Below are 64,606 nucleotides of genomic sequence, written 5' to 3'. Positions count from 1 at the left end.
ATATATTTATATATGTTATATATTATATATATTATATATAAAATATCTATTATATAGTTTTTATATTTTACATATAATATATATTTTATATTTTATATATATTATATATTTTATGTATATTTTATATATAATATATATATAAAATTTACACTCTCGTAAATGATGAATAAGTGTAGCCAGTTTTTCACATTTTTTTTTGTAATTTTGGATCATTCAATAGACAATAATACTCTCTTTGTTGCAGTAGTTCATGTAGTTTTGATTGCCAGTATAAGTGGGTGCAACCCTGCAGCATATGTAACATTATGCTGGCAGGTTCTCTATGTGGCCGGAGACAGTGTCTCCACAGCAGATATTGAATGGGACTCCCTGCCCTGTGGCCAAGGCTTTCCCACCCTGAAACACAACACAATGCAGAGTCCTGCCGTTGGCTCAGGCTTGCTTGCAAAAGCAATGAAAAATTTTCTGGAAAAGATGAATACCAAGAACCCAGAATTCAAAATATGAAAGCCTATTCAAGGTAGAACGGGGCAGGGCAGGTGAAGGGATTATGACCAAGATTTGAAACCCACACATCAAAGAAAAACAGAGAACCTTACCAGCTGAGAAGGAAGGTCGAAGCCAAACTCAAAATAAGAGCTGGAGAAGAGTATGTGGGAGGAGCTGGTGTCATCCAAGCACATGGTTGAAGCTGGAACCTGCTTCAAAAGCCACTGCTACAGCCCAGAGTCCCACCTCAGGGAACAGTGCCTGAGCATACGATCCTGAACTCGAAGGTTTATATCCCTGGAGCCTGCTGGGGGCCAGGACCCAGAACAGGATGGGGATTCCAACCTCAATGGACACACCATTCAACTGAGCACTACAGTGACAACCACAAGGGTGGCAGGAGACTCCTTCATCATAGCTGTCCTTCCTCTCTGCCTGATATTCAGACATAAAAACCCCAGGACCTGTGAATAATTGAGAAGAAGTCTTGAGCAGGACCCATCGTGCCATAGTTTCTGTTCATGAAGGCACACTGACATTTGAGCAATTTGCTGGGGAAAAAGAAAAAAAAAGCAAGTGAAACATACCAGTCATAATTGTGCTGTTGAAAGAAAGTTTTTTCTGTTTATTGACATTTTGAAATTCCTGTTTTGAGATTTTCTATTTATATCCTGTATCCATTTTTCCTCCCTGGATCTTGCTCGTTTTCTCAGTGACATGGAAGAGCTGTTTATATGCGAGTGATGCCAACTGTTGTTGTGTGTTTTGGAAATATTAGTGAAAGAAAACAGCTAGAGAGAGAGAAAGTGAAATGGAAAGTAAAACAACTTTTTGTTTTTAAGATGTTCTTATTTACTTGGCACTCTTGCTAATAAATTCTTGTCAATTAAGTAATAAAAACCTTATAAAATTATTTAGAATCCTTTTAGAACACCAGATCCTTAAAGGAGACTGGTAACTCCCAAGTTATTTAGGACACAGAAGCTCAAACAGATAAGCTGGGAGCTGGGGAGGAAAGCGAGAACAGGAAGTAAAAGGAGGGTCTGGATTGACAGTGTCACATGTGATTTGGCAAAGGGAAAGTTAGAAACAAATTTCCATTTGCTTGTGAACATTCGTGTGTGGTCAGACTATTCTTGACCATTCCAGAAAACTGACCCATACTCACAGTTGGAATTGAGACAAGGAATACATTGTTCAAAAAACAAATTGACCTATTTTAGACAGAAAATATAAACCTTGAAATCACATTTCAAAAGCATTAAAAGTCAAAAGGCTGATTTCAAGTTGTAGCATGAATGTTTACTTGTAGGAAACCAGCAGCAGATTAATTATTCTTATATATTCAAGTGAGCACAGATTGAAAACCAGCCTTTGGCCGGGCTGTTATGTCAACACCAAAATTTTAAAATGTGAATGAAACAAATGATCTCCTTCAAGTAGCTCAAATTCTGTAAAGGAAGGGCAGCTGTATAAACAGACAAGTGCAAGTGAGTATTAGTTATAGAACTTTAATGACAAAGACAGCATTGCAAAGTGGTTAAAATGGAAACTCTGAAGACAGAATAACTAGGTTCCAGTTATTAGCTGTGTGACCATAGGCAAGTTGCTTAGACTCTCTGTGCCTCAATTTCTCATCTACAAAATGGAAATAATAATAGAACCTACCTCATAGTTTGACCTTGGGATTACATTCATTAGTTGATGCCCATAAGCATTCCAAATAATGCCTCCCATGTTATGAGCACTCAGTAAGTGTTAGTTGTTACGATGCTCATAAAGAGCTTCAAATCTCAGTCTTATCATCTGTAAAATGGGGATAGCAATCCCTGCCTGCTCCAGTGATGACTATGATGCTTCTGTGAGAATATGAGAAAGTGCAAAGACTTGGAGTGTGATTAAGACTGTTCAAGGGAAAAATGTGATTTTAACTCATACAAATCCCTCTAAAGTATCTCCACCACATAAAAATAATGTGTAAGTTTCTTCTTATTACATAATAAGTACCATTTTCCTTAATTTTCCACAATGGTTCACTTTGTGCTTTTAATGAGGCCCAAATTGCTGTTTGGAATCAATCAGCGGTCACTACTTCACATGTCATGAATATCATTAAACAGAAGCAAGTCAGAGGTAAACATCCAGAGGGCACAAGACTCTAGGCAAAGCCCCCTTAACTTTCCAAGGATGTGGAACAGCCCATGAACACACGTTCCAGGCAAGACAGCCAGATGCACCATGTACATCCAGGATGTGAGGATTAGGACGACGGCAATAGGTTTCCCTACCACACAAAGTCCTCCCAGCCCAGCCGAGGATTGGTATGAATGAAGTGGTAGGACGAGATTTTCTGATTCTCATCAACTGGATTCATCATTTACTTTACTCAGGATCAGCTCAGCCAGCTCAGCTGATTCTGTAGAGAAGTCTGATCTGGTGCCTAAATTCTGCCCCCAGGAACAAATGCCCTGCTAAGGAAACTCGGTCGGTCACAGAAGACACTGCCCATTCTTCCTCATCCTCAGCCTATCCTAGGCTCCCTTTTCTCACTTCATATGCACGTATTGAAAACTTTCAAGCTTGAGCATGGAGGTGGTTCATTTCCAAAGCCACATTCAAATCTTTCGGTGAAACTTCACAAAATAGCAGACAATAGATGAAGGCAGAATGAATAAGCAGCTCTTATCCAGCACCGTTAAAGATGTCCAGAGTGGAGTGTAGCTCCCAGGCTGTGAGAATGCAATCATAGTTAATTTGACTCTGTTAATACCATGGGAAATATTACTTGTGATTAGAGAATAAAATAAGACTATCTAGAGATGTCTATAGAGTGAAATGGCTAATGTTCTCATAATTAGATGTTGGCATGTAAAAATAAAAGAACATTTCTCCTTCCTTGCAGTGAATGGCCACCAGCCGTGTGCTCGTCCTAGGATTTCTAACAGCTCTTTGATAGATGATGGAATGAGAGAAAACGTGTTCCCCAGTGTGCTGGTGACTGATCTCTATCCCTGAAATCCATACCCTTATGTAATGTCATACTATTTCTATGCCTACAAAAACCCTAAACAAGGCTGTAAAATCAATGCATTTGTGTTCAGGTTTTTTGGTTTCCCCATTGTTGAATTTAGAACTGAGAATATTAGTCAAAGATTGGTTAAATATGTAATTTCTGAGTATCAAGCCAAGAGTTTTAAAAGTACCTCTTTTTTTGTCATAGTTTTTGTTTTGTTGCTATCTTGATCAGTGTTATTGAAGAGACAAAATATCACAGTCTTAGCCGTCTAAGAGTTCACCATTTACGTAGGTCCCAAGGCTCACATTCATGAAACAGTAAGAGGATAAAGATGAATGCAGGTTTTATGACCGTGAACTTGAAGGATTAAGGACTCAAAGAGAAGTAACATTGACAGCTGGGGCGTCAGGATTCAGGGAGACCTTCTGGACCAAATTGCCTAAGTGGACCATATTGCTCTGGATGAGAAGAGGAGATAGGACAGTGTATTGCAAGTAAGGCCCTCTTGGGCCAAGGTCAGATAAGTCCAGGAATAAATCAGACTGGCCTGTGGGGCACTTGGATGGCAGGAGGAGTTTGTTCTCCAGAATAGCAGGATCAAATCCTGGAGGACACAGAGGCTGACGTAATGCAGTGCACTGAGCTTTTGGAAATGCTTGAGCAAGGAGACAGATGAAAATAATTTCTAAGGAAGATTAGTCTGGCTGTAGTGCATAGAATGAAAAAGAGTATGGAGAGTCCACGTTAGGTCATTCATCTGGGAAAGTGTTGCAATGATCTAGGGATGACAGTCGCACACTCCACCAAAAAGACACACTCAGAGTACAATTTGAGGGAAAATAACAGAACTTAGTGGTTAGCATAATGATAAAGATATTTTTTGCTTGGAATATGTGATTTTAATTCTTTCCATGGAACCAATAAATTACTCTATTTGGGTCTGTTTAGTCTGCCATACTTAAAGGGAAAGGAAGCAGAGGCTCTGGTCACAAACCATCAGCAGAATCCTAAAGGAATCTTTGGTTACTATGAGAATTCCCCATTACCTATATACCTACCATTTGATTTTTAAATAAAACATACTTCCATATCATTCTGTGTTAGGTTAATCTGCAAAACAACAAATATCTCATACAGAATTTCACATCTTCTCCAGATCCTTGCTCCAAAAGTTGCCAACAATCATACCACTCTCAGCTAGAAAGACTTACAGATCAGAACTGTAAAGAGTAATAGTCTCTTGGGCCGGGTACGGTGGCTCACGCCTGTAGTCCCAGCACTTTGGGAGGCCGAGGCAGGTGGATCACCTGAGGTCAGGAGTTTGATGAAACCCACTCTACTAAAAAACAAAATTAGTGGCATGGTGGGGGGGACCTGTAACCACCACTAGGAGGCTGAGGCAGGAGAACTTTGTCTTACAGGTTGGGTTCCCGCTGTCAACAAGGCAAACCCAGCCTTTACTCTCAGGGCGCTCAGAGCCCAAAACATCCCTCTATAGATAAGGTCTTTTAAAGATTTCCTTTCGAAATTATCTTCCCAGATACTGAATACAACTTGAAAGTAGGTGAGTCTTTCTTTCCCTACTTTTTATAGTGCAGAATAGATAGTAAATATTTACCAGGGTCTTGTTCATTCATATACCTAAAATGACATTTTAATGAAAATAATTGTAAATCAGTTTATCTTTATGCTCTGAGGCCTTAAGATTTGGCATGGTTTGGGGCCTTATAATGTATTCTCCCGGCCAAGCCAATTTTCATGATCCAAGCTAATGGCAGGCAGAGCTTCTGGAAAGGCTGGGGCAATGCTTCCAACTTCCTGGGAAGGTGGGGGTTACTCTCATAAACCCAGGGCGGGAGTGTTGTCTGAAGGCCTTGTTGGGAATAAAAAGATAATTAATAGGGTGCATGATACTGAATATAAATTATCCACAGCTATGCCTCCCCTAATTAAACAGAAGAATGAAAACAAAGGGCAAGGACCAGCTTCACTTGTAACTCTGGTTTTCTACATTGCAATGTTGGAGGTTGGCAGCGCTCCCTATAAATTCTCTTTTTGGTGAACTCTTGCATAAGTGTTTGTAGGAACAAGTACAAATAGCTTAGTAAGACACTACACCCCAGTTTGTTTCTTAAAACACAAAAAGTAAGAAATAACCTAAAATGATGTAGTATACAGATCTGCAGAAAGGAAGCTTAGATTTCAACGTTCATCTTATTTTGAGCCAATTTATTTGGATACTGTAAAGTCACCCTTTAAATAAAAAGATGCAAACATCAGTGAGAGCAATAGTCTTCCTCTGAGTGGAAATATCTAATAATTATTTTGAGAATCTATATTTTGAATCTGCCATGTGAGTTCAGTTTTTTGTTTGTTTGTTTGTGTTTGTTTTTGTTTTTTGAGACGGAATTTTGCACTTTCACCAGGCTGGTCTCAAACTCCTGACCTCAGGTGATCCACCCACTTCGGTTTCCCAAAGTGCTGGGATTACAGACATGAGCCACGGCGCCTGGCCGTGAGTTCAGTTTTAAGTGAACTGCTATTTTCTAAAAGGGCATGCTTTAAAAAACAAAAGATGATTTGCTGCATGTGAGAAAATAACGTTATTAAACATTTACTTCCCAGTCAAAACCTTAAATACCCTAAAATATTCTGGGACTTTCCTGAGCCAATGACATGTGACCGCCGGACATTCAGGCAGCATCAGACACCCTGGCTGCTCAGGAGGTGGCACTTCCCCACGCACCCAGGTCTGCTCCCTCCTCTCTGTCAGGGAGTTTTATCGGAAGATACAAGCTGTGTGTATTTATTTCCATCTTGCTAGTTAATGCATTGAGAGTATCTGTGTTTTCTAAAATGCTTCTTATTTGTTAGAACACCACCATTTTGCATTTCCTAAGAAGAAATGGAAGAGACACAAGTGACCAGGCTAAATGGAGACTCGGCTGTTTTATCTGTTATTTAGAACATGCAGTCTTAGAAAATCACGTCCCTTAGCCTAAGTTTCCAGAAGCTCAGAGCTATTGTAATACGTAAAAGTCTCATCAAAGCTAGAATCTACTATGACTTAGATGCCCCATACCCTGCCTGCTTCCTTCATCTGAATACTTTGTGAAGGTGGAAAGGGAATTAGAACGTTTTCCATCCATGGTAGCAGCTTTGTTTTTTTTTTCAATGCAAAAAAATACAATTTTAATGACAAGCCATTATCTTCTTTGATCTAAAAGGGAACTTTTGTGCCAGGCATGGTGGCTCACGCCTGTAATCCCAGTGCTTTGGGAGGTCGAGGTGGACCGATCACCTGAGGTCAGGAGTTCGAGACCAGCTTGGCCAACCTGGTGAAACCCGGTCTCTACTGTAAATACAAAACTTAGCCAGCTGTGGTGGCAGGCACCTGTAATCCCAGCTACTCGAGAGGCTGAAGCATGAGAATCACTTGAACCCAGTAAGCAGAGGTTGTAGTGAGCCAAGACTGCACCACTGCACTCCAGCCTGGACGACAGAGCAAGACTCCATCTCAAAAAGAAAAAAAACTTTTTTTTCTATTGGCTAAGCTAAGCTAAGGATATTTAAAATTTTAGAACCTCAACATCTGAAAGAAAAAAAAAACAAACAAAAAATAACAAAAAACAGGAAAAAAAATGTTCCATGTCTCTGAAGGTGGAAAAAATGGGAAATAAATATTTCACCCAAAGTGACCCAGCTCCGCGGGGATGTAATGTTTCCCACAGCCTCTTCCGGCTGCTGCACTTCTTCATGAGTAAAGTATGCTGTTTACAGTGTGTCCAGTCACCTCTGGTCCATGTGGGATACACCAGGACAGGCTTACTAAAACTCCATACCTGGTTAGAGAGGTGGAGTAGGGGACTCAAACAAGAGATGGTCTTTCACTTTCAAAGAACTCTGATTTAAAATAATTTTTGGTGTTATGGACTGAATTAACCATTTTCCCCAAAATCCATGTGTTAAAGGTCCTCATCCTTAATACCTCAGAGTGTGACTATATTTGGAGGTAAGGTCTTTACAGGTAATTAAGGTAAGATAAGGCCATTAGGATGGGCCCCAATCCAGTATGACTGGTGTCCTTGTAAGAAGAGTTTAAGACACAGACACTCATGGAGGAAAGATGGTGGGAAGAGGCACGAGGAAGAGACACTGTTCACAAACCAAGGAGAGAGACCTCAGGGAAACTGGGAACAAATTGGTTGATCAGAACTCTGACACTGAAAAGAAATGACTTGAGCTTGATCCATAGACTAGTATAGAAACTTCTGTCTTTTTTAAAGGAGACCCTTAGGAATTGATACGCTAGTTTTTTTCCTTATGAATGGAATTTGATCTGTCATATCCCAACACTAGGAATGGTTTCACTTCCCTCCTATTTAGCATTTCATAGTGACAATCAAAAGATGAAGATTTTAGCTTTGTTCCTTTTCCTTCACACATTGGAACAATTGGATGATTTTTATTTTAATGTTTTCTGAACTTTCCAAATTTTCTCAATTCCTTCCTCCTTAGAAAGCTCAACAAATGGGAAAGAAACATGATTTCATGTTTCCTCCAGAAACTCCAGATATTTCTGAATCTCACAGGTACACTCAAGCAGTATATTTCTGTTACTTATTTATTTTTCTTAAAAAATACTCATTTACCAAATAGAAGTGGACCAACGTGACCTCATCAACAGGCTAATTTGTTATTAATGTTCAGAAAATGCTCAGAAGGTGCTGCTACTTTTCATATTTCTTACTGATGAATGAACGGGACAGAATTAGAAATTCTTGGCAATTGGCAAAGGGTCCCAACACATGCAATCACTTCCTCCTATTGCAGAGAAGGAAGTTTCTGTATTAGTTGCTCCAGAAAGATAAGGTGCACAGAGGGCTTTGCAGGGGAAGGAGGTAGGAAGCCTGGAGGTGGAAGAACCGTAAATAGTGTCCACGAGAACGGCAGGACCAGCGGGACCAATGCTGAACGTGCCCTGGCTCATAGTGATCAACAGGCTGATAGTCGCCAATAATCAACAACTTATTTGTACCAGAGACGCTGCTTCTGGGTTCATGCAATGGTTATTATCCTATGGATACCTTTTCCTTTATTGAATATTTCAACACCTCTTTTGCTTCTGTGTCAGGCCTTGTTCTTGGCTCTGCTGCTGCACAGTGGGCCAAACAGACAAAAATCTTCATCCTTACAATCGACTATTAGCACATGGACACAGTGCGGCCTTATGAAATAGGACATTAGAGTCAGATTGTCTGCATTTTTACATTGCAAATTAAGATAAAATATGTTTTCACCTTATAAGACCCCCCTAAAGATGACAGTAAACAGTCCATATATTTGTTACTCAAGGCATGGTATACGTTCCCTGACCAGAAACAACTAAGCATCATTCTGTCTCCTGCCTAGGTTCTATTTCTCCAGTGTCATTGGGACTTCTCGGAGAAAAGTTCTTTCTCTTCCTCTGGATAGCACAGGGTGCAAATGCAATTCCTGGGAATTTTGCAGCCATTTCATCATCATGAGGGAAACGATCACGAGGATAAAGATGTTCCATGGGGTTTGGCAAATCCATGAGAATCACAGAGCACTGGTGGCAGGTGCCTGCTCAAATCATTTCTGAATCTTGTCCTCCCTAGAGACTTGCCAGTTCCACAAATCATGTAGCTACTGTGCGGTGGTTTGAAAATACACATACAAATTCTGTGACACTTGTCCTTTCCAAGTCTAATTTTCCTTTCCTCTGAAAGTGGGCTGGACTGAGTGACCTGCTTCCAGTGAATAGAGTCTGGCAGAGGTGAAAGAGGCTTTTGAAGTGAGGCCACAGCAATGCTGTCACTTCCACGTTGTTCTCTCTTGGATAACACAGTCTGGGGATGACCATTGTGAAGCCATAAGGGCAATCCAGCGTGGGAAGAAATTGGGCCTCTTGCCAACAACCACTACACATTGACCACCATGGGAGGAGCTGCCCTGGGGGCTGATCCTCCACCCCCAGTAAGGTCTTCAGGTCCTGAAGCCCCCAGTGGCCTCCTGAACTACAATGTCTTGAGAGACTCCAATTACCTTGATCTTAAACTCCTGATTCTTAGAAACTGAGAGGATAATAATTGCATTAAAACTTTAAACCTCTCTATGTTGAGGTGATTTTTTTAATGCAGGAAGAGATAACTTTTGTAAATTTTGGTAGCACAAATAGATGCACAAGTAGTGAGGAGTTGGAAAAATATTGAGGAAGGTGTAAGTGACAGCAAGGGGAGCCTTGAAAACACTGAAAATAAATATATGCTGGTTGCTATGAGAAGGCTACAGGGGAAGGCTTAATGTAAAGTGAAGAAAATGTTGTTGAAAATGGAAGAAAACTGGATCCTTGTCACATAGTGGCAAAAAGTTTACCAATATTTGCACTTGCAGTAATGTGAAAAATAGAAAATGCACCTAATAAAGCTGGTGATTGGCTAAAATTTCCAGGTAGAGTTTTCAAAATGCCATTGGGCTGCTTCTTGGAAGAAGACAGTATCAACTAAAGGAAGAACAGATACCAAAAGAAGAAACAAGGACTCCTTAATTTTGAAAATTATCAGCCTCCCCTGATGATAAATAATGTTAAAATTAAGAAATGACCCCCAGGCAAAGAGAAAACCTGGAGTACTATCAGAAACACATGGCAAAAAGTTGAAGCCAGGTGTGGTTTTCAAATTCTTTTTAAAGCCTCAGAAAAATCAAAGTTGAAGTCTCAGAAAATCACTCATTCAAACAATAAAGCTTTTAAGAAGCATAAGACTGTGGTTCCTTAGTAGTTTAGACAGGATGCCAAGGTCAAAATGGGTTATCTTAAAGACATTTCTAGGTATGGCTTTGGTAAGACGGAATACACTACAAGAAGATTCATGGGAGACCCACACAATTTTTCAAGACAAGTGTAGCAGCAGATGAACCACTAGCTTAGACTGAAAAGGAAAGAGTCAGTTCAAAAAGAAATGGCTTCTTAAGACCCATAAATTTCTATAAGTAAAAAACAGCTGAGGAAACTACTCGGCTTGGAGCACTGGCCACATTTCATGGGGGGAAAAAAGATGACTCAGAAGATCCAAGAAGGCAGAGACAGAAGGCCTGTGGAATTACTCATACAGCTTGAGACCTGCTTAAGGAAGCACCAATATGTGTCCTGGGAAATTTCAGAATTGCTATGGAGAAGTAACTGCCATATGCCTGTGTTGTAAATGGAAATGTGCCATGGTGGTTATTTTGTGCCCCTTGCACCGTTATACATTTGTGTTGTATTGTTCTAGCTCATAGGTCTTCAGATCAGGAGAAGCTGAACCTAAGCAGTTGAACTTCAGTAACAACACCAATGAGATTTGGAAAGAGAGTGAGTTGAGTGTATTTTGCATGTAAGAGGGTACTTTTTTTTTTTTGAACTAAGGTAAGAGTTCTATTTTTTATTTTTATTTTTTTAGAGACAGGATTTTGTTCTGTTGCCCAGGCTGGAATACAGTGGCAGGATTACAGCTCACTGCAGCCTCAAACTCCTGGGTTCAAGTCATCTTCCCAAGTAGCTAGAACTACACATGTGTGCCACCATACTCAGCTAATTTTTAAAAAGCTTTCTGTAGAGACAGGATCCTGCTATGTTGTCCATGTTGGCCTCAAGTTCCTAGGCTCTAGCAATTCTTCCACCTCACCTTTGCAAAACACTGGGATTACAGCCATGAGCCACGGTGCCCAGCCAAGGAAATAAATTTTAATCAAATTTTTATAAACTGGAATATCTCTAACTTGGCTTTTAGAGTGTTCTATTACAGACGTTTATGATATACATGGGGGTATGGATTAAACAGCATTCCCTGCCCCCACAAAAATTCATATGTCGAAGCCCTAATCCCCTATGTAACTACTTGGAATAAGGAAGTAACTAAGGTTAAATTAAGGCATAAGGTGGAGCCCTGATCCAGCAGAATTAGCGTCCCTGTGAGACCCCAGAGAGCTCACTCTCTCTTTCTCCACCACATGAGAACACAGCAAGAAAGCAGCCATTTCCAAGCCAGGAAGAGAGCCCTCCCCAGGATCCAAATTATCAGGCACCTCGACCTTGGATTTCCCAGGCTACAGAGATGTAAGAAAGTAAATTTATGTTGTTTAAGCATGTCCCTAGTCTGATATTTTGTTCTGGCAGTGGTATCATTAATCTGAAACCCTAAGATCCTTGAGAATAAAAGAAATGATGATTTGGGCCTCATCACAGCTTGTTTATGAGTTTTGAGGCTGTAGTTCCTAAACCGTATGACTTTGTCAGCCTCCGGGTTTTAACGGGGGACGCGATGTAACAAAGGCACTTTTACTGTGAAGCTATAAAGTTTAAGGCATTTTTGGCTCCAGCTCAAGGAAGACTGAGTTAGAGGTACTTTCAGTTTGAGTTTTACTAGGATATAACTGCATGGCTCTTTGTCAAATGTAATAAGCAATTGCTCACCCAAGCAATAACAGAGGAATGCCTCGGAGGTGTGCCCCTCTACACCCATGTCAAATACCTGACATCAGGATGCCAGGTGTAGCAGGCCATGGTATGCCCAGCTCAGCTTCTCAACCTTGTTTAGAAAGTAACCCCTTTAATAGCATCTGAAGGTGTTGAACTCTTCAGCATTTTTCAAGTTTGTGTTTTCATTTCGAGGTTGTCTCCTAGATTTAAAAACGCACGTGAACAGTTGAATTTTTCTTTAGACTAAGTATCACAAAATGGCCTGCTCACTATAGTATTCCAGCCTTAGAAATTGGGTTTTGCAGTGTTTTAAGGACTCCCAGATATACAATATACATTTGAAGACTTAGAAAGACAAACACAAACAAGATGGAATAAGTTTATTTGAAAGATATATAAAGCCTGAATGTACCATTATAATCTAATTTGAAGGATGTTTTGGAAAGTTGCAATGAAATTGGAAATTATGAGCTCCTTATTTATACACATAGAATGGTCATATTCCAACCATTTTAAGTGCATTTATTAAATAGAACATGAGAGAAATACAGGCACAATATTAATGGAATATAAAACAAAATAAAAAGATATGTGTTGAGAATAAAATACTTTATCTGACAATGAGACTAAAATGTAAAACCCATTTTTTCAGATCAAACCAAAAGCAGTAATTTATTGCAGCTGAGAAATAAATTTCAAGCAGAAGCCATGAAAAGGTTGTAGAATTATTTGATAAGAAGAAGAAAGAGGAGGGAATCATAGACACCCACTGTGAAAAGATTTAAAATCTTACTGAATTTACATAAAATACGAGCACTAAGTTAAAATGAAACATATTAGGCCACCAGAAATGGGAAGTTTTTGATAAATGGGTTAATGAGTCTCATTAATCAATCTAATTAATCATAAGTAAACGAAAACTTTTTAAAAAATCTTGAAAGTCCTTGTAATCTTATAAATTATGTATTTTTATAACAGATAACTGATATTTTACTTATACTATAAGTTTTTTGATTGAAGATTTCACAAATTGAACAACAGCCTTAAATTTACATGCCATTACCAATAATAAGTTGTAAAACTAAAATACTTTTTTGGAACTATTAATTTTAAAATATTACATTCTTCAGAAAAATTAAATTTTACTATTCATTTAATTAAATAAAGATACAATAAACTTTTGCACATGAGAAGCTGCTCAATTAGAATTCTAACAATTTTTAAAAATTCTTCGGTTAGGTAAGGCAGCTAATTTTTACAAAATTATGTTAAGTTGCTGAAATTTATAATATTGTCATATTTGTATACTTTTATAAAGATTGCAATGTGTTTGATTTATTTTTCTTTCTAAATAAAATTTCACTTTATAATTTATTTTATCCTTCTTTTGTGTGTATGATGTAGGCTTGCTTTGTAGCCCAGGCTGGAGCACAGTGGCATGATCTTGGCTCACTGCAACCTCTGCCTCCCAGGTTCAAATGATTCTCTTGCCTCAGCCTCCCAAGTAGCTTAAACTAAAGTCATGCATCACAATGTCTGGCTAATTTTTTATATTTTTAGTAGAGACCGGATTTCACCATGTTGGCCAGACTGGTCTCAAACTCCTGACCTCAGGTCATCTGCCTGCCTTGGGCTCCCAAAGTGCTGGGATTACAGGTGTGAGCCACGGGGCCTGGCCTATGCTTTTAGCATTTTGTCATCTTAAAGGGGGTCCTCAAAAATGTGTGTTTCTGACCCTACAAAATGGGATCAACCCACAGTGCAAAGTAACATTTATGACTAGGTACTGGTTCACTTTCAAAAAATATATGGAGAAAATAGAGTTACTTCGCTCTATCTTTTTACTTTACTGTTTTATAGCTATTTAAAAATGCATTACAGTTCCCCAAATAGATTATATTGTGTTAAACTCTCTGTTTTTTTTTAAAGTAAAGGCAAAATTATTATAGATCTCTTTAAATAAGAAAAACAACAAAAATGAGGACATAAGACATATTTATTCCAGTTAATATGCAATTCAAGAATAAAGATCTGGCAAAATAAGAGAAAAAAATACTTCCCAAGTGGTTATGCTTGGAGGGATATGGATGTTAGACTCAATGAAAAAAAAAAAAAAAAAAAAAAGAAAAAGGAGAGATGAGAAGCCTTTTTCAATCCCCTCAGATCCAAACCGAATCTTTCCAATCATCCTCACCTTGGGAGGATGGGCTGGCTGCCCCTGACCAGACCTACAGTAGTGAGGATGGGGGAACACACCACAATACTAACACAAGGCATTTGAAGACTAGCTGGGCCACTTTCATGTGAAGTCGGATTGAAGTCTCTGGTTGATAGAAAAGTTGTATCTAGATAGAATGGTTTTTGTGGATGATGCCATAGAATTTAGCTAAATGGTTGCTTCCCATGGGAGGGCTTTTAACAGTCGTTAAAATACTTCCATGCTGTGAATATAACAAGAATCTCTGCTTTGGTCCAAGCCAACAAATTGATTTTCACATTAAATAATAGACTGAATATAATATTTTAAAGTGAATATGATATATTGTAGCATCACTGCTGGAACTTATCAACAAGAACTCTAATGAGTGTTTTTCTATAAATATTTTTTTTCAAGAGTAATTCTCTTTTATGAGCTGCTTAACCTACCGTATGCTTGAGATACGTGACACTTTATTAAATGCTCAACAGCAGAAGCATTTTAGAAAAATATCAAGTGGAGCTAAAACATAAGAAGAAAAAGAAGAAGGTGATGAGGAGAAAGATGGAGGATGGAAAAAGAAGGAAGATGTGGCCGTCTCTGCAAGCTTTATAATATCATAGAGGAACTCGAGATAGAGCTCCAGGAAGACAGTGAGCAAACCATACATGATCAACCCACAATACAGACATTCTGGAGACTCCAATAAGTGGATAACACAGCCTCTCTGTAATTCTGATTATCTGGTTTCAAAGAGAACGTAATCAACTTGTCAGCTGGTAGACTACATTTTTTAAATAACAGGTCATTGATATTTTTATCTAATTCAGAAAACGTTTCGAATACGTCAGCAAAATTCTATAACACTTCAAACCTTCTCAAAGCCTACATTTAAAAAAGTTATCAATAATAGGTTTGATGATACACTTACTGCATTCTGTTAATCGTGTAATAATTATATAAACTAATAAAAAAATTTCATCTATCTTAGGATAGGAATTTCAAATCAAACTGCATATTTTTATTTGCTAAATATAAAATTGTATATGTGTGTTATTGGGATCAGCCTTGTACAAGTAGTAATTATAATGACAATTCAATACAGAAAAATGTAACACTTAGAGCTGCATGGGCAAAATTAAAATATTTTGTTTTCAATTTATGTATTTCCTTCACAGAAGGAATTATGAAACAATCAATAAGAATGTTTTGAGTAAAGATTACATTAAGATAAAACTATGGAGAAATAAAATTGGAATACAAGTTCAAAGAGAAAAAGGAATAATGTCCAATTTCCTGTAATTGAAGAGCCTGTTTGTGTATTTCTTTTAATAGGTGGTGGTCAGTATCAAATCACTTTGTTATTGACATTCCACTGACTACATTTTGTAGAACAAGTTCATAGTTTCATTTTTATCTGTCCATAGTATCCTGAAATTTGCATCATTTGCAAATATTTCAGCATATGAAGAAAAATTTTGTATGTCCATTAAAAACGACTGAGAGCTTGCATTTTGCAAAACAACAGGATAGAGCAGTGACAAACATTTGGAGATCAATGATCTACAGCATCTGGAAACATCCTTTCTCCCTCAAAATTACCTGAAGATTCACATAGTTTTTATTCATTTGAATAGCTTTGTCATTTTTCTCAAAATGGTGATCAATGAGAAAATTCGCTTTATTATATGTTTCTGTGATGGACTATGTATTACTTTGCTGAATTAAATAACAATTTATCACTATTTTAAATGACTTTCTTTCTTGAAGCTATTATTTCTGATGAAGTTCACTTTGTTTGGATTTAGAAAATCCACTTGGAGGGAATGTTTACTTTCCTTAATATACTTTATACACATGTTTTAACAGTAATCTTATAGAATTTTACAAATATTTATTTATTTATTTACTTATTCATTCATTTATTTATTTTAGAGACAGTGTCTCTATCATCCAGGCTGGAGTGCAGTGGCAAAATCTCAACTCACTGCAACTTCCTCCTCCCAGGTTCAAGCGATTCTCCTACCTCAGCCTACAGAGTAGCTGGGATCACAGGCGTGCACCACCACACCCCACTAATTTTTGTATTTTTAGTAGACATGAGGTGTCACCATGTTGGCCGGACTAGTCTTGAACTCCTGACCTCAAGTGATCCACTTGCCTAGGCCTCCCAAAGTGCTGGGATTATAGAAGTGAGCCACCGTGCCTGGCCTAAAAATGGCATTCTTAGCATCTAGTAATCTTATAACACTTTAACAGGCACACACACACATACACACACACACTTAAGGACCTTTAGCTTTTAGCACATTAGAAATATATTAGGAGTTATTTTAAATATTAGTTTCATTAGACATACAAAAGAAAATAAATTAAATTACAGTAGATAATTGAAACTTGTAGTATATAGTGCGTAGATGTAACCATCTGGACTCAAACTGGGAGGAGCAAAATATAATCTTAGCTGATACGTTCTGTTCTGAACAGATGTTTCCAACCCCACGTGGAGGATATGAATCTCTTAAAATAACAACATTTCCAGGAGCAACATTAGAATTATCAGCAACACATTGCTGTTCACTAACCCTAATGAAAGTGTAAATACAGACAGAATTTCATAAGTGCCTTCAAAATGGGAGAGGATTGTAATTTACTCTTCAGGATATTTTGCTATATGTGGTAAATGCCCAGTAAATATGTGTAAATGCAGCTGTGCCCACAATTCTGTTAAGAAGTTTCCATATCCTGAAACTAAGGCAGAAGGTCATGCGTGCATGTGGGTGTGAGCTAGCCATTCTAAATCAAAGGCATGTCACCCCTGCCGAAGCCCCTGCTGTCAAGAACTCTCAGCATTCCTTCTCTCGGTTGAAATCTAGGACTAACATTTCCTCTATTCAGAAACATTCCGTTCTTTCTTGCCCATGCATAGCTAAGTGATCTTGTTCTTTAGATGAGATCCTGCATCCAGCTCCTTTGCCTGAATGTAACTTTTTCTTGCTTCTGGTGTGACGAATAACCCAGCAGTCATCTTGCCTTTAACCATCACCCAGAGTATTTAAAAGGGAAAAGTGGGAGGCATCAATAAAACAGGAGGACATGAAAGACATAGGACAAAAGTAATCATGAATAAAGACTTCCATTCGCTGCACGTGAAACAGTGTCTGTTTTCTCTGGACTTTGCTGGATGCCTGTTCTCTACAGCAGGAATGAAGCAAAAAGTGAAACCATAATTCCTCCCCAGAGTGACAGCATTCTGGCCTGGGGAGCCGAAGTGTGCACAGGAATCAGTCGCCATTTCAGGCTAACATGACTGGAGAAGCAGACATCACCTGGATACCGGGGCTGGAAAGTGAACCCCAGACGAAGTGTACTGAAGGGTGCAAGGGTCTTGGATGGAAAATTAGAATCCCTATTTTTAAAGAAATCACGGACATCTAAGGAAAAGAAAATACAGGCTCCAAGTTTTTGAATTAAAGGGGTTTTAGAGTCTGCGAAGTTGACTGACTTGATTTATCCGGAGGTCAGGTGATGTTAAGTGGCGTGTCCACAGTGGAGATGCCAGACTCTGACAGGAGCCCACTTCTTCGGATCCTTCTAATTTCCCTATGGGGTGAGGCGGGGAGTGAGGATTTAAGGTTAGGAAGCTCAGATGAAACTCTACAATCTAAAAGAGGACTCATTAAAGAATATGGGCCAAAGGGTTCAAAATCTATCACTTTCTCAAAACACAGTGATAATTTATTGCAGAAATAGGCTGAGTAAAATTAGGGTTCAAATGGAAAATCAGAGAGCATTTAGGAGAACATTAGAGGCCCAAACAAAAATGGGCTTTGTTTTGTTTTTTTTGTTATGTTTGGCAATGGGCAAAGTGCTCAGAAAAGGACCCCAGCCTTGAAGTAGGGGGAGAAAGAGCCTCGGGGAGGGTTGGAGGATAGAGGGACGAGAACAGGACGGGGGCGGCAAGGACAGGCAGGGACTCTGCCCCGGGGAGAAGGTTACTCGGCGCAATTCCGCACAGTGGGCCGGGGCTGTGTGTCGACGAAATCGCCCATTGCTAAAGAATCCTTAGTGCAGTGAGAGAGCATAGGGCCTTCAAACTACTGTCCAGGGGACATTCCTAGTGTGCGGCCAGGTGGGTCCCAATACGAAGGAGAAGAGGGGCTCTATGTTCCAGGAGCAGGTCTTTGGAGGAGAAAGTCTGGAGATCCTTGGGCAGCGAGAGCAGGTGCCCTTGTGCAAGGAGTCATAGGCTTGGGCTGGTCCTGAGATTTGGGGACCACCCCGGGGCCACTCATCTTTCCAAGGAGGGTCCATTTGTCTATGCCGGATCCTTAGAGCAATACTTCTGTCTCAGAACCTCTTCTCAATCCATCCGATCTCCATCTCTAATCTGGCAGGTGGTCCTCAGCACACATCTCCCTCTTGCCTCCCAGGCCCACCCAGCTGTGGGAATTATCCTATGCTGTGTTCCAACAGAGCCCAGGACTTCGTCCTCGTCCTGAGGTCCTGGGGCAGGAGAGCTGTCCTGGCTCCACCAGAAACCATCTGGTCTGGATGGAAGGGGAGTTACTCGGTTTTCCCAGTGGCTATTACCTCCTGTGTAAAGTCAGGGTGAATTTCTAAGCCCTTCACTAACTTTAAGTTTTGATGCTATGACTAAGAGGACCTTTGTTTTGTTTCATTTGGTTTTTCAAAATGAGTTGTGTGTGAATTTTTTACTATGCCAGAGTCCAAGCAGAAAAGAAACCAACAGAACGAGGATCTTCTATGACGGCTTCTTGTTAGCATTTAATGCAAATAGAGACCATCTACGAGACTCAAGACCAGGGCTGGTCCAGCCGTGGTGCATAGTGATGCTGAAGAGGAGGAGGTGGGCTCTGAACCCCTCCAACAAAGTTTCAGGCCTGTCTCCAAAATGTACAAGGTTGTAGCTTTGGGAAAACCACTCAACCTTTTGGCACCTCAATAATTTTATCTATAAAATGTGAATAAACTCTGCCTCCTACCCAGAAGGAATGTTGTAAAACCAAAATGAGGCATTGCACAAAAACAGGTAGAAAAAGTGTCTGGCTCACGGTAGGTTCTCCATGCCTCTTATGATTGCATGGTTAAGACCTGGAAGGGGGGGGTTCACGCTGTGCACTGAGCATATTGAGGCCAGAGAGCACTCAAGCAATGCCAGGAGCAAGAAAGCAGCAAGGCGAATCTTGGGTAAGGGTGGTGGGAGATAAGTGACATTCTGATATGCTGCAGAGAGAAATAGAGGGAGTGGATCCCCTTCTCACAAGGGTGTCCTGGCATCCCGGACTGGACTAGTCAGCCCTCCACCTCACCCTCTGCCATCTGCCTGTCTGGCTATAGTAATTGGAGGAAAGGTAAGCACTTCACATAACAGAGCAGTAACAGCCCCTCTCCCCAAGGCAGCTGTCCACTGCAGGGGCCACAGGGCCATGTCCCAGTGAGAAGCTGTCCACTGCAGGGGCCACAGGGCCATGTCCCAGTGAGAAGCTGTCCACTGCAGGGGCCACAGGGCCATGTCCCAATGAGAAGCTGCCCTGTGATTTTCTGAAATTTCCAAATTGAAACTCAGAAGTCCTGGCGGGTCATGGTGGCTCACGCCTATAATCCCAGCACTTTGGGAGGCGAAGGTGGGTGGATCACTTGAGGTCAGGAGTTTGAGGCCAGCATGGTCAACATGGCGAAATCCCTTCTCTATTAAAATTAAAAAAAAAGAAAAGATAGCCAGGCGTCGTGGCGCATGCCTGTAGTCCCCGCTACTCAGGAGGCTGAGGCAGGAGAATTGCTTGAACCCAGGATGTGGAGGCTGCAGTGAGCAGAGATCCAGCGTGGGTGACAGAGTGAGATTCTGTCCCCAAAAAAAAAGTCCTTTTAGGAGTCCAGAGATGGTGGCAGCTATGAACCAATGTAGTTTTACAGAAAATCCAACCCAGAAGTCAAAATCTGAGTAATCAGCAGCTCATTCTTGCTGGCATCTGATTGTCCCTATAGTCAGTGCCTCTCTCGACCCACTCCCATGTAAGGGTTAGGAAAACCCTTACATGATCTGGTTTGAGTTATATGCAACCAAAGAGACTTGACTAGCACACCTTCTGCTGGCACACTCTCAGCCTAATACCACCACTACTAAAACTCATAACACTCTGTTTCAACACAGAAATAGAAATACTTACAAAAATATGTTGCTTTGACTACCTCCATCTCTATGCACTAGGTTGCATAATATGAAGTCTATATGATAAAGTATATAAAATGTCCAAGTGACATTTCATTCCAACACAGAGCTGTCTTTTGGTCCTGATTTCGAACGCACAGTGTCAGCCAGGATGCAAACTTAGACCCCTGGGGCACTCCTCAGCACTGCCTCTTCTCACTGTCCTGATTTTAACACTTGGCTGACTGGAAACCCTTTTAAACAACGGATAAATAAGATTCCCCAAACATGTTTAGCTCAGCTTCCTAAAAGTGTAGAAATACGATTTTCTAATACTGGACATCAGACTCAAAATACAAACCAGCGAGAATAGAATCTCCCTGTGGATCCCTGTTTAATTAAATCTACCAGTTTCCTGGGAGGAAAAGTCTTACGGAGAACAATTTTAGCAATTTACCTGAAATTTAGCAATTTACCTGAAGTCTCCAAGGTGGGGAAAAAGAAGTGGTGATGTTCTCACTCAAAACAGGTAGCAATCTCCCAACACGCTAAAAATCCCTCAAACTTGATTTTCTGGCCTCCTGAAAATCCTCCCTCAGATACACTGTGCAGTCCTCCAGATGAAGAAGGAATTCAGCTTGTTAACATGTAAATCTTTGTGTACAAAGATGATTGGAACTAAATGATTATTTTACCCTGAACATATAAAGGTATTACAAAAAGCAGATATTTTTCTTTATGTAGGGGCTATAGAAAGTGAAAAAAACTAAAAGCATTCAATTTTCTGTCTGACATATTAAAATGTGGATGCTTAAATTAATATGGGGTAAAAAGTAAAAGATATATGTATGTGTGTGTGTGTGTATATATATATATACACACACACACACACGCACACACACACATATATTTTTTGAGACGGAGTTTTGCTCTTGTTGCCCAGGCTGCAGTGCGATGGCGCTGTCTCGGCTCACTGCAACCTCTGCCTCCCAGCTTCATGCTATTCTCCTGCCTCAGCCTCCTGAGTAGCTGGGATTACAGGCACCCACCACCATGCTCAGCTAATTTTTGTATTTTTAGTAGAGACAGGGTTTCACCATGTTGGCCAGGCTGGTCTCGAACTCCTGACCTCAGGTGATCTGCCTGCCTCTGCCTCTCAAAAGTGCTTGGATTATAGGCGTGAACCACTGTGCCTGGCCAAGAGACAAAAATATTAAGGAAATAATTTACCCTTGAAAATATATCCTGACATCGGTTTTTTCCTTTATTTTTCTAAAGAGATCAACAATGACACAGGAAACTGCTTTGACACAATCAACAAACCAGAAATTGATGTCAGTAGTATCCTTTTGAAAATAACTAAGACTAACTTACTTTCAGTGATTTTAAAATTCTTCTTTCTTCTATATTTATCATAGACTATTATTCCTAGTGCCTGCCTAGTCCCTATTACTAGAATTTAATCAGCAAGCTTTCCTCCAAATTAGGCAGTATATCCCATTCATTTCCAATAGATACATAAAATCAAAATGGGTCAAATTGTGCAGCTTATTGCTTAGTTTATAATAAATATTTCCATCTGTAGGCAGCAATCATGACTTAGAAACAGAGGCACATAGTATGTAACAGTAAATAACTAAAATAAATTAAATAACCCTTCAGCTCATTTCTTGGAATAAAAGTTTAACTTGAGATCTCCTTGTGTGTAATATCAATTGCTTGAAAATGAAGAGAAGAATATTTTTATAAAGAATAACTTACGGTTTTAAATAAGGTATTGTTTCTATTAAAGTGGACTTAATTTAAAGTTATAAAAATTAATTCAAAGATTTTTTTTCCTTTTAAGAAGGAATCTTCCTATTGCACTACTCCATCAACAAATGGAAGAAATAAACTAAAATAAATATGGATTCCACAGTGTTTACATACAACTTAAACACAACATGTCATTGTCTGGTAAAATATTTGTAGGGCCGATCAGAGTACAGACTTGAGGATACTACTTGAAATAAACAAACGCTTATCTAAATCTCGGAGGCCTGCAAAATTAAGTTTGGGATTTCTCAGCTGCAGGGAGCAGGCTTCCTACAAGCATCTGGACTTGGATCTGCACTTGGGACCGTGAATCTCTGGAGCCTGGCCCGCTGGACGCAGATGTCACCAACGCCATTCTGCCTTCCCCACCGTCATCAGAGGCTGCTGAGCAGTAGTGCCCTGGTTTGCACCTTCAGAGATCAGCAAATAAGGTTTGTTGTGCAAGACACAAGCTTCAGCTGGTGTTTATCGGTCGCACTAAGCCGCGTGAGATGTTCTCAGTTCCTACCGCTCCTTCTGCAGTAACTATTGATGTGCAATTTCTAAAGCTCATCTTTAAAGTACACGGCATGGAGTCTGAGCTCCTTCAAACAACTTCTCCCCTTCACATTCCTCACGGCACTATTTCTAGCAGGCAGTTGACGTCTAGGCTCTGAAGTGGACATGTAAAGGCTCAAGGTCTCCGATTTCCTGCGATGGCCTTCTCTTTTGATGTCCAAATCAAGACATGAACAAGCCTTTGAGGACCACTGCATAAGGCTGGGCCCTGTCAGTTCATTCAAGTACCTCCGTTAATACTTGTTGAGCAAATGCATAATCTACCCATTAATTAGGTTCCATGCAGCTAAATCAGCAAAGGTGAGAATCTGTGGAGCTGACCTAGGCCGCCCTCCTAGGAACCTGATATTTTATTGCTGACATGCAATTTTTAGTATGCTTTTGTTGCATTGGGTGCTGACTAAAACATTCATTTTTAAATAAAAATACATAAATGTTCTGACTTTTCTCAATTTGCTTCTTCAAGGCAATACAGTAGAATACTATTACATGGATTTTTAAGTAAAACACTATAAAAGAAGAAAAAACAAAAAGAAAAACATCGTTCTCTAAAAACAAAACAATTCTACTCAGTCACCACCCCTGCTTTCATAAGGAGGCATATATGTATTTCTAGTCGCCAATGTTGACATTATTAAAGGTTTTCCATTGTCATTTTCTATTTCGATGAAGAGAAATATTGTGCAATATTTATCATTCAATGCAGCCAATGCTCAAGTGTCCAGCTCGATAGTCCTTCAGCTCCCTGCATGGTGGTCCCTGTAGCACTTCACATTTAAAAACTATCCTATGAGTTATATCACTTCATCACCATCAGAACCTTAGGAGGCCCAAAGAATACTATGCCCCAGGGCACCTAGCAAACTGCAAAGCACTTGAATTAAATTATTTCCCCTGAAGCAACCACCTTCGCACCTATGCCATGTGATAAGCTGATCAAAGAGATTTGTGTTTCATTAGGAGTCAAGGATAAAATTGGTAATAGATTGAGAGATGTTTGTGTGCAGTGTGCAGTAATAATTAGGAATGAAGTAGTTAGCTTTTTGTCACTTGGATGATCAGCGATTAGCTGCTGGATGCTTTCAAAACAATAGTTTATTTGTATGTCATATATCGTGGTGAAAACAATCTCACTGGTATTATCAGTGAGCAGATCTTTCAAAAATGAAATGGGAGCCCCATCAGTGAGTTGCACACACTACCTTTTTAGGACAGAAGGGAGACATACACTTGGTGTTTTGGGCTGAGGATATTTGTGATTGCGCCAGGAGTTCAGAGCTGTAACTCATTGCCATAAAACCCCAGGTTTTTTGTTACAAATAGATGGGCCAAACCAGCATGCTCATTGTTTGTAGAATACTTGTAATTGTTTACACAATCCTTGTAATTTCTTCCAGTGATGAGGGATGATGTGCCCCAGCAGAGAGAGGAGGGAGAGGCTGAACCAAGCGACTGTGAGGCATCTCAGACATTCGTGCGGCAAACATGGTACCAAAGGTCTCTCACACAAGGGCTTCTGCACACACAGACACTTGCTCAGTCCTGTTCCAGGGTCAGGGTCTGGGCACTGAGACAAGAAGCAGATGGGACTGGAAGCTACGACTGTTCCCTCCCTGTTCCTTCCAACTCCTGCTCTAATCACACACCCCGTGCACTGTACAGATGCAGAGATGATATCACCACCGTGGGTGTTTGAACACTGGATCCAGAAGTGGGGATGACACTCAGGTCCCCCACCACCATCCTTGCCTCGGGCACCTTCCTCATTGAGGTCCCCATGATGAGATGAAGAAAAGCTTCAAGGGCCAACAGTGAGCAGAGATGTTGGGTTCACTCGCTAACCCATCTCTCTGTCCCCCCGAGTCGGATTCCAGTTCCTCGGCTGCCTGCACCAGGGGCGCCAGGCTGCCACCACCCAGCAGGCTCATCAGCCTCAGAGAACCATCCAGACCTGAGAGACCCAAAGGGCAATTCCAACAGGGAAACCTGTAGAACCAGCAATGATTTAAAAAATAAAAAGATAAAATAAATTTAAAAAAAAGCAAACAAACCCCTCAGGAATGCAGGCTGTTTCCTTATCTTCATTTTGGACCTGTCTTCCTTGCAAATTCCGTCCAAGAAGAGAAGACTCTTCCCACTCCAGCTGTCTCTGCTTTGCCGACGTTACTTGGTCATTGGTGGTATTACCCACTTCAACATGGAATTAGCAGCAATGACTCCTCCAATGTGTACTTACAGAGAATGACAAATGCTTCATGTGAATACAATAAGAAAATGCTTGTGTACTTTCAGCACCTAGCATCTGCCCCTGGGGAGTGCAAATAAAGTGGTTCAGTTCCCCCGATTTCAATAATTTATTACATCTTTGCTATAAAATGAATGAAAGAGAAAGTCAGTCATTATCCATTTTAAGACGTGAACAGGGACTAAAGGCAGAGCCGTGGGCTGCACAAAACAAAAATGATTGGGATTGCACCCTTCGGCGCCCTCAGATGTTTCACCTGGAAGTGCTCTTCCAGTGCCCAGGGGCCCATGGCAGCAGCGTGAGCCAAGTCATGCACGGCCGCCCTCCTAGGAACCTGATATTTGAAAATCACCAAGGATTTTAATTAAAAGGAATTTCCATGTACAAAAGTAAAATACATATTCCCTTTTTATTCTCTCCTCAGAAGTGTCTCGTGATACAGCTTTATTCACTTCTCTTGGGGTATCTTTAAGACGTTTCTCACAAGTACGGCAGGAGAGCCTCCTTTCTGTGATGCTGTTGGTCTGCAGTGCTCATGTGTAACGAGTGAGCCCGTCTTTCCCAGTGAGGGCCATGGAGGCTCTTCCTGTGTTTGTGTCCCTGCACTGTAGCCGTAAAAGCACTGCCATAGCCATTCCCACCTATCCCACTCGGTGTCCTGTATCTGGTTTTATTTTTGTAGCCCCTCGAAGGCTCTTGGTATGTCCCAGAGCAAGTTAACTTGCTGTTGAAAGTCTAGATGCATCTGTTGAAGGTAGCTGATCTCTTTTCTGTAACTACCCCAATGTCTCCCCATCTCCTACCTCAGGACGCACATGTTATCTTGTGGCTCGTCCATTCAGAAATCCTATGGAGGTGGCTGCCAGCTTAATAAATTGAATCCTAATTACCAAGGAGAGCTCAACATTTGAAAAATTAATATATTTTCAATCATCAAGGTCTACACTGTACCAAATTGTGTTTGTCTAGTGGCTAGGATTGATATTAATGTTTGAATAAAACTAATTAGATGACAAAGAGAAAGTTGAAAATGATCAGCACGAAAACTGACTCACTGGAGAGATCTCAAGCCAGAGGCATCCTGAGAAGATGTTTCTGCACTGGCCATTTCTACCTATCTAGCATAGACTGAAGTATCACGGTAGCAAGGCTGAAACTATGTTTTCAGATTAAACAAAAGAAATCCATGATAATATTGTCCCACCCCCTTAAATATTTTGCTACTGAAAAAAAGATTTTACCTACAATAAAACATTCAGGTGAACCTTTTTTATGCAAAAGGGACAGTGAGTCTTAACCTAAAACGCCTAAGTATAATTTAAATTTCTTATGCTTCTTATAGATGAGTCAAAAAATATATTCTTGATTCTGAACTTATTAGAGCCACATGGCTGTTCATAAAAAATTATGCCTCTCTCAACATTTTTACTGAGGAGGAGCGGGTTGAGGAGCGTGGATCCAGGCTAGCCCAAGCCGGGTAGATTCTGTTCAGGAAACATCCCTTTAAAAATAGCAGCAAGAGTTTCCCTTTTCATTTAGACATTGGTTTACCTACCCTCCACTAACAGCCTGTTAAAATACCATCCAAATGACTGACATATTTGCAAAAATCATTGTAGTTCTTAACCTCATGGAGGCCCCAACTGAGAAAGCAATATGTGGCTGTCTTTGAGGTAAAGGCTTAACTAGAACTTCAGACCCAACGCTGGAAGATGCCACGCACCCCGGGAATAGAGGGTGGCCCTTCTAGGAAGTTCCATTTCCTGCCTGTATCCTTCTCTCTCACCTGAAAGAGCCAGAACAGCCCAGGGAGCAGGGGCTGCCGGCCCTGCAGGGAGTCGTCTACCTCATGACCTCATTACGTGCCTGTCCCCAAAGCTGAGTCACTTTGCTCCCGATTCCCAGATTCTGGCCTAATGTTTTCTTCATCAGGTTTATCTTGATGCCTGTCATGCAATATTCCTTGAAAGTCAGCATCCCTCAAATTCCTGTCATTCCCAGGAGAAATGGACTGTGTTTCAACAACCTCAGGCACCTTTTATTACGTGGAAGGAAGGAGAAAGCACGGCTCATTGACACGCTGCTGTGTCCTGTTTTTGTCTGGGCTGTGCGACCTTTGACAGAGTAGTGGACCTGGGCCATGTGGGAGAGGCCACCACAGCTGCCCAATGGGAGTGGCACAATTCCCTGGGATGTCGGAGCCAGGCTGCCGCGGAATGTAGACTGGGACCCAGAGCTGATGTCACAACCACAGAGTTCACAATTCACTGAATGCAGAATTCTTAAGCTTCCATCAGGGTTAAGGCACTGCACAGAGACTCCGAGAATAAAACATGCAACAGAGGCGCGGCTGTTCGCTGAGCCTACCCTGCAATAGAAGTGGGCGGGATTAAAATAGAAAGAAGTGCATATAAATAGCGATTTGAGGGACCAGACAGTGCATGATGGGGGCATGCCAGAAAAATAGAAAATCGCTGGTGTCCCTTCTGCACAGGCCAATACATAGGTGCATGTGGATAGTCTACAGTCAAAATACTGGTTCCCAATGAAGTACATTCATTATTTAGGGATCTAATTAATTTAAATCGTATTAATAAATATCTGTGCAATCTTAACTTGGACAGGTCACTTAAACTCCCTGGTCTCTCTTACCTTCTCTGAATAAGGATGTTAAAATTGACGAGCATGAGATTTCCTTCTAACATTATGATTCTAAGATTCAGCAATAATAATAGAAATCAAGGTAATTATCCCTGATCTAATTATGGTGTAATTAGGAAGCAGACGATGTGCCGGTGATAATGGCGGCTGATGGTTTCTCTGCCTGCTGAGTCTCGCGCCCATACAATTTGCTCTCCGAAATGGATTTTGAGTTTGGAGTAGGGCGCTGATTGCGAGACATTGTGATTCTGAACCCCAGTGTCTGCTAAGTGGCATTCAATTAGTCACATGAAATGCTGACTCATCCACTGTCGAAGTCTTCATTCAGAAGAGAAATGTCCATTCAAGTCAGATTCAGCGAAATTCGTAATAAAAGAAGTTGTCTGGGGTTTTCCATTCAGAATGGAACAGGCAGGAAACGAAGAACATGCTTTGCTTATTTCAGTCCTTTAAGAACTTTATTTTTTTCATTGGAGATTGTATATATACACGTTCACTTAGCACCTATACATTTATAGATTTTGATTTCGTCATGATAATTTTGGAAAATCAAGGGGTAACGGGTTTCCTTTTAAAAAAAGAAATGTAACTGTGGAAAAAAAGAGATGTATCTCATCTCTGAGAATCAAATTTACTTGAGGTTTTAGAGAATATATACATTTTTAATAATGAAAAAGTTATATTATTAGTTAGAATGCAAGTGTGGCAGAAGTATTAGGATAAAGCAGGAGATGCTGGAAACAATCTCTTGTGGCCGATGACACCGGGCCCCTTCGCTGTCCCCCATAAGGCGTCTGTCCAGTTTTGTCAGGAAAGCCATCGATTTGCTCATTAGAAGCTGCAGCTCAGTGTGTTCTCCTGACAGAGCTCTGCGGCTGAGATTGCAGCTCTCCCCTGTGGGCTGTCTAGTGAGCGTCTGTTCTAGTCTTGGTGGCTGCTGAGAGAGGACACGCAGAGTCCTACCTCAGTGTGCAGCTGTGCCGTTCACTAGCTGTTTGCTGGCTTGAATATTTCCAGCTATGGATTTTGAGGCATTTGTGATAGGGCCACGTTGTCATATAGAGGAAATGTTTTCCTGGATCTCTCCAATAAAACCTCCTGAGCAACAGTCTTCTCTATCTACCAACAAAAGATTCTCCAAAGCGCAGGTTGTTCATTGTCCAGTAACAGAGAAAAACAATTTCAACGAATAAAAAACAATTTAGGTTTTATCTTGTCCAGTAAAGACTTTCCATTTTAGAAGGAGCTTTTATATCATATCATCATTACCTGAAACTTTGGCTTACTTTTATCTGCCAAAAGAAGTGCTCTTATTTTAATTTGTTCCAAACCTATAGAAATTAGTCCATTTCCCACTATATCCTCTAATAATAAAGCTATCTCAGGGTATGCTTTCCTTTTTTTTTTTTTTTTTTTTTTGAAACAGGGTCTCGTTTTGTCATCCAGGCTGGAGTGCAGTGGTGAGATCTTGGCTCACTGCAACCTTCGCCTCCTGGGTTCAAGTGATTCTCCCACCTCAGCCTCCCGAGTAGCTGGGATTACAGGTATGTGCCACCAAGCTCGGCTAATTTTTGTATTTTTAGTAGAGACAGGGTTTCACCATGTTGGTCAGGCTGGTCTCGAACTCCTGGTCTCAAATAATCTGCTTTTCTTGGCTGGGATTACAGGCTTGAGCCATCACGCCTGGCCTAGGGTATCCTTTTCTGGGGTTTATATGACAAATATTAGAGAAGTCATGACCTCTCACCCCACTGGAATACGGCTCAGTTTAGAATACAATTAACTTTCCTATTCCTAGGCTGTAAGAAAAGAAAATCTAGTTAAATAAGAAATGTCCAGAGCCACCTTGTAAATGTCCAGATTATTCTTTTTTTTACCACCATTTGGGTACTGAAAAATTTATGCAAGCAGCAGACCCTGTGTGACTTGAGTCCTTAAAATGCAGTCTTTTTGCTGGGAAACCAGCACGTCCTCTGCTGTGAATACAGTGTCATTTCTCACTGTGCAACACTTAGGATGCACATTTTGTTTATGTGTGCCGTTTCACATCTTCGAATAGTAATATAGAATAGTCTATCTTCAGTTCCAGCTAAAATCATGGTCTAGGCTAGTATATTTATCTAAATTAGGGTTATTTGATTTCACTGAGGTATATAATAAAGAGACAGCCACAAATCACATTTAAGAGAAAGCACAAAATTGAATGGTTTTTCCTAACGTTCATGGAAAATGACGGGGTCTTAATAGACCACCCAACTGTCTGGTCCAAAGCAGGAAGACAATTCAGTTTGTCAAACACTTGGATACTGATGCCAATTTAAGAAACTCTCAGTGTTTTTGAGCTGTGTTAAAATTGCTCTATTTTTATGGAATTTTTGAAATTACCCCAAAGGAAGCATTCTGATTATAGGTATTATTTATCTAGGCCTAGGTGGAATAATAACAAATTCAAGGAATTGACAAGTTAGAAGAAGTAAAGATTTTCTTATATTTATTCCCTTTCTGATTGATCATCAGAAACCATTTTAAGTTAAGTAAATATCTAAAGATACAGCAAAAATGTAAATGGTCAACCTGTTCAGGTTTGTGACTGTGTACTTGTCTCTAATTGTCCACTGTTAGAAAAATCCTCTTCCCATTTCTTCCTTTACCCTTTGGGTGTTCGCCAGTAGGTCACTGGAGAATGAACATTAGACCAAGTCAACACCCAGGCACCTTGTTTCCGTTGGGAATCTGGCCTTATCTGGCAAGGATCCGCAGGTACACAATTCAAGCCACTGGTGCTCAGACTCGGCCTCAGTCGTCCTGCCTTCAGTGGCACCAGTTCAAATCTCTCATCCTCTCTCACTGCTGAGGCCACCTGAGCTACTACCCTTTCAATATGGGCTCCATTTTCACCTTTAATCAGTTCCTTCTGTGTTTGGTTTCACTCTGGGCTATTGCTTTCTTCACCTTCTCTCCCATTTAGTGGTTCTGAGGACAGTCTTCTGGGTTCCATCCTATGACTTAATTGGTCCCTGAAACTTTCCCTCTATGAAAATTGACTCAGGATGGATTAAAGATTTATATGTAAGACCTGAAGCTGTAAAAACACTAGAAGAAAAGCTAGGGAAAACTCTTGGACATTGGTCTAGGGAAAGAATTTATGAATAAGACCTCAAAAGCACAGGCAACAAAACCAAAAATAGATAAAAAGCTTCTGTTCAGCAAAATAAATAATCAGCAGAGTGAACAGACAACCTACAGAATGGGAGACAATACTTGTACTCTATGCATCTAATAGGGCACTAATATCCAGAATTTACAAGGTACTCAAACAACTCAACAACAACAACAAAATAATCCCATTGAAAATTGGGCAAAGGACACGGACAGACATTTTTTAAGAGAAGACACACAAATGACCAAAAAGCATATGGAAAATATGCTCAGCATCACCAATTATCAGATAAATGCAAACTAAAACCACAATGAGATGTCTTATGACACCAGTCAGAATGGCTGTTATTAAAAAAAAAAAATGAAAAGAAAATAACAGGTGTTGGAGAGGATGTGGAGAAAAGGGAGGGCTTAAGCACGATGGCAATGTGAGTTTCTACTCTGAAAGTTGCATCTCAGAGCACAGGCTCTGGTGTGAGCATATGTGCAGAGCCCCAGGGTGTGCACAGACTGCATACAACCACAGCGGTAAACCAAGTGACTGTGCTAATGAGGAAGCCTGGATTGTTAGAATGCCATTTCCAACTTTATTTTTAAATGATTGTGAGGATTTGTGATAGTATAAATGATTGTGAGCATTTGTGATAGTAACTCTTGATGATATGTTTTCTCTTGAGATGGAAGAAGGGAAACTGGCACATTAAATTACTGTTGTCGAGTTTCCTTACTTTTCAATCACAAACGCATTTTGTTTTGTTTTTGTTTTTGTTTTTGTTTTTTTGAGACGGAGTTTTTGAGATGGAGCACTCCAGACTGGAGTGCAATGGCACCATCTCAGCTCATTGCAACCTCCTCCTTCTGGGTTCAAGCGATTCTCCTGCCTCAACCTCTCGAGTAGCTGGGATTACAGGCACCCGCCACCACACCTAGATAATTTTTTATTTTTAGTAGAGACATGGTTTTACCATGTTGGCCAAGCCGGTCTCGAACTCCTGATCTCAGGTGATCCACTCACCCCGGCCTCCCAAAGTGCTGGGATTACAGGCGTGAGCTACTGTGCCTGGCCCATAAACCCATTCTGAAATTACCCCTACTTGCTTTTGAACTCATGAAGGAACATCTGTCCGAAGATGGGGAGCACCACTGCAGGTCCCTAGAATAAGGCAGCTCCAGGCAGATAAACCGTCCTGCCAAAATTAAAGGAACCAGAAGCAAACACAGTAATAAAGGCAGAGGTTTTAAAAGATTATTCCTAGAAATAAATTTTCTTTTTTGAAACTTTCTGAAAAATTAAAAGGGAGCTCAAGAGTCTCTCAGCAACAACTGTAGAAAAAAAAAATCAGGCCTGTAATCCCAGCATGTTGGGAGGCTGAGGCAGAATTGTTTGAGCCCAGGAGTTCAACACCAGTCATCTCTAAAAATTTTTAAAAATAATAAGTAACCAGGCATGGTAGCACATACCTGTAGTTGCAGCTTCTCAGGAGGCTAAGATGGAAAGATTGCCTGAGCCCAAGAGGTTGAGGCTGCAGTGAGCCCTAATTGCGCCACCGCACTCCAGCCTGGGTGACAGTGAGCCATGTCTCAAAAAATAAATAAACACACGAATAAATAGGAAAAAAATCTCAAATTGTTTTACTGCTCAGTAAAATTATTAGTCTTCTGATTCCCTAGTAAGTCCTTTTCCTTGAACTTTCGTCACTCCCTGATTATTTGAATATTTTCTTTTCAAAGTACATTTGGGTTTAGGAAGTGACTGCCCACATTTTTTTCAATTTGATGCTCATTACTTGCCTCATTTTAAAAGAGAAGCATCCCAGGCTCAGAAGGTGAGAGTTCCCAGGAGAGGTGGCAGGTGAAGCAGCCGGGGAGGGTTCTGAGATTCTGATCACGGGCCCTTGCCTCGTACTTTTTAAAGTTCTCTTGTCTGGGCTTTTGTTGAATTAATTAAAAAAAAAATATTGAAATCCCAGCTACTCAGGAAGCTGAGGCAGGAGAATCGCTTGAACCCGGGAGGTGGAGGTTGCAGTGAGCCAAGATCGCGCCACTGCACTCCAGCCTGGGCAACAAGACCAAAACTCCATCTCAAAAAAAAAAAAAAAAAAAAAAAAAAAATTTGAAGAGCACATTGTGTTTTTTCTATTCTTAATTCCCTCTATTTTGGAACTTAGGATGTTTTAATTTCTCAGGAAACAAAATTTAGCACTTGCTTGTGGACCCATAGACAGTTGAAGAATGGGGCTTCCAATCTCTCTCCCTCTTCCAAATATACATATGTATGTATATACATGAGTTATATATGTATACTGTACACATAGATATACATGCATATGCATACATGTAATATCACATGCACGATTTCATATATATGCTATGTGTATGTATATGCATTAGTTATAGATGTATATTGTACACATATATATGCACATACATGTAATACACACACAGACACTCACATGCACGTCAGGGTTTTTTAACCCCAGCACTACTGGCATCATTTGCAACCAGGCGATTTCTCCTTGGCGGGGTTTCTCTGTGCACCGTCTGATATCCTATCCCTGGCCTCCACCTGCATGATGCCAGAAGCATCCTTTTCCCAGTTCTGACACCAAAGATATCACTAAACATTTCCAAATACCTCCTGGGGGAGCAAAATTTCCCCCACTGATGAAGAGCAACTGATATAAAAGCATATTTTTTAAAAAAAATACGTAAAATATAAACATTCCCTACATATCTAAAAATAAATGAAAATGCAATTGAGTTCTATCACCAAATTAGCTGTTGGGGAATAAAAAAAAAAACCAGCAGATTTAAAAATCATTTCTGTCATCTCATTACCCGCAGATCACAGTTCCACAGTCCAACCTCCTGCCATTTTGACCAGATAGTCACAATTCTGAAATCACTGTTTAATCTGTATTTCAATAACATGAATAGTCTCAAATGTAAAAAGGGAACATTGTTCTACATCTTATCTTCAGATTTCCTTCCAACTATCTTTGGAGGTTTATCAAGTAAATGTGACTGTCTTGTGACTCTATCTATTAGTGTACCACTTCATGTGTGTCTTGAGATTATAATAGAAAACATCACTTACATCAAGAGACTTGTGACTAAGTTTTAAAATCCCAAAGCTCTCGTGATTCACAAGCCATGCAGTTCGCAGACCTGAGGGTGTTCAGTGTTGAGGAAGCCCCGGTGTGGTGGACACTGTCCGACGTGACCAGCAAACAGGCAACCCATTCACCAGGGGATGAGGCACCCCCTGCAGGCTTTCACCCCTTTCTGTGTGGGCTCTGAGGATGTCAACCCCCCGTTTCTTAGCCTCTGCTGCGCAGTTGCTTCCTGAAAAGATCCTCCCTATGAGGTTGGGGTCATTCAATCAAATAATCCTACTGAATAATTCCATCCCCCTTTCATCTATTTGGTGGCAGCAAAAGCATCAAATTCCAGGCCCTGACATAGAAAATCTCACAGTCTAGTAGGCTTTTGACATCTATCCCATCAAATTGCCAGAGAGTCAAAGTTGCATTCTAACCTCATAAATAAACTACTATTCAAGGGGCTATGATTTTCAAGGCTGCTGAACAAGACTGATATTCTCGAGATTTAAAAAATGAATGCAAAACAATCAAACAAAACATTCTAGGTTGTTTACTGAGAACGCCTTAGAGTAGAAATGCTCTGAACAGTAATGTTTCCTGAGAGTGAAGTGGAAATCAAATTACCCCAAGTTCATCTGAAAATAGTCAGGGTTTGGATAACAAAGCAAGGTTCACGTAAATAGACAGGTCTGTTATTGGACACAAGGGGGAAGGTTACGCTTGCTGCCAGATAGGATTATTGGCACTCACGTCGCAGGAGAAGACCCTGAAGGTGGAACCTGTTTGGAGGGCCTGAGGACCACAAGGAGACCTGTGTGCTTAGGGCACAGTGAGCCCAGGCATTATGGCTGGGTGCTGAGGGGAATTCCTGGAGCAGAGCAATATGGATTTGGTTCTTTCTCTTAGAGACTGTGGGTCTCCACCATAAACTCAGATGACTTCAGCAGCCAGACTGACAGCATAAGTGAGTTCAGCAGAAAGCAAATGTCCCTCTGTATCTGTATTGCATTTTATCAGGTTGGATAGACATACATTCCGAAAAATATTTTTGTGATCACAAAATGAATCCTGCTTCATGATGACCAGTGGTAACTCACCTGGGGTATGAATGTTGGATACCAGTCATGGGCCCTGGGGAGGTCGGCCCTTCCCAGCTCGAGCTTGGTGGCCACGGAAGAAGAATGCTTGGTGTCTAGAAAATTACATTTTGTTGAGAGAAGCTCAAGTTGGGACTTTGCAATGCTTAACTATTGATTTAAAATTCTTTACAACTCTCCAAGGAAAACACGTCTGTACCGCAGCTGTCCCACAGTCAAATGGTGTGAGGCTCTGGGCCACTCATTCTCCAGTGACCAATGGGAGGCCAAGGCTCGAAGAAGCCCCTGGGATTCCCAGTCCTGACCAGAGGCTGCAGACAGACGCCGGCCCTGCAACCGAGTGTCAAGGGCAGGATGCTTCACTGTGACCGAAGTGAGATTCATCCAGTCATTCTGTCTCACTAATCACCCCCCAAAAGTGACAAAGCTTTACACACTGAGGAGCCTCTCCTTCCATTTGCCGTGGTCTTAGTCTCTTTGGGCTGCTCTAACAAAATACCACGGCTGGGTGGCTTATCAACAGCAGACACCGAGGTCTCAAGATTCTGGAGGCCGGACATCCACATCGCAGCACCAGCAGACTCATGTCTGGGGAGGCCTCGCTTCCTGGCTCATAGAGGGTGCCTTCTCTTTGTGTCCTCGCCTGGTAGAAGGGGCAAGGGATTTTTCTTTGGGGACTCTTTTATGAGGACACTAATCCCATTCATGAGGATTTCACTCTCATGACTGAATCACGTCCCAAAGGCCTCCCCCGGCCAGCACTCCCACATTAGAGGTTAAGCTTCAACCTATGAATCTGGAAGAGGCACAAACATTGAGAACGTGGCGGACCTAAAGGCCTGATACATTCTATGATGTTTTTCCAAGCACCATTGATATCTGCTTCTCCAGGAGGCCTATCCTGACTACCTTCACTTACTTTTAATTTTATAAATATGTTTCGTAGAAACCCAACTATCACATTTGTCTCTATTTCATTTCAGCTCTCTAGTGATTTTATTTTATTATTTATTTATTTTTTGATAGAGTCTTGCTCTATCGCCGAGGCTGGAGTGTGGTGGCACAACCTCAGCTCACTGCAACCTCCGTCTCCCAGGTTCAAGCGATTCTCGTACCTCTGCCTCCCGAGTAGCTGGGATCACAGGCATGTGCCACCACACTCGGCTAATTTTCGTATTTTTAGTAGAGATGGGGTTTCACAATGTTAGCCAGGCTGGTCTCAAACTCCTGACCTCAGGTGATCCTCCCACCTGGACCTCCCAAAGTGCTGGGATTACAGGCATGAGCCACCGTGTCCGGCCTCAGCTCTCTAGTTCTATACACAGACAAACCATGTTTCCTCACTGCAGACTACATTCTACTTAATTTGAAAGAAGGCCTGAGTGCTGAGTGGGTGTGTGCGTGCAGTGTTTCTAATGCCCACGTGACAGCTCAGAGTATACAGCTCCACACAGCAACTCTAAGTGATGCCATCAGGGCCATAGCAGCACAGGCACAACTGTGTAAGGACATCGTGCCTGATTGAAATAGCCAAGCACATATTTTTTTTAGAAAAATAAATAATATTGTGAAAGTATCATACGCCACGCAAACATAAATTGTACTCTACTATGATACTGATGGGAAATGCCTGACTTTCTTTCATCTAGGACCAAAACGTTTGAAGCCAAAACAAGTTGTTATTCATGCCACTGGCTAATGAAATTAAACACAGCAATTAGCCCATACAGGTAAAAACTGCAGCTTTCCTGCTAACATTCTAGTGATCTCTAGAACTATTCATGACAGGTGCATTTTATACATTTTAGAAAATATGTTGTTGGTTCCTGTCCTAACATCTGACCATCATAATTCAATTGAGGCCATCCAGTAACTCTAAAGATGGAAGTGTGATTTTTAAAGATAAAGATTTGGGGCAGGCAAGATGATTCTATGCTTCTTCAGACAAGACATCTGGGCATTTAAGTCTGTAGAATATGGGATGCGTTGCAATCTCCTCTTAGACAATGTGCAGTGGTGAAGGAATGAGCTCTGACCTTTGTGTCTGAGTTGCTAAGCTTCCCAGGAGCTGACCCAGCTTTACTGAGGATGCATTCGCACCGGGCTGGCCCCCAGATCTGCCACCAGCACGGGATGCACCTTTAGGAAATCACCAAATCTGTTTATGTCTTGCTGATGAATGGGGCTCCTTGTGTCTGTTCCACGCATCTCACTTAACTGTAAGAAGAATACATCAATGACATCACATATGGAGAACCAATTGGTCTTAATTAAATCCTCTTTTGGTTTCATATGCTCCAAGGTATTAAAATGTAGGAAATAATATTTTTATAAACCAAAAAACAAAGTTGTAAAGGAAGAAAGATGTGCCTATAAAGGCCAATGACAAAGATAGACAATTTGTTTGGCAACAATAATGATAATAAATTAAAACCTTTATCATTCAACAAATATGAGTATATTGGGCCAGACATGATGACATAAAAGCACAAGGTATATATTTATACAAAAAAGATAGACAGTGTACTAATTAAAGTTTAGTAATTAGTAGATTATTAGTATAAACCATGTGTCACTACATTAAATAAGTCATTGGCTTTAGTATGTCACGTTACTTTGAATACTGCAAAGGTCTTCGTGTCATCAACTTAGACCCACCTTTATCAAAATTTCTGAAGAAATGTAGTGAAGTGTTTCTAAATAGCAGAAATCCTGTTGCAGTAACTGCAGCTGCTGGAGGCTTTGATATAGGCTCAGTGAGTGTTTGGTCTGTAGCAGTTTTATTATTAGGAATGACAGAAAATAAAATCACCAAAACCAGTGATGTGCTGTGTTGTGACAGTCTCTCCCCCAGCTATAATCCTGAGGCTGACTCAGAAACCGATTCTAATTCTGGTCCTAAACCTGACTTATTCATTTATTAAACTGTTTTTCCTATTAGCTCTCTGTTTCACTCCTCCTCCTACAAGAAAGTTTCTGTCAAATGTTCAACGTCTGCTAACATCAGGCACCATCACGTCTTCAGTTCTGGCAGCCAAGACCCTGGGACGAGGCCGAGAGAGTGGAAGGAAAGCCTCGGGGTTAGAGAAGGGAGTCCCTGCGAAGGGCCCCACCTGACATGACCCAGGGATAGGACGCCTTTCCCACCCCCCGGGATGCCCCAAAGTGGCTTCTCAAGCTCCTGTGAACAGAGAGGAAGAAGCCACTCCAGAGAGTCACATGCATGGTAGAAGGTAAGCTTTGCCAAGTCACTTGTGAGCACGTGTGCTGGAGACCTAATAGTCTAAGCTGCTGGCAAAATGGAGGGAAAGTCCTGCCTTGCACCCGCCCACAGTCTGCTGGTCCCACGTCCACATCAGGTAGCTGGCATGTCCCTGTCAAGCACAGCATTTCGAACCGCGATGCCAAATGCACAAAAGCACGGGACGCAAAACCATTCTTGTTGGTGAAGCTGGCTCTGGAAACTGTTTTTCAATATTGTCTCATGATAGGGAAAATAAATTATCCAGTGCAAACTTTTTCAGCAATTCCACATTTATGATTTCCATACCCCAAACATAGCCTAGGGAAGCAGGAAGGGAGGGAGGGAGAGGGGGAGGGAGGGAGGAGAGAGGAAGGGTAATGGAGAGCAGCAGAAAGTCGGGAGGGGAAGGAAGGAAGAGGGGTAGAAGGTAAAGAAAGAAAAGAAAAGGAAAACAAGAGGAAGAGGGAGGACGGTGAAGGGGAGGGGAGAGAAGGCGAGGGAAGGGGAGGGGGAGAAGGAGGAGGGAGTAGAGAAGAGGACGGGGGGACGGGAGGGAAGGGGAGAAGAGGTGAGGAAATGGTGGGGGTGAAGGGAGAAAGGAGAAAGGAAAGGAAGGCAAGAGGAGGGGAGGAAAAGGGGGATGAGGAGGAGGGCGAAAGGGAGGGGAGGAGAGGACAAGGGAGGGGAGGGAAGGGAAGGATGAGGGAAGGGAGAGGGGGAAGGGAAGGACAAAGGGTGGGAAAAAAAGAGAGAAAGAGAGGGAGGGAGGAAGGAGAGAGGGAGAAAGAAAGGAAAGAAAGAAAAGAAGGAAGGAAAGAAGGAAGGAAGGAAGGAAGAAGAAAGAGAAAGAAAGAAGAGATGGAAGAAAGGAAGGAAGGCAGGAAGGATGGGAAAGGAGGGAAAGAACATGAATTGTATTATATGAACAGAAAATATGAAAGTGATTATTTTCAAGTAAAGAAGTACCTGCAGTGCAGGATGCATTGCATTACTGAGTTCTAACACATATAAATAAGATTTCTTAATGTCTACATGCACATTATTTGGGTCGCTACAGATACCTCAAATTTAAGTCAAGCTAGCTCTGCAAATGATTTTCTACTTCCTGCCAATCTCCCTAAACGTCATCCATGACAATACCCTGCCTTTGTTTTGGTTCTAGAGGTTGGAGGTTCTAGAGCATCCGGACAGGCAGAAATATGGAAGCAAAGCTTGAAGAATGTGTGGATTTCAGCTCTGCACCGCCACAGAAAGCAGTATTGTGAGGCAAGCACTTTCTGGAGCACTTTGTACACCACGGGTTCATGATACATATTAGTTAATTGTGACATTTGTGTTTTTAATTAAAATATAGTAGAATTCATCTGTATCTATGCTCTCTGATGTAGTAGTGTCTACTATTTAGATTTTAAAAATTTAAATTAAATATGATTTGAAATCCAGCCCCCACCATCACACTGGCCACACTCCCATGCTCAAGGGTAAGCTGCTCTTGGCTGCCACGTGGGACAGCACAGGTGTGTCCACCATTGTGCAGGGTCTGCTGGGCAGTCCTAGGCCAGGTCCTGCCCAACCAGGTCCCCTGCAGCCCACAGGCCATTTAATTCTAACACATATAAATAAGATTTCTTAGTGTCTATGTGCACATGTAGACGGTCTTCGGATGTTGTACTCCCTATCTGGTTTCAGTCTGTCTTCGGATGTTGTACTCCCTATCTGGTTTCAGGTATTCTTATTTTTCATAATTCATCTCTCTGTTATTTTAGGGTAAGGAACAAGTGCCCCCTTGGGAGCCATCGAGGTCCAACCAGAGGTTTCCTCCCCTCTGAAGAGAGAACTTCTGGGTTGCCTGCAATTCCACCAGGTCTAGAATTTTTCCACCAACCACCGCTTGCCAGGCTTTTTATCCATAATTAGTTTATTGATCAATTGGTGTGTTTTGTTTGCTTGCTTGCATTCTAGTGTTTTCTGAAAGCCCAAAGGTACATCTCAGATCTAGATTCTGGATTAGATCTAGATTAGATCTAGAATCATAGATTCTAGAATTTATGAAATTGAGTTGACTCAGTTGCGACCTCTTTCTTTCATTATGATTTAAATAGATAATTTACTTAGATAAGCATGCGTGCTGCTCAGGATTTTCACCATGTTTTACACGAGTGACACTCTTGTGAGGTAAGGGATTCCTTCCTCCCTATCAGGCCACCAGGCAGAAACTGCGTGGTAAGCGCCCCCTTCTAGAGCCCGCATAACACTCCTTTGTGGCTTTCGTGGTAGAGTCACATACATTATTCAAAGCCTCTCCTTGAAGATCTAGGAGACAGACTCTTTGTTCTGGTTATTGCCATTTACAGATACATGCAGCCAAGCCCTGAGCTCCTCTCTCCTCCTGCTGGCTAGTATTTTCATCTATTACTTTCATTCACTGAGGCCGTGTGAGGAATTAGTATCAGAAAGAATGACTGGTGTGGGAAATGACATGGAGAGAAGGAAGAATGGACGCTGACCATTAACAAAGATGGTCTTGTTTTATTTTTCTCTTTGGTTCCATTTCTATCTCATCTAGAGTTTCTGGGTTTAGAGATTTTCCTTTCCAATTTTCTTCAGGAAGAGTTGTGGATGTGCGTGTGAGTGTGTGTGTGTACTCCAGCTTTCATTCATAATTTTGTCTGTAAGATAAAATGACCTTGGCTGGTTTCTAGGGCTTCCTCTATTTTCTCATCTACTAAAAATAATAATTGGCTGGGTGCGGTGGCTCACGCCTGTAATCCCAACACTTTGGGAGGCCGAGGCGGTGGGATCACTTGAGGTCAGGAGTTCTAGACCAGCCTGGCCAACATGGTGAAACCCCGTCCCTACTAAAAATACAAAAAATTAGTCAGGTGTGGTGGCACACAACTGTAATCCCAGCTACTTGAGAGGCTGAGGCAGGAGAATCACTTGAACCCAGGAGGCGCAGGCTGCCGTGACCTGAGATCCTGCCACTGCACTCCAGCCTGGGTGACAGAGGGAGAATCCGTCTCAGAAAAGTAAAAATGAAAAAGAGACTGGCTGGGTGCGGTGGCTCACACCTGTAATCCCAGCACTGTGGGAGGGGGTGGTGGGAGGATCTCTTGAACCCAGGAGTTTGAGACCAGCCTGGGCAACATAGCAAGACCACATGTCTATTTTTAAATAAAACATTTTTGTAAAAAAGATGATTAAACAGTGCATGTCTATTAGCTTTCACCTCTAAAATATCTGTTATGTTATTAAGACAGCAACACATGAATGAGGACAACTCATAGGATGAGCGTATTAACTGTTGCAGATGGCTGCAGTCAGGTCATCCCTTCCTCATGCGACTGTGTCATCTTTATATAAAGCGTGTGCTTCACTGACCTGTGAGTGCCATGTGGACAAGGGAGATTTAGGTTAAGCTCCCTGCCTTCTTAGCACATAGCCTAAGGCTCTCACCCAGAGCCGTAATGACATATTTCATTTAGAAATATCCAAAGCAAACACATTTCCTCTTCAGTTAGGAGTTTAGTTCCTATTCCTATCAAGATGGTAGCTGTGGAGCAGACTCTATTAATGTCCTATTCTAGGGATTTTCATAAATTTAGTTTGGGAATGCATGGCTTTCAATCCTGGAAGAAGTTTTCTTTTTGTTTTTGTTTTGTTTTCTTTTGCTTTTTAGATGACAGCTTCAGAAAATAAATTAGTTGAAAAACTAAACAGCACTATGGACAGATTTTTTACAGATTTGCCCAATAATTGTTCACACGGACCCATGTGCACACAGACACACAAGCACGTGCACACTCACACATCTGACTGCCCCAGGCAAGGCCTTTCCTCCCTACAGACCTCTTTCTCTTTAGCCACAGCCTGGAGTGGATCCCACTTCCTCAGAGTTCTGTCCTGGACCATTCTACATTAAACCCTTCCTGGGCTGAGGCTAGTAACAGCTGTGGTCAGAACTGTCCCCCAGGCCGGGCCAGGCTTAACGCCTGTAATCCCAGCACTTTCGGAGGCCAAGGCAGGTAGATCATGAGGTCAGGAGTTCCAGGCCAGCCTGGCCGATATGGTGAAACCCCATCTCTACTAAAAACACCAAAATTAGCCAGGCGTGGTGGCATGTAACTGTAATCCCAGCTACTCAGGAGGCTGAGGCAGGAGAATTGTTTGAACCCGGGAGGCAGAGGTTGCAGTGAGCCAAAATTGTGCCACTGCATTCCAGCCTGGGCGACAGAGCAAGACTCTGTCTCAATAACAAAGAAGGAAAAGAAAAAGAAAAGAAAAGAAATATCCCCAAAATCCCTGCGTGTATGCACATTATTTGCCATCAATGCATCAGGGTTTTACAAACGGCTCTTTATTCTATTAGTTTATTACTGTGGCCTATCTACCTAACCTTGCCAGGCACTGGTGTCCTCATCTGTAATGCTGGGATAGCATGGTGCTTACTATAAAGGGTGTTAGGGGAATCAAACGCAGTCAAGCTCAGTTCTCAGCACGTAGAATTAAAACTGTGAATAAATCATTATTGTTATTTTATTAGTGATAAGTTTTCTAATCTTGAAAGAAAATATAATGCTTTGATTTTACAGTAGTCTGCTAGTTACATTCTCTTTTTTTCACCCAGCTCATGACTGTACTGTTTGTTCTGTTTTGCTTATTTCAGTGAGGTGGTTGGTAACAAGCCTGCATCTAGATATCTTAGGTTCTAATCACAGATGACTGACTATATAGCTGTGTTAGTTAAAGGAAGATGGCCACGATAATAAATAAACTCCAAAATCTCAGCCGATCCCAATTGTGGTATGTATTTCTTGTTCATATCGTGTCCGAAGCAAGGGCTCTTAATTAGCAGGGTGCTTCCCTCCAGGCAGTGACTCAGGGACCCAGGCTTTTTCCCTCTTTTCCTCTACATCATCCACTTGTGGCTGTCGACCCACCAAACTCTACTATAGCAAAGTAGCAGATCAGGATAGTATATGTGGCATTTCTCCTGGGGGTTTTGCTGGCCCAAACCTGGAAGTGGTACACATTCCTTCTCCCTGCATCAAGCAGACAGGGCCTCAGTCCTATGTCATGCCTAACTGTAAGACATCCTTGGAATACTGCTCTGGGCTCAGAAGGAAGAAGAGGTGGGGTTGGTGACCATCGAGCCACTCTGTCCAACGAAGTTCTCTGGAAAAATGGAAATGGTGCATGTCTTACTGTCCATAGCACACAAGCACACAGAGCAGGAGCCTCTCCCATCATGGCTTTGATTAATTTACTTCCCTGAGTTTTCACTTCTATAAAATAAGGAATAGCAAGAGCATGCATTGCAAAAAGCCGTGGGAATTAAATGAGTAACACTGTCAAGTCCTATTAGTTTTATAATTATGTGACATCGTGTGCTCCTTTCCAGAGCGTCTGTCTCTTTAGCTAATAGCGGCCAAGCTCCAGCCTTCTCAGCCGCCACTCCAGGTGAAGGAGCATAGTTAAGAGAAGCACATTCTAAAGTCACGCCCGGGTTTCATGCCTGGCTCTCCTACATAGTTTCCGGACTATGCTGGGCAAATGATGCCATTCTCCATTTGCCTATCTGTAAGGTGGATTGTCTTCAGGATTAAATAAGGTGGCAGACATGGAGTGCTCAGCAGGGGCCTTAGCTGCTGCTTCTCACCCCACACAAATGCCCCTTATCCAACCTCAAGTCACAGGTGAATAAACTGATTCTTCACTAGTAACTGATTCAGCCACTTGGGAATTAACGCCAATATTGGCCACTTCGATCAGCATCACTCCTCACAACTCGCTCACCACAGTGGCAAAGGCTATGTTGTTAACCTCTGGGAAGCTCGATATTTTCACCAGGATCATGTGTTTTATTTTTGTTCTAACATTTTTTCCTTAATTTCCAGACTCATAGCACATGAGCTACCAACTGAGGGTGGCTCCGAAGGACCCTTGATGATTTCTCACAGTCACAGGTGACGTGCAAAACCATCCCGGATGTCATTGCTGCGTCCTGGTCTTCCTTTCCTAGAAACCTCCTACGGGAATCCCTAGGTCCAGGTTCTGAGAAGATGGAGGGAGCGGCTTCACTGTACACGAACTTGGGGAAGCTAAAGGGCAAAGTGAGGGGTGGGTGTGCTGGTGAAGATGAGGGTGAATCTAAAACGAGAGGATAAGGTACCCAAAGGATAAGCTGGGGAATAAAGACCACTTTCCTCCTCCAGGCACTGAACTAAATAGCTTTCAGGACATATTGAGCAGGTCTCCAGGAGAACCGTTGGGTAAAAATCAGCTAGCAGGCTTAGTGCAGTGGGGTCTGCACGGGTCCCCAGCAACCCTCTTCACCACATAGACCACTTAAGGAAAATCAGACACATGCTCAGGCATGCGGCTCTGCCACACAGGCCTCCCATCCCAAGCAGGGAGAAGTTCAGCTTATTAGTAAGCAATTATTAATGACGTGAACAAATACTTCTGTGATGAGGTAAAGCAAGCAATTTATCAACTCAGAATGTTTTAGACAAATTTTTGTGATTTTGATGCCAATGACAACAGTCTCATCATCAGTGTTACCACACATCATTACAGGTCATAGTTGCATTGATTTCAGTAACAATTACTTGATTTCGTGCATTTGAGATAAGTGTATTTTACAGTGGAATTACACTGATAGGGTTGTATCCAGGAGGTGGTGCTTTAAGATTCACTTTTGAAATTTTTCTTTTATAATCAAATGACCATTTGCGTTGTGGTGTTGATGATACAAGGTACCAGATGAATGTCTTTCTTCAGCAATGTGTTCACTGTCAACATGAATAAGTAGCTTTCATATACATGCCATTTTAAAAATTCAGGTTGAGGCCGAGCGTAGTGGCTCACGCCTGTAATCTCAACACTTTGGGAGGCTGAGGCAGGCAGATCATGAGGTCAAGAGATCGCGACCATCCTGGCCAACATGGTGAAACCCAGTCTCTACTAAAAATACAAAAATTAGGTGGGTGTGATGGCGCGTGCCTGTAATCCCACCTCTTCAGGACGCTGAGGCAGGAGAATCGCTTGAACCCAGGAGGTGGAGGTTTCAGTGAGCAGAGATTATGCCATTACACTCCAGCCTGGCAACAGAACAAGACTCCCTCCCCCCAAAAAAGAAAAAGAAAACAAAAATTCAGCTTGAAATTTGCCTCAAGAGCAAACCAAACTTACTCCGAAAGGTTTGGTTCCAAAACGTACATGTGCCCTCACTTGCTATAAACAGTAAAAGGTTGCTGCGTGGGTGCCGGCCCCATGGAAGAGGAAGGAAACAACTTTCAGAACACACAGTAATAAGCAACTTAAAATAAGCCCATGAGCGAGATCTTCCCTGCCTATTGCTGGGAAGTAAAATAAACATTTCCAATAGAGGAGAAAAAGCAGAAGTCTTCATGAAAACGAAAAGTCCATAGAATAGACCAGGATGAGGCTCATGACTTTGGACTCAACAAAGCAATAAATGTCATTTTCAGGTGGTCAAATGTCATTGTGATGCTGAGACATTTGCAAATGGCATGAGCCATTTATCGTAAATATATTACTGCAAAGCCACAAATGCTATTCCTGCTACAGGACAAGATAAAAGCAGATATAAAAAACGAAGCTAAAGGAAAAGCTATACTTTCTCCCTGTGGACGAGGCATTGAAAGCTGATGTTCTTTTGAGGGGGCCAGATTCACAGTATGGTTATCTGGCTATCAGCCCCTGTCTTCTCTCTTCTTCATTTCACCGACTTGGACTGGGCCAGGTGCCCCAATTTACCTTAATCTGTAGGCTCCAGTCTAGGCCGTTCTTGGAGCATTTTTATTTTCCTCCAAGAACCTGCAGATCTTTTCAGACTCTCTCACCTTTGATTATTGAAAAGCATAGGGATCACTATGTGTTGGGTGTGATCAGCCATTTCTAAAACTCCAGCCCCCAAGACATTCACAGGCTTGAATTTCACCTCCGTTACCTCCTTTATTGGCAAGTTCTTGATTCCATCTAAAACCAAATATGATTTGTAAAAGATGTGGTGTTGCCAGCATTACGATGTCTGTGCAAAGGTGAGTGAGACTGCATGTGAGTACTGCGTCCCCACAGTGACCAGCTGCACTGTGGGCTGCCGGGAACGATAAGGGTTGGCCTTCCCGTACCCGGCTCACTCCTCGATCATTCAGGAACTCATCCATTTATTGCATTAGCTAAAGCTTTAACGATTCTAAAACTGGGCCCCTTCCTTCGAGGAGTTCACTTTTTAGAAGGAAAGTTAAACATTTCACAAAAGAGTTAAAATAACCAAAGCCATCCACAGTCGCAGATCCAAAACGTGAACGCAGGCTGGGCTGTCCCCAAAGCCCGTGCCCTTTCTCCGGACACTGCTGCATATGAGGGACGTAGGCCCAGGGCCCAGACTCACGATATCACATCTGGTGATTCAGTGACTTCCAAAAAGCTTAAGGCAGGCCCTGGGAGCTTGAATTTGGTGCTCCTAGGTCAGCTGCAGGAGGGGCACCACGGTTCAGACTCAGAGCCTTTGATCTGGTCCCCAAAGGAGGCATCTCATTAAGTCCTATTCCCCACAACCAACTTTCAAAGAACTAACTTTGTAAAACATATCAAAAGTACATGTGTTTTTCCTGAAATTTGGACCTCACAGACAGCAAGGACCAAAGATTTTGTAATTGAGTTATTGACGTGCACCTCAGCACCGTTCGGAGGAGCGGAGGTGTGGGAACGTGACACGCTGTCAGGCCCAGCCTGTCCCTTTGGAAATCGACATGCTTGTAGGATTAGAGACCTTCACAGTCGCTCTGCCATCCCATCTATCACTGTCCAGGTCTATAAATTGGAATAACAGGGAGCTGAAATACAAAAGGGTTAACTTGAAGGATATTTGTAAGAGTACAGCAACCAGTGTAAGAATAATTCCATATTTTTCCATCACAAGGTTTTAGCCAGTATCTCTGGAAGATAATCAAGGTCAGCCTTAAAAAATAAATGTGAAGAAAGACACCTTTCACTGAGATCTTCATTTCCATGTGTTCTCTGACCCCCACTCCCAGCTACCTTTCAGCCTTCTCATTCAACAGTCTTTCTGAGGACACATTCCATGCCCCAGATTCTGGAAACAGGATGCAGCTCACATCCAGGAGGCCCCAGGACACTCAGGCCCCCACCCCGAAGTTCATGTTTGCTGTCACTTGGTTCGCTTTTACCATAATCTTCCTAAACCCAGTCCCCCAAGAAACCGTCTTTATCTACATATTTTTAAAATTCCTGTGTTTGTACACTGGTGCTCTTTTACTCACTGTGTTTAGATTTCAAAAATAATTTGAGCTGATCTAAATGTATGTATCAGCGCCTCCACCAGTAAAGATCCATTACGTGGATCTTTCCATTTCCAGGAATTATCTGAACAATAATATTCAGGAGGACAGGAATGACCAGTTTTTTTCTTCGGCACTTACTCTGTGTGACTCTTCACATATATATGATCTTCAGTCTTTACTACCACTTGGAAGACACGTGCTCCTGCTTTGCAGGTGAGGGAAAAATAAATGATCCACAAAGAAATGAGCAGAATTTTCCTAAAATCTAACAGACCTCCCACGGTCCATGCAGGAGCAAGGGTTCCAATGCAAAATCGTCTCTAGTGAATCTGATGAAAGTAAAGTCAGAAACACCACCTGGTTCATCTTTATTCCCCAGGGATGACATACTGTCTGTTTGCAATATTTTTGAAGATAAAGAATATCAAACTGACAATCTGGTAGAAATATGTGCTGTGCATAAGAACTATTTGTTGAATTTTGAGTCACACAGACACATAAGTGGTGTCTCTTCCAACTGAGCTGCAGTTGGTTTACCCCATTCAATTGTTTTTCTCACCCTAAAAATAAACCCACCCTTCTGATTACTGAGGCTTGACTTGAGATATCGTGGTAACCCCCAGGTGATTCCTAGGACATAAACCAGGGGTCGCAACCCTTGGTGCCAACAGGAACATGCAGACAATGGGTTTAGGTGGTCGGTGTGTGCGATGAAGAGGGGGAGAGCTTGTTCTCAGCTCAGTGATGAGGATGGCTGTGAGTTACAGCCCAGTGAGGAGGGGTTAAACACTCTCCACACGCAGCCAGCCAGTGTGTGTGCCAGATACAAAAGTTTCTCAAAAGAAGCCAGAAATCCATAGTTTTATGTGAAATTTCATGATTTTTTAAATGTTGGTATGTAGCTTATGTTTAAAATTCTGCCTGGGAATTTTGAGTACTGCTTTGTTCATGTCATAAAACCCAATAAATTAAATGGCTTTATGCTCAGAGTTATGTAAAAAAATAGCAATCATAGTTACATGGCTTTACATAGTGAGCACAATGAAAGATATTACATTTATACTCTCTCCTTTTTTAAAATGTTCCCAGGATACAGAGATGACGTTCCTCTGCAGACCCCCCAGTAGCACTGTACCTTGGGTTATATAACCTCTACTAGTGGGACGGGAAAATGGGAAGAAAGGAAATACCTCCCTGTGAATGTCATATACATTTACCTCTACACAGAAGCCCCGGACCTAGGCAAATCCAATGACTGTTCCGTTTTGTTTGTTCTTATAGGAAGATTGATGTGGCCCAGACCACCGGCTTCCCCACAATCAATTCCTTCTCCGCTCAGCTGAACTCCCAGCACCGCCAGCATAGCTGGCTCCTGGCACCCATGGATGGCCTCCGCTTCTCCACCGCACTTCAAAGAGGCTTTTCCATTCCCTCATTCAAAACTCCATCCTACTAATCCTCCATCTCAACCAGGAACTTGGCTTCTAATTTCCCTAAAATAAAGATGACTATATACCTAAGTAAACGTGAGATGAAATACAATAAAATTCTGCTTGGGGCGATGATATGAAAAGTGCTCTTGGAGCCGACAATTTGAGACCAAAACCCACATCTGAGCCTGGCTTGAGAGCTGCCAGTTTGGAACTTGGATGTGGGGGCTGTGGAGGGCCTCCTCACAGGGAGCTCATTTTTGTAAAACTTTGTTCCCAAGGGCTCCTCTCTCAGCAGTGGGCTGGCACCCTAGAAGCCAGCATTGACCATCTGCGGTTCTGGGTAGCTTTTCTGCTGTTGGACAAGAATGTGTGGCTGGGTCTGAACTGCTGACCCCACAGAGACACTGTGACAGGTCCTCAGGCTGCCTAGGCAGAGCCGGCACCCTGGGCAATGTGTCTTCCAGAATGTGTGGACGCGACACTAGGCTGTCACAGACTTTTGTAAATCTTGTTGTTTTATCCAACGATAACACAGAGCAGAAATATTAATGCCATAATTTTTAAAACACATTACTTTCAAAATGTTTTTAATTGACACATAGTCATTGTCCACATTATTGGGGTCCACAGTGCTCTTTCGATGCATATCATACATAAAGACTAGATCAGGGTAATTAGCATATCCATTATTCCCAACACAAAGAAATAGGAAGTAATACTGTTTATACCTAATTACTTCAGCAATGATCGGACTGCACTGAAAATAAGCATGAAAATGCTCAGCTCCAAAGGCATCGATGCCAAAAGTCAAGGGAGATTCAAAGAGGAAACGTTGAGTAAAACTTCCTTTTCGACCAGAGCAACACTACAATACATACATGACTAAATTAAGTCCCTAACACATTGCTTAGGCTTTAATAATGGTAGAGCTGTTTCTTTTTCCTTTTTTAAAAAATTTTTGTTCTATAGTTCAAACTGCTAAATATAGTGGCAAGTTGCCAGCTTTTGTTAATTTCCTCATTGATTACAAGACATTTTGCTTCCTTAATTAAGACTTGAGAGAATATAAAATCTGATAAAATGCAAAAATTTTGCTCTCTTCTTTTACTATGAGATTCCAGTTACAAAAGGAAATGATTAAGAAAAGGAAATCAGAGGCCATTTAATTCCATTTAATTTAACAAATATTTTTCGATTACCTGCCACATGCTTTCTGTAATGAACACTGAAATTATAAAAAAGGATTAAGAACCTGTGCATATTTTAGAGTAGTTGGTAACATAACAATGGAGATCTCTATTTCAAAACGACTGAAAAAGTCATACGGAGTGCAATACTAGTATTGTGGTGTTTTAAAGATCAGAGACAAACTACCTTCAGTTTGAAGGCTGCAGGGATATTAGAGGTTCTGAAGTATTTCACCATGGCAGCAAGTCACTGGGAAGAACGAATTCGAAGGTGAATAAAAGTCTTAAGCCTGTATTCTAGGGAATGGAGGAACTATTAGAAGGAGCAAGAACACTGGGGGTGGGAGGATGAGGAGGAGACCCTGAAGAAAAAATGTGGCTGTGGCTGTGGTGAGCCTTAGGGTACAGGCAGTCACACTGTGTGGATCTTAAAAAGACCATGAAATGTACACCTTGAGGTCCAAGAGCCCAGAGCTGGGAATGTGCATTTAAAAATTGTCAAAGTTACTTTGGGCTGGTCATGCTGGCTCACGCCTGTAATCTCAGCACTTTGGGAGGCTGAGGAAGGCGGATCATCTGAGGTCAGGCATTTGAGACCAGCCTGGCCAACATGGATGGGGAAACTATGTCTCTACTAAAAATACCAAAAAAAAAAACAAAAAAACAAAAAAAACCTGTCTACGGAGGGAAGATGACTAAATTCTTCTGCCTGAAAGACATCCCGAGGTCAAGGAAGAAGGTTGAGATGGAAAGCAAAGAGCAGCTGAAAGCCAGAATTTTGCAAAAACCTACATGAAGAATAAGGAAAAAGAAAGCCACAGGAAGCAATAAAAGTGAAGGAGAACGATGAAACTGTATTTTGATAAAAACCTTAAAAAGGAAAGGTATCCAGAAGAATGTTGGAATCAAAGTATGTCTAGTAATGTCAAATTTACAGAAGTTCAAAGACAATGAGACTGGCTTGCTTTATGAAAGGGAAAGTGAAATTTGATAAGTGATTTTCTTAGAGTCACAGGATAAAAAATTAGTTATCAAGAGACAAATTATGAATAAGAGAAGTGGCTGCTGTGAGAAAATAATAGCCAAATGTTTTGTGGAGCTGGACGTTGAAGAAAGCTTGTTATATTGAACAATATAAAAACTAAAGTCAGGAAAAGGTTTTTTCTTTTTTTTTTTATAGGGCAGAAATGATATAATGGGGAAAAAGAAAGTACAAAAGAGAACAATTCGTGGATAAAGATTCTGAGGATGAAGTACACTTCTTAAAGAAAATATAGGTGAAAAAGAGGATGATTATTTCCTCTAAGATGAGAAAGAAGAAAGTGAGTAGTAAGAGAATTAGGATACAGAAGGAAAAAAAAAGGAAATCTGAAATAGAGATGAGAAAAGCCAGAAACATTTGGGATACACTTGATAAAGGAATTGAGTTAAAAATCTTAGAAGTATTGAGGTGATGAGACTCATGGATTACAGGGTCAAAGGAGCAGGCAGCTTGAGCAAAGCAAAGGGTTTTTGATCACTGCCATCAGAGTATGAAAGAGTTTAGCAACGAGTATCAGCAGGGGCAGGGAGAATATATCATTGCATGTGTTGTTGTATTCTCTATTTCATTTATTTATTTTTTTGCCAAAGTGTAAATGGTTTAAGAACAGGACTAAAATGTATATTACCCAGAACACTTAGCACAGTCAAATGCTTATAATAAATCTTAATTAATTTTATCTGCTAAAAACCTTGTATTAAAACTAAACACTTTCCTACTAAGATAAGAACAAGGTGAGAATGACCCTGCTCACCACTCCTTTTTAACATCATACTGGAAATCCTAGCTAATGCAATAAGACAAGAAAATGAATTAAAATATATTCAGGTTAGGAAAAAAGAAATAAAATAGTTTTGCTCACAGATGAAATAATTTTCTCAATAGAAAATCTCAAAGAATGGAAAACAAAAATAACAAAAATAGCCTCATGGAACGAATAAATGATTACAGCAAGGTTTCAGAATGCAAGATTAATATACAAAAATCAGGCCAGGCATGGTAGCTCATGCCTGTAATCACAGCACTTTGGGAGGCTGAGGCGGGTGGATCGCCTGAGGTCAGGAGTTTGAGACCAGCCTGGCCAACATGGTGAAACCCCATCTCTACCAAAAATACAAAAATTGGCCTGGCATAGTGGTGCAATATATATATATATATATATTTATATATATTATATATACTATAAATATATATATTTTGTATATATATATTATATAAAATATAATATATATATATTTGTGTATATATATATATATATACACAAAAATCAAATCAGTTGTTTTCTATATACCAACACTGAAAAGTTGGAATTTGAAACTAAAGCCACAATACTATTTACCAACACTAGACAAAAAAATACTTCAGTATAAATCTAACAAAATATCTATAAGATCTAAATGAAGAAAACTATAAATTGTGATGAAGGTAGTCAAAGAGGAGTGAAATAAAGGAAAAGATATCCCACATTCATGAATAGAAATATTCAAAATTGTTAAGACATCAGTTCCTCCCATATGAATTGATAAATTTAATGCAATTCCTATCAAAATCCAAGCAAGTTGTTTTGTGGCTATCAACAAACTGATTCTAAAATTTACATTGAAAAGCAAGAGTCCCAGAATATCCAACACAGTATTGAAGAAGAACAATATTTAGGACTTGAAGACTTACTGTACTGAGTTAAAGACTTACTGTAAACTACAGTGATCAAGAAAGTGTGGTATTGGTAAAAGAACAGACAACTAGATTAATGGAACAGAAGAGAGAGCCCTGAAATACACCCACACAACTGATCCTTCAGAAAGGAACAAATGCAATTTAATGGAGAAAGTTTGGTCTTTTCAACAAATGACACCAGAACACCTGGACATCCACATTCAAAAAACAAATCAAGATACCAGCTTTACATCAAGCTTGTTCAACCCATGGCCTGCAGGCCGCATGCAGCCCAGGACAGCTTTGAATGCGCCCCAACACAAATTCATAAGCTTTCTTAAAACATTAAGAGATTTTTATAGCAGGGCACAGTGGCTCACGCCTGTAATCCCAGCACTTTGGGAGGCTGAGGTGGGTGGATCACAAGGTCAGGAGTTCAAGACAACCCTGACCAACATGGTGAAACCCTGTCTCTACTAAAAGTACAAAAATTAGCTGGGTGTGGTGGTGGGCGCCTGTAATCCCAGCTACTTAGGAGGCTGAGGTAGGAGAATCCCTTGAACTCAGGAAGAGGAGGTTGCCGTGAGCTGAGATGGTGCCACTGAACTCCAGCCAGGGCGACAGAGTGAGACTCCATCTCAAAAAAAAAAAAAAAAATTAAGAGGGTTTTTTTTTAGCTCATCAGTTACCTTTAGTGTTAGTGTATTTTATGTGTGGCCCAAGGCAATTCTTCTTCTTTCAGTGTGGCCTAGGAAAGCCAAAAGATTGGACACCACTGCCTTACACCATTCACAGAAATTAACTCAAAATGGATAATAGCCATAAAAGTAAAACGAAAACTTGTAAAACTTCTAGAAGATTATATCACAGAAAATCTTCAGGCAAATGGCTATGTAATGTAAATTAATGGCCGCTGAGAATAGACACCATGACCACCATGTCTGAGGGAAGCTTCGGTGAGATCTGCAGCTTTAGCTTTAAATATCCACTAGAGTAATATCCATATTATTACCCCAATTTGTTGCCTTGAAGTGCACTTTTTCTATAACCTACATATTTCCTTCTACATTTTTAATCTGTTTTCATTTGTACTTTTCCTATAATAAGCCTCCAAGCACGTTGCTGTTTCACGACCCTGAGAAGAATAAGACAGCACATTATCACTGACCGCACACAAATTAGAGAGGTTTCATTAGCAGGGTCCTCTTCACAGATATCCTGTCAAAAGCAGGTTTCAGGGTGAGAACAAAGGACATATGAAGGAGTTCGCAGAATGGGATGGAAAAAGAAAGCCTGTGAAAATGGAATCAAACCATAGGGTGACAAACTTCATTGTCTTCAAATTATGCCTAGAAATAATAATAAAATAGCATTCAAGTCAGGTTAAGCCCCATTTCCCTAGACTACACATCATAATTCTATTATTACACTGACACTGGATTGTATGTAATATTGCTTAAAAGATTACACCATTTGGCTGGGTGCAGTGGCTCATGTTTGTAATCCCAGCACTTTGGGAGGTCCAGGTGGACAGATCGCTTGAGGTCAGGAGTTTGAGACCAGCCTGGTCAACATGGCGAGATCCTGTCTCTATAAAAAATACAAAAATTAGCCGGGTGTAGTGATGCATGCCCATTGTTACAGCTGCTCAGGAGGCTGAGGTGGAAGAATTGCTTGAATCTGGGAGGCAGAAGTTGCTGTGAGCCAAGATCGCGCCACTGCACTCCTGCCTGGGCAACAAAGGGAGACTCTGTCTCAAAAAAAAAAAAAAAAAAAAATACACCATTTGAAATTCAGAAATTATTTCTGCATATGTCTTCTTTTTTCCTTCTAACTGGAGCCTTTTGTTTTATCTTTTCTCTGCCATCAGCAACATGTGTTTTCACCTTGGAATAATGTGGTTGATCCAGGTATATTTGTTGTTAATTGGAACGCCAATGAAAATATAATTAGAACAGACTTTCATAGGATATAACAATTAAAAAATTGGGAGCCAAGTTTGGGTTTAAGTTGGGTTTCTATGGAAATAGCAAAGCTCTCACAATAACCTGCCAGAAAAATCTGAATTCAGTATGAAGTGTCTAGATGCCAACAGCAGGTAGACAACAGAGATGAGAATCAAGAAAGAAAGATCAAAAATGATTAAGAGAAAAGAAATAAAAAGTGACAATGAAAAAATACATGTTATTGAAGAAATGACCATGCAGTGGATCTGAAATAAAAAAAAAAAAACCTAGAGGGAAAGAAATGTGTGAATTAAAGTTCATACCTAAAAGTACAGCAATTATATTTAAAAAGAACATTCATATTCTTTGCCCAAGAATGTCACGAGACTGGATGCCATTACATTAAATTATAATCTCTCTGGGGAAGAGGTACAAGCAAATTTACTAAGGTATTTAAAATTGCACTTTAAAATTTTTAAAAAAAGAATTTTAAAAAATTCTACTGGGAGCAATAACTCATTGGCAGCTATATCAACTCGACAAAACATTTCCAGTTCTAATTTCATAGGGCCGGATTAGGTTCTTATTTTTATTCTCTGTATTATATATATTTAATTACCATCTTCAGAACTTTAAAGGGAGCTACAAATTGAGGAAATGATGGCAGATGTCCTCAAGAAAATAGGCATGCTTTTAAAATTACATATTTGAATCTCAGATCTCAAATGAAATATTAAAAGACCGATAGGGTTAGCAAAAAAACTAATTTGTCTTCACTCATCAAATCTGTATGACGCAGGAATTTTATTGCATCGATCCATTCTATTCCCAGCAAGCATTTACTCCAAGCTTGTCAAGAGATCAGCAGCACAGACTAGAAGATGCAGCATTCGTTTAGGGCAGCCAGGACCTGGTCAAGGCCTCCTCTCTCTTTACTGGCCACTTGTCTCAATTCGGTATGTATATTTTTATCCAAAAATTGGAAATAAAAATACCTGTTCTGCTTACTTCACAGAGGTTTAGCAAGGATGGAATGCATGACGGGGTACTGAGCTCTGTCCAAAAAATTACATAACTCTTCCAGGCCACGGGCCAATTTTATATGACAGTAGGAGAAACACATACCGAAAATATTTAAGTGCCAGACAAAATTGAATATACGATTAAAAAGAGCAATACATATAGAAAGTGCTATAGCAGTTCAGAAAACGGGGGAAGCCAATAGAGATTGAGTTAGATGTGATTCTACAACCTCCCTAATGACCCACACGTTGCCCTGAAACGCATCTCTAACCTGAAACCTTCAGGCTCTGTCTTCAACCTGTTTTCATTTGTTCTGTCCCCAAATTATAGCTGACCACTTACTATAATTAAGTCATTCTTCAACCTTCTGCCTGAGATCTCCTCCACTGCTTTTGCCTTACCCAGGATTTAGCACTGAGTGTGGGAAACGTGGCTCCAGGTCCAGTGTGCTCTGCCCTTCTCATTTGGTACCTGGGGAGAGTTCCTTTTCCTTCCCACTCCTAAATTCCTCTAATTCTCTGATTTCTAAGTCAGCTCTTTAAGAAACATTCTGTGATGAGTTCACTTCCTTTGCAGGGACATGGATGAAGCTGGAAACCATCATTCTCAGCAAACTAACACAGGAACAGAAAACCAAACACTGCGTGTTATTACTCATAAGTGGGAGTTGAACAGTGAGAACACATGGACACAGGGAGGGGAACATCACACAGTGGGGCCTGTCGGGGGATGGGGGTCAAGGGGAGGGAGAGCGTTAGGACAAATACCTAATGCATTCGGGGCTAAAAACCTAGATGATGGGTTGGTAGGTGCAGCAAACCACCATGGCACACGTATACCTATGTAACAAACCTGCACCTTCTGCACATGTATCCCAGAACTTAAAGTAACAAAATAAAATAAAATAAAAATAAAAACATTTCTGTGTACTTCATGAAGCAACTGTGCCACAGGTCTTAACAATGGCCACTTCTCATTCCAAATCCCTACCCTGTGTCCTCACTGTTTCAGGTTCAGTTTCAGTTTTAGAATAAATGATTAATCAAATTCTCCCGAAGCAAATGGCAGGAGACATTCTGCTTTGGTTGTAATAAAATTTCATTGCAAATGCACTCATAGAAGTCACAGTGAAATATTACAGGGTCTAGAGACCAAAGAGAAAACAACCAGGAATAAAGGAAACAAAAAAAGCGATGCTCTGAACACAGTTCTGGGGGAGAACTTTAGCTTTAGACAGTGTAATGGATATGCCTTGGTCCGTATTCCATGCTAGTGCATTAGTCCGTTTTCACACTGCTATAAAGCAATACTCGAGACTGGGTCATTTGCAAAGGAAAGATGTTTAATGGAGTTGCAGTTCTGTGCGACTGGAGAGGCCTCAGGAAACTTACAATTGTGGTGGAAGGGGAAGCAGGTGCATCTTACATGGTGAGAGAGAGTGTGTGTAAAGGAGGAACTCTGCAACACTTCTAAAACCATCAGGGATCTCATGAGAACTCACTCACTATCATAAGAACAGCATGGGGGAACCGCCAATCACCTCCTTCCTTCTACAGGTAAGGATTACAGGTCCCTCCTTTAACACGTGGAGATTACAATTTGAGACAAAATTTGGGTGGGGCCACAGAAGCAAACCATACCACTAGCCGTTGAAACAGTGCTATGTTTTGTTAGAAGAGTTTTGTTTTGTGTTCAGGGGCAGAGAGGATGTTGAGTGAAAATGATTGAAGATATTTTTGAATTCTTGGTGTGGAGGAAATAAAGGGTAATTATTACTGTGTTCTTCAACACTGCATAAACACCCTCTTTTCTCTGGTCTGTGCCAAGAGCATCTCCAAAGGAATCTGTCCAAGACAAGAGCTCCCCAAAGCTGCTGCCCTGTGTGGAAGGTGACTCAGCCATCCTTGACTGGCAACGAACTAGGTTCTGCAAACTGTGCTTCCTTGATTCAGGTCAATAGTTGCTACTGATTTATAGCTATGGTGGGATAATTCAGGGGGAAGGACAGAGCATCTTGGTTATAGAGATTTACGAAGTTACCTGACCAGCAAACCGCATTATTCGTGATGCCCGCCAACCAGGCTTCAGATATATTTTGGTTTTAGTGACATTCTTCTAAAGTATCCATCAAAGACAGCCCCCTAGGAACATTTTATTCCTGATTGCCATATATTCTTCACTTATTGTAATTTGCTTAAGCAGACGTTACGATGCTAAATTGGCTTCGTATTATGCGCAGAGGTACTAGCTTCCAATACCTTCTGAAATAAGCAAGCAGAAGGGGTAATTAAATCTTGTCTTTCTCTTCACATTGCTCGGCATGTTCTTTTATTTTTCTGGCTCCTATGCTGACAACCCGGCAGGAGATTTTACGAGCCCAAAATACCTGATTACTTCCCAACCCCAGAGAAAGGGACAGAACATGCTTGGGAAGAAGGAAAGCTAATGGCAGCTTTGCTGGAGGTGAGAACAGGGTGAAAGTTGAGGAAGCACAGAGCGGAATGAATTCCAAACAGCTTGGGCAGGGCTGACCTCGCCGTCTGCTGTGTCCTGAGAGGTAGGTGTCGCACTGCGGTCACATCGCTGTTGTTTCATTGTGCGATGAATTTCCAATACATCCCCGACGTGGCGGGGGAGGCAGGTTCCAAAGTGGAACCATGTTCGAGCATTCTGTCTTCTACTGCTCCCTCAGTGGTGTAAACATGGAAGTCGTGGTTTGCTTAGAACAACTCCTGGCAATGAAGGGAGTGGCTGAAATAGTGGCCTGGGATTCCGGGCCTTCCCCCAGCAAATGCACAGTGCAGGTCACCCGTGCTCTGCTCCTGTAAAAATGTCGCACGCCATCTCATGCGTCTGCACTGCCTGGGTCTGGGAACACTCCATCCCAGAGGAGAAAGAAACCTGATGTGCTCATCAATCAAGACCGTGACTCTCAGAACAGGCATCCAACTAGCCATCTGCGGTTGGATGGAGAGGCCCTGGGGCACACTTTCAGCCCTGCTAGAAAGCTGGCCTCATAACTGGCCGGCTTATTCCAGGAATGTTTTCACTTTTCTTTCTAAGGTCAACCTGATCACACAAGGCTGCAGGCGCAAAAACACAAGATGAAAAAACAGACGCCCGGGCAGAGAAAACACGGTCAGAGGTGTTGCCGTGCCTGTGAGGCCTTCACTGGCCGCCTGCGTTCCAGTGGCAGCCAGCGGCCGTCCTGCACCTTCCTGCCCACTGCAGAGACCTCAGGCCACCCTTGGCTCTGACCTGTGTTTCCCAGGCTGCCTCTGCACCTGCCTGCTAAAGCCCTCCTCGGTTTCCTTTGGTAAAGTATTGAGTGATGAATTTTCTCACCAGGTTCTTAAGGCAAAGAAGAGTCCCCCTGGGGTGGAGGCTGAGACACAGGCCTCCATGGAACAAGGAGGAGGGATGGAGGAGTTCTGTATGGGAGTGTGGTGGGCTGGTTGGTGATTTATTCATTTGCAGATGGGGCAGGTTTGAAAGGGAGGTGAGAGAAGACGAGGGAAGGGGAGGGGAGGGGAGGGAAGAGGAGGAGGGAAGAGGAGGAGGGAAGAGGAGGGGAGGGAAGAGGAGAAGACGAGGGGAGTGGGGAGGAGAGGACAGAAAGGTCTGGAGAAAGAGCCAGCCAGCCAATGTGGAGGAATTTTAAAACACAGGTATCTGTCCTTAACTGTAACCTAGTTAATGAGTGAATTTTCCCACCAGCCATCTTACTGGGATGCCAAGTAAGAAGGAAGCAGAGGCTCAGGGACCGATGGTCATTGGGATGATATCAAAATTGACAGAAACTTGATGACAGAGAAGTCCCGCTTTTGTTCTGTTTTGCTTCATAGCTGTCGTTTTTTGTCTTGTCTTTGTTTCTGACTCCTGGCCTTTGCCTCCTAGCCGCTGCCTGAGCAGCCAGATGCACACATAATCCGGGCCCACATAGAGTCCCCTCAACTCGCTCCAGCCTGTCAAGCCTCTGCACATGGCGATTTCTTCTTTTTTTTTTCCTGGTTCAACCACCTTGGCCTGGTTTTTCGTCTTTCTGTTTTAACTCCTTTCGTGTATCACACACCTTCCCTTTCAACTGTGCTGCACACACTGGATTCTGCTGTTGCTTTTCTGAGCTAATTCCTACCTGTCCTTCAGTTCTCAACCTGCACGTCAGCTCTTCACAGAACCAGCTCCTCCACCTCCCTGAAGAGGTGCAGACCTTCCATCCTGTGCTACCTGACCATCGGGGCTTCTTCATGGAATGTATCACAGGTGTCACCAACTTGTCACTTGGAGATTGACTTGGATGAGATCTATTTCTCCCTGTAGCTATTTTTGCCTAATTGCAAAAAAAAAAAAAAAAAAAAAAAAAAAAAAAAAAAAAAAAACATGGCTTCTTCCCCAGTATTTCTGAGTGTCTTTCTGACGAAGGGAAGGTGTGTGCCTGGCCATGCTGACGTGGCCCACCACTGCCTGGCTTGAACTTCGCCTCCTCCTGACACCTCTGAGATGTTACTGTCTCCCATGATGCTTCTACTCACTGCTGTTCGGTTTGATCCTAACCTGAACGTGACTCCCATCAGGGCTCACACAGTGCTCCTGGTCACTTACAGTGATTGAAGCTCTACTGAGGATGGTGTGCAGTGCTTATAGTAGAAGATAAATTAATCCAGTTTAGTCCATAAATGCTCTATAGTGGTTGATTGTAGTAATTTATCATAGAAATTTTGCATCATTTAATAGATTGATAGATTCAAATTTTAATGGCTATAAACTGACATTTTAAAACAAAACATGACAAGATGGCAACTATGCTTTTACATTACTAGTATTTCAACAGAGACCCACTTCCCACTCAAAACCAGCTGAAGTTAGAGTTTTGCCTCTTTCCACAGCTAGCTCAGGTGGTGGCTCTTTCTCCTCTGCATTCAAAGCACTCATTGAACTCCTAGGAAAAGACTCATAGATTAGAGTGCTACTGAGAGTTTTGTGTGTCTGTCTTGTCGCAGGAATTGCATTATTCACCCATTGAGAGTAGTGAGGGTGTTTGCTAGTTCTTTGATTTGACATAGAGTTTGACATGGAATGGTAATCAATACACATTGACTGATGTGTTGGTGAAAACTGGGGGGCCCTGATATGCCAGTAGAGTAAGAAACACAAACCCATGCTTTTAGGTCAACACCGCACAACATCATAAATGGACAATTTATAAATCACTTGAACTTGCTATTTTTAACAAGTATACAAATCTTTGCATAGCACTCTGAAAGATTCCATTGAAGCCTTACCAATGAAAAGTTATGATTTTAACCATAAAACAAAGCTAGGTACCTGTGCGTGCGGCTTGGCAGTTGCACAACCTGCCAGACCCTGCTGCACTTTGAAATATTGCCATACTCAGCACTTCAGCTCCAACCGAAAAACACTCAGAGCAGCGGCTTATGTTTAAGAAAAGCCTTCTGCATCATCCCAAACTGAGTGTTTAGCACCTGGTCTTCTTCCTGCAGGAGGCCTCACATCATGGCGGAAGGTGAAGGAGAAGCAAAGGCACGTCCTATATGGCTGCAGGCAAGAGAGTGTGTGCTGCCCTTTAAAAAGCCATCAGATCTTGTGAGACTTAATCACCATCACAAGAACAGCATGGGAAAGACCTGCCTCCATCATTCAATTACCTCCCACTGGGTCCCTCCCACGACATGTGGGAATCATGGGAGCTGCAATTCAAGATGAGATTTGGGTGAGGACACAGCCAAACCATATCATATATGTGTGTGTATATATTTGTGTGTGTGTGTATATGTGTATATATATACATGTGTGTGTGTGTGTGTATATATATACACACACACACAATCAATAGGACATATATATTTGTTCTGTTTCTCTGGAGAATCCTGACTAATATAGTTGTCAATATAGAAACATAACAACTTTCTTTCTTTCTTGAAATAAGTAAGTGACGTCTTTCAGGCAGCTGTTGATGGACTGTCCAATATGTTTAATTATTTTCTTATTTCAGCCACTTCTCTACATTAGATATTTTTGATAGTCAATATATAGAATTGTACTTTGAATCATTGAGCACAGAGCATTAAATCTTATACATGGAAGATTCTCATTAGATATTTATTTAGGACGGCTTTCTGATTGCTCTAACTTACATTTAGTTGACAAGCACAAAAGCATTTTACAAGAGTTAGGAAGCAGCTGCTCCGACCTCATGAATGAAGAAAAGGAGAGGGCCAGAAGGCCATTCTACCTCACACCCTGTCTCCCAATAATCTACAATATGAGCTGTTAGACAACCCCTTTAAGGAGAAGTTTACATCCTGAGTATTTCCAAAGATCGGAAGTGTGTGGCTTACATTCTCATGCAAAATTCAGATCTTAGAAAAGAGGAGCTGAATGTAGAGCCGCCCAGAGCCTGAGCAAATGCATCTAAAGGCTCTCAACCTTGCAGCAGGTGCTGAAAATCGAACCCAGAAAACTGACCACACCAGTGTAATGGCACTGGGCCTCTGCCACTTAGCAGGACTTGTTTTTCTCCTCTCTCAGGCCTGGTTCCCCAGAAACAAACCAGAACTCACTAGAATTAAGACCAGAATTTGCTTTCAAGCAGGGGAAACTGACAGGGAAGAGGAAGAAGAGGAAGGAGCTCACCCATAGCCTCATCTCAGGCAAGGTCCCTGGTGCTGCAGTCTGGCCCCAGAGGAGAATCCTGAATGTTCACTCTCTCCAGGGGCTGGGGAGTCAGGCTTTCAGACGCTGTCACACAAGTGAATCCAAGGCCCTTCTTCTCTCTGACCCTCCAGGCAAAGCAGCTCTGGGAGCCCGAGGGGAAGCCCCCACAGAGGCAGCTCAGGAGTCAACGCTAAGAAGCAAAGGCAGCTGAGGCTGTCATTGAGATTTATTCTTTATCATTCCATTACTTTTTTAACGTTTCTTTTTGGCCAGGCATGGTGGCTCACACCTGTAATTTTACCACTTTGGAAGGAGACTGAGGCAGGTGGATTACTTGTGTCCAGAGTTTGAGACCAGCCTTGGCAACAAAGGGAAATCATAAATAATCTAGAAAATGCAAATTAACAAGATAATAATAGATACTGACACTCACCCAATTAGCAAAATTAAAATGGTGTGCCAGTACCATCTCTACAAAAAATACACACATTAGCCTGGTGTGGTGGCGCCCGCCTATAGTCCCACCCACTCAGGGGCTGAGGCAGGAGGATCAATTGAGCCCAGGATGTGGAGGTTGCCGTGAGCGATGATCACACTCCAACCTGCGTGACAGAGCAAGACCCTGTCTCAAAACCAAACATTTTTTTACACAATTGTTTTTCTTACATAATTGAACAAGTTGTACAGAATGTGGGTAAGTCCTTATATGTGAATAATATATAGTCACCTAGGGTGTCAAATCTGAGAAATAAAGGGTTGGGTATTTATAGCATGATAAGATTTTTTAGCTTCTAATTAGCACTTACAGCAAAACTTGTATGGCATATGGATTGAATCTTGCTCGTGGTTTAAAGAAAGAAGAGCTATTAGATATAGGGATGTAATCGTTGAATTAGGATCTAAACATCTCGTAACAGACCTACATATTTGGAGGCCAATAAAACAGGCTCAATTACATAAAAAATAAACATACAATTCCCTCAGAGGCATCTCTAAGGTAGCGATTGAAAACATGTGCTCTGGAATCAGATGACCCACGTTTTCACCACTGCTCCACTATATGCACTGTGAGATTGTCAGCAAGCTATTAACCCTCACTGTGGCTCAGTGTCTTCATCTAATGTGCAGAGACAATAGCACCTATCTTGCAGGGTGATCATTGTTGGGGATTCAATGACACAGTATACATAAAGCACTTAGTCTACTCAACAATTCCAGCCATCTCTCCTCCACAAGAAGGAGCATAAATGAGAGATATTGTTCATGTGATCAGATGGAGATTGTGGTGTAAGGAGGCCTTCTTATCAATAGGAGGATGTCATAACCAAATCACATGCAATGAGTTATTAAAATGTCAGACACTGTGATAGAAATTTGATACATACTGTATCTTTGCATCCTCAGAGCAGCCTAAAAACTAGGTACTATTATTCATCCATTTATGTAAACAGAGAGTCAGAAAAGTTAAGTCATACAATATACGAATCAACTAGAATTTGAACCCAAATTAACACCTTAAGATAGACATGGAAAAAGGTGTGCTAATTTCAAGGAGGGAAAAACAGAACAGTCAAAAACCATGAAACTAGGACATATTCGAGGAGCCTGGACACGGTTGTTATAAACAATCAAACCACAATTAAACTCTCATGACACTTGTCACGAGAATGCATGTTTGTTCCAGAGGTCAAAAGTACAAGTAGGAGATAGAAAGTGGGTTAGAAGAGCATTGAGAGTTTGGTGATGAGATAATGCCCATTAAAACCTTAGCTTTTAATAGTTCTGTATCTTTTTAAGCAGTTATCAGAAGGTAAACGTTGCCCAGTAGGACCTGAAATGTGGAGGGAGTATTAAAACCATCTACCAATCCCACTCTCATTCCAGGCAGAGAATGACTGTGCTGAAACCAAGGGCCACTGAAGCAAATGCTGGAAATATTAAGTCTGGGCATCTGGTTCAAATTAATTTCAGTGGCAGAAAAATACTATCAATTACATACTAAAATAGAATTAACAATGTTAGTGTGGAACACAGAGAGACCAATCATTATTTACCTCAGTGGACTGAGGTAGC

General features: G+C 41.5%; 1 long non-coding RNA gene across 1 annotated transcript; it reads right to left on the bottom strand.

Moving 5' to 3' along the window:
- Positions 1-5,137: 5,137 nt before the first annotated feature.
- On the bottom strand, positions 5,138-27,196 carry LOC116474563 (uncharacterized). Its single transcript, XR_009210923.1, has 3 exons — positions 26,761-27,196; positions 20,833-21,010; positions 5,138-5,378 (listed from the first exon to the last, which is right to left on the bottom strand). It is a non-coding gene; the product is annotated as an uncharacterized LOC116474563 (long non-coding RNA).
- Between the last annotated feature and the right edge of the window lie 37,410 nt (positions 27,197-64,606).

This window comes from Hylobates moloch, unplaced genomic scaffold, assembly GCF_009828535.3.
Source record: "Hylobates moloch isolate HMO894 unplaced genomic scaffold, HMol_V3 SCAFFOLD_2, whole genome shotgun sequence".
In the NCBI taxonomy this organism is placed as follows: domain Eukaryota; kingdom Metazoa; phylum Chordata; class Mammalia; order Primates; family Hylobatidae; genus Hylobates; species Hylobates moloch.
The sequence above is the reverse complement of the archived record's forward strand: the minus strand, read 5'-3'. Positions and strand labels throughout refer to the sequence as shown.